We start from the raw sequence: 72,089 nt of genomic DNA, 5'->3' as shown, positions 1-72,089 counted from the left end.
AAAGCATGCAAACTGCAAAGTTGAACTTTTCAACTAGTTAACAGAACATACCCTGAAAAAACACATGAGAATGTGGAATTTCTTTCCTGCATTGCTCCCAGTCCTGTGTGATCCGCTCATGGCTTTGATATCTATTGGTCACCATCTACTAGCCAAATTTCATTTTGGACCTCCACAATGTTTTGCTGGTCTGGGATTGTAAAGTGTATCTCACCAGAGAGTCTCATAGAGACATCCTGCAGAGCCATAGCTCAGTGATCAGCTGCTCTTTAAGCTGTGGCATCAACTATCAAATGAATGGGTCAGCAGATGTGCGCTCTTGTACTGATAACATGGTAGCAAGCTGAATGTACACTCTAAACATGCATACATAATTGTAGGACACAATGAGCGGTAGTAGCTCAGCGGGTCAGGCAGCATCTCTGGCGAACATGCACGCTGAATTACCAGTTTGTGGCTCATCCATGTTATCCAGAGATGCTGCCTGACCCGCTGAGTTTCTCCAGCACTTTGTGTCCTTTTTGTAAACCAGCCTCTGCACTTCCTTGTTTCTACTACTTATTTGTACTAAGTTTTAATCGATTACCACACTCCAAATGCACAGGCATAATCATTCGCAGTTTCCCCACAAAACTCAGAATCAGTGTGATTGCTTGAATGTAGAGAAATTTTAAGGCAAAATACACATTTTAACTCCTTCAATTCTTTCATTCATTTTCAGAAATTGACCAGCAGATGGGGCTACATTCAAAGCCAAATGCTAAATGCAAAACCAAACGTTAAACCAAGAATCATACTGTTCTCTGCAGGCTATTTTTAATAAAATAACCTACACAACCACAAATCTGAAAATCATGCTCCTAAGCCCATCAGCACCTCTACTCCCTTCGAAGATTCACTATGTCAACAAATACTCTCATGAACTTGTGCAGGTGTACAGTAGAGAGCATATTGACTGGTTGCATCAAGGCATGGTTTGGTAATTCGAATCCCCTAGAACAAAGAAGTTTATAAAAAAGGGTTTTAAAAATGATAAAAAAAAGTGAAGTGAAACTCTGCCACGGGTACTGACCTTCCCACCATCGAATGAATCTATAGGAAGTGTTGTCTCGGAATGGCTACCAGCATCATCATGGACCCACACCACCCTGGCCATTTCACACACTCCCATTTCACTCCTGCCATCGGGATGAAGGTATAGATAGGAGTCTGAAAACTGTAATGTCAGTTTCAGGAACAGCTTAGTCCCAACTACCATTAGGCTATTAAACACTACGAACTCCAACTAAACTCCGAACTGCCTTGATTGCACTAAGGACCAAAGATCCTATAGCGGAGCTCCGCTATAAGATCTTTGCTAAGGACATGGGGCTTTGCTTTGGTTTTTGCACTACATTGTTTGTTTGGAGAAAAAGAATAGGTGAGTTTTCAGGTCAGAACCGTTATTTAGTCTGAAAGTAGAGGTGGGGGACTTTATGGGCTCCACCCTACCTGAGGTTGTTAGTTGCTAGCCCTGATTTGTTCTGGACTTTTCCCGCCTCCAGTTTATTAACTGAGAAACAAAAACCGGAACCACAGCTTAACCCTTCACAACCACAGTAGTTCAACAATGTGACACCAAACCATCCTGCTCATGGAAATAGCAAAGAACAGACCAGCCAACTGCTTAATGTGGTGAACCTGAGAGATTTTCACCAAGAAGACTTGGCTTTGAATACTGCCAAGATGTTGTAACATTGATTTTACGAATATCCTGATTTGTAGGACCCAACTTGACGCAGCTGTAAATCGGAGAATTGCTGACTTGCTTAAATTAAAAATGAGGCAAGTTATGCCTAATACCTTCCAATGTGTTTGTCCATCATCGATGTAGCAAAGTATAGTTACTGTACAAGTATCTGAGACTATTGGTCTGAAGGTGTGAGTTCAAGTCCCACCATGGCAGTGGAGGAGTTTAAATTTAAGTAATTATATTAATCTGGAATAGAAAAAAAGTCCTCAATACTACGACAGTCTGGGTAACAGAAATTCATGTTATGGAAACAAACCAAAACCAAAAATACTGATATACTGAATACAAATTTGCTGTCACAGATTTATGTTTAAAGATCGAGTTAAGGACAGTGTTCTAGGAATGCAGAAATCACCTGTTGTTTCTAATGCTGAGCATGAAACTGCAGCATTTAGTTATATTTCAGGATTCGAACATTGCCGGCAAGATCAGTATTTATTACTTATCCTTGATTGCCTTTGCAATGGTGGTGTTGAACCACTGTGGCTCAATCCTTTTGATGAAGGTCCTCCAGAATACATTTGGATAGCGAGATCCAGAATTTAGACCCAGTGATGAATAAGGATTAACAACATATTTCCAAATCAGGGTGATTTCCAACTTGACGGGAAAGATGTGGATTCTGGTCTCTCCTTGCACATGTGTCCCATGATCTTCTAAGTGGTAGAAGCATGTGTTTGATAGATACTATTGCAGTTATACAGCTGGACCTTTAGCCCAACTTGCCAATGCTGATCAAGATGCCCCATCTACACTCGTCCCACCTCAGATTCTTATTAAACCTATCCCTTCTCTCCTTAAAACGATGTCCCTGGTTCTTGATTCCTCAACCCCAATCTTTTACCCAAAGATTCTGCGTGTTTAACCTATCTTTTCTCCTTCTGATTGTGTACAACTATAAAATCAACCCTCAACCTCCTTGGTCCAAGGAATAAAGTCCTCACCTACACAACCTCTCGCTATAGCTCAGGTCCACAAGTCCTGACAACATCCGCATAAATCTTCTCTGCACACTTTTCAGCTTAAGTGCTGTTAGATAATTAGGTAATTAAGCCTGGGTAATTAACTGAAGTACACTTTGTAGATATTGCATACTGAAGCTACCGCATATGCAGTGTTGGAGGCAATGAAAGCTTTGAGCAAGGATGGGTGAATGGAGTCCTGGGTGGCTTCAAGTTTCTTGAGCTCTGGAGCTGTGCTCACTGGGCCTGTGTGATATATCCATAGTAACTGGTGGGAAGGATTTGAGATCTCAAGAAGTGTACTGTTCATTGCAGACACCCAATCTATTTCTACCCTGTTGTAGCCATAATATTTATTTGGTCGGTCTGGTTAGGTTTCTGGTCAAAGACCACTCCTTTGAGGTTGATATTGACCGTATGGCATCCAGTTTTGAACTTCTCAACAGGAGAAATCTTCTTCTCTAGCTGCCTTAGTAATACTGTATGTTGTAAGGGTGGCACACTGGTGCAGCTGGTAAAACTGCTGCCTCACAGCACTAGAGACCCGGGTTCAATCCTGACCTTGAGTTCAATCTTGACCTTGTCTGTGTGGAGTTTGCACATTTTCCTTATACCCGCGTGGATTTCCTCCGGGTGCTCCAGTTTTCTCCCACATCGCAAAAACTTGAACAAAAGGCACCACTTTTGTTGTCATCCTGTCATCTTGCACCTTTTCTGAAACCAGAAAAGATTCAGGGTTTTTTTTTGTCTGAGCCCCTTGCCTCCCACACTGGGATATATCTCATCAGCCCATGGGGTTTTAATCATCGTTAAGCCCAACAAGACATCTAATATCTCCTAACATCTAATATATCTCTTCCTTTTCAATGTATTCAATGCCTACTATCAATCCAACATATCTGACCTGCTCTATGGCATTCTGTGGCCTTCTCTACATTGGTGAGACTAGGTGTAGTCCATGTGATCATTTTGCAGAACATCTGAGCTCTGTTCACAGTGACTATCTTGAACTTTAGCTTTCATGTTATTTCAGCTTTGTTTCCTTCTCCCACACCAACCTTTCTGTCCTCGGCCTTCTCCACTGCCACAGCGAGGCCAACAAACTAGAACACCTTATATCCCGTTGTGTGACTGACAACCCAGTGGTATCAACATTGAATTTTCCAATTTCAGCTAACCCACTCCCCCTGTATTCTTTCCCCAATCCCACCAGTCCATCCAGGGTCTCTCTCCCTTTGTTCACCATCTCCATCCCTCCCCCCCCCCTCATCATCTGGACTCATCACCCACCCCACAACCTGGATCCATCAGCCCATCACCCACGTAGCTATCTACATGGGTTTCTTGGTTCACCTTATCTATCCTCTCCCTCACCAACCTCCATCTGCCTCCCTTAGGTAATTCCACCAGTCTGAGCACTCCCTCCACCGGCATGCCCCAGCTAGGACCATCTATCAATCCTCCCCCCTCACCTATTACCTCCCAGCCTCTGTCCCACCCCTCCCCTCTTATTTCTATACATTGGTTATCTTCTCTATACACTCTCAGTCGTGATATAGGGTCTCACCCCTAAACATCATCACACATAGGCATGTGCGCTGCCTGTGTGCCTCGACCGTGGTACAGAACTAAATGTTATGCAAGTAAGGAAGTGAAAACATTCAATAAACTATTTTTCACTATCTGCTATATTACACGATCCACACTGAGGCCACAGTGAAACCTGCTGTCATCAGTTATATGAAGAACCAAGCAGCGTGGCCTAAATAAACAACCTCTAACCTGACATGGCAGGAAATAATTAGCACTTAAATATATATATTTTTTAAACAGTCAGCGCTGCTGTGCCAGCAGCACAGTTGAATCTGAAGGGGTTTTCTGCCATGTTATTGCCTCCACCACCACTGCTGCTGATCCTATCGCTTCACTGTGGTTTTTCTTCTCAATTCTGGGTGGGAGTGACAACCAACACAGTGACTGAATTCACAGAATTGTCATGAGCTAAATCAGACAGGATGTTGGGATTGCATCACACAATTAACCTGCTTACATTGTCTCCAATGGAGGATAACCTACCGACTTTATACTGCCAATAATTCAGATAAATGCTGCGAGCAGCCTTTGTTAATTGTGGTGTTCATTGACTTTGTTGTTCATAAACCTGGTCTCCATACCATGAAGAGGTGTGTGTGCATTACGCTGTGATGGGTTTAGTTTAGTTTAGTTTAGTTTAGTTTAGTTTAGTTTAGTTTAGTTTAGTTTAGTTTAGTTTAGTTTAGTTTAGTTTAGTTTAGTTTAGTTTAGAGACACGGCGTGGAAACTGGCCCTTCGGCCAACTGAGTCCGTGCCGATTAGCGATCCCCGCACACTGACACTATCCTACACACATTAGGGACAATTTATGATTATATTAAGCCAATTAGCCTACAAACCTGTACGGCTTATTCAGTGTGGGAGGAAACAGAAGATATCTAAGAAAACTCATGCAGGTCACGGGGAGAATGTTCAAACTCTGTGGTAGTCAGGATCTAACCCGAGTCTCGGGCGCTGTAAAGCAGCAACTCTACCACTGCGCCACTGTGCTGCCCATCAGATACTGGCAGAGACAGTGAAACTCATGCTGAAACTGGAACTATTAATGCCAGATTTATTTTGCGTATACTTTCACATATGCTATGAGTCTTACCTGTATCTGTACTCTGCATCTGCCATATGCTTCCAGTCTTTTCTTTCTTTATCCACCTCTCAATATCTATCGACACTCTGGGTTCCATGGCTTGCCTTCCTTACTCTTCATCCTCAGAGGAACATGTTGGCCTTAAACTCCCGCTTTCACTTTTAAAAGATTTCCATATGTCGGGTGTAGTTTTGTGTAGAAAATAAGTAAATAGAGTACGATGTGCCTGCCCAGCCCATCCAACCTTGCACTCCCACACAAGATGCCCCCATCAACACCCAAACCTTGCTGCATGGTACCTCTGTGGACAAGTTCACCAACAAAAGTTACCTCAACTATCTTACATGGAAAAAGAGCTGGAGCTGCTGGGCAGGCACATGGGAAAATGAATGGAAGAAGTGGAAGATCAGGCGATGGTAATGGAGTCAAGAAAATCACTGCAGCTGGTTTCACTAGTGTCTGCCAATTATTCCCAGTCCCCCTACAAAGGCAGTTAAAACTGAAAACATTTTTAAATAATCCATGCAAAACTCTATCTTCATAGACTACCTCCAAGTTGGGAGGTCATGTTGCCGTTAAATAAGGCATTGGCGAGGCCACATTTGTTGTATTGTATCCAGTTTTGTGCACCGTGTTATAGGAATGATGTCAAGCTGGAAAGGGTGCAAAGAGCACAGAGAACATTTACGAGGATGTTGCCAAGACTCGAGGGCCTGAGCTATAATGAGAGGTTGAGCAGGCTGGGACTTTATTCCTTGGAGCACAGGAGGTTGAGGGATGATCGTATAGAGGGGTACAAAATCATAAGAGGAATTCACATTCGGTAGACACACAGAATCTCTTGCCCAGAGTAGATAGATAGAGGAGGTAGTTGTGGCGGATTCTATCGTAACGTTTAAGAAACATTTAGACAGGTGAATGGATAGGATAGGTTTGCAGCGATATGGGTCAAACGCAGGCAGGTGGGACAAGTGTAGATGGAACATGTTGGTCGGTGTGAGCAAGTTTGGCCAAAGGGCCTGTTTCCATGCTGTATGACTATGACTCATCCTGGTAACTGCTAATTCTCCACCAACCTGTAAATAATAATAATAATAATAATAATATATTTTATTGTCATTGCACGTCAGTGCAACGAGATTTAGTATGCAGCTTCCAACCGAGGTAAAAGAAGAGTAAAATAAATAAATAAGCTGCGTGCCGTGGCCATCCGAGGGAGACAGTCCAGGGGGGGTGGGGGCACTCAGCAGGGCCGGTTCAGAGCCGCTATAGCTCTGGGAATAAAGCTGTTTCTGAGTCTGGAAGTTCGGGCGTAGAAGGCCTTGTAACGTCTGCCGGAGGGAAGTAGTTCGAACAGTCCATTACAAGGGTGTGAGGAGTCTTTATGGATGCTGAGGGCCTTCCTGAGGCACCGTGTGTGGTAGATGCCCTCCAAGGCTGGTAGCTCTGTCCCAATGATCCTCTGCGCTCTGTGGACGACGCGCTGAAGAGCTCTCCTCTCCGCCTCCGTGCAGCTGAGATACCACACAGAGATGCCATACGTTAATATGCTCTCTGTGGTGCAGCGGTAGAACGTTGTCAGCAGCTGTTGGGGCAGACCAGTCTTTTTTAATGTCCTCAGGAAGAACAGTCATTGCTGTGCCTTCTTGACCAGCGCAGCGGTGTTGGTGGACCATGTGAGGTCCTCAGAAATGTGAGTGCCCAGAAACTTAAAGCTGGACACTCTCTCCACAATTTCCCCGTAAATGGAGATTGGGGCGTATTCTCCATTATGGGACCTCCTGAAGTCAATAATCAGCTCCTTGGTCTTGGAGGTGTTTATTGACAAGTTGTTACGTGTGCACCAGTCCGCCAGGTTCTGCACCTCCGCTCTGTATTTTGATCAGCCCAATCACTGTTGTGTCGTCTGCAAACTTCACGATGGTGTTTGTGTCGAATGCAGGAACACAGTCGTGAGTGAAGAGGGAGTAGAGCATGGGGCTTAGTACACAACCCTGTGGTGTGCCGGTGCTCAGGGTGATAGTGGAGGACAGGTGCGGGCCCAGTCTCACTGCCTGCGGTCGCTCCGTCAGAAAGTTCAGGATCCAATCGCATATCGGCAAGCTGAGGCCTAGCTGGTGGAGTTTGGTGGTGAGCTTGGTGGGGATGACCGTATTGAATGCAGAGCTGAGTAGAGCTGACTCAGAATCTCAAATGTGTTTAAAGGAATTGCAGATGCTGGTTTACACCGAAGATAGACACAAGAGTAACTCAGCGGGTCAAAAACTAGAAGTATGAAAAGGTTAGAAATTAGCGGTATGAAGAGGTACTAGTTTCCCTCTCCCCTGACTCTCAGTCTGATGTAGTGTCTCGACCTGAAACGTCACCGTCCTTTTCTCCAGAGTTGTTGGCTGACCCACTGAGTTACTCCAGCAGTTTGTGTCTAGGTTGGAGAGATTCCAAGTCATCCAGACCAACAATGACCAAACAGGCTGAGTGCTGGTAAGAGATGTCACAATCAGGTTCCAAGGAAACAAAAGAAAGATATTTTAAAAAAATACACAAAGTGTTGGAGTAACTCAGCAGGTCAGGCAGCATCCATGGAGAACATGGATAGGTGACATTTTGGGTCGGGACCCTTCTTCAGACTGATAACAGAAAGGTATAATTGAATCAACTGCACCTTTATGGGCCTATCTGCTGTAGAATTGTCAGCCTTTTACAACAGTGATGGATGTGCAGAGGGTGCGATCTAGACTCTAAAAGTGATCTAAAAGTCAGCCTGCAATAGATGCACATTTCTAACATTGTCTCTGCATGGAAGTGAAGGTGTCAAAACCACAGATGAAAAATTATCCTCAGTCAATGCTTCTAAATGCCCCAGACACTACTTCTGTAGTGTTTCAAAATGTGGCCCCATTAATCCCAATTGAACAGAATTTCAGGAAGTGGTGCAATATATAAAGCTATCACTATATTACATTTTAACACCATCAATCAAGAATCAATTCATTTAAATCCTCTCTGCTATTCTTAATCTGTTCACAAGATAAGGCTGCTCTTCCCACTGCTGGCTCTGCTAATGAATCTAATGGAGGATCAGAGGGAAGTTGGGGAAGGGGTTACTTTTGATTTAGATCCTTAATTGTTTTAATCTATTTTGTGAACATTGGGAATGAAAGGGAAACAGACTCCTGCAATATTCCTGTTGTTACCCATCACCCGATAGAGCAAGCACTTTCATAAAAAATATTTCTGCAGAATTCTGCAGCTCAAACCCACATAAAAGGTGTAATACCACACCCTAACTTTAGAAACACTAAACCTCTACACAGCCAAAACAGGAAATTATCAACTAATACCACGCCCCAACCCAAAACACATTACAAAGTCAAGCATGCTCACATTATCCTAAACGATTTGTCACTCATGGTATACTCATTCAACTTAAAGTGTTGGAGAATTTAGGACACAAAACATTCTTTGCCATCATCAACTTTTGAATTGGAACTAGGTACAGTAATCTTATTAGGCTAGAGATTCAAAGTCATAGAGTTGTGGAGAGATACAATACAGAAGCAGGCCCAAGATCAAACTGACCACCAACCACCCATTTCACTGATTCTGATCTGTATTCTCTGTAAATTCTTGGTGTGAATAGCATTGCAAAGGAGGTCTGGTGATGCATGGTCACATGATTAATTTTTGGTCATCAAGCGGATAAGCATGTTTTAATATGAGCAAAGATACAAAGTGCTGAAGAAACCAGGCAGTATCTCTGGATAGGTTACATTTCAGGTCGGGACAGCATTATGAACACATATCCCCGGACATTGGCAGACAGCCTGACAGTTGCAGAACTGGTGGTTAAAGTGACTATGGAACAGCACAGGCAGAAATTTGAAAAGGTTAATGCAATATCTAGGAACGATGCAAAGAAGTGCATAAAAAATGTAGCTAGCAGGATGACAGCAGTGTCTCTGGAGACCAACCACTGAAGACGACTCAGAGAACTCTTCAAGCCGAATCCCAGCCATGTTCCACCAGAACTATTAATATCTAAATATAATTACAGCAGAGAGTTTTAGAAGTTGTGAAAGCTCAGTCTTGCCACCGGAATGTCTGGTGCATGAAGAAGGGTTCGCTGGTGCACTTTGTGTGTCAGGAATGGGGTTGGAAGCCAGGGCTCTAAACGCCTGGGGAGACAGTGGGAGCGGGGATGGGTCGGCAGGTCATCCCATTCACAATCAGCTTACATTGTATATTTATTTATTTTGAGTTACTGGTACTCCACGGTGCTTTAGAGACGGTAGGAGAGTCATCAGCGGGCCAGGGGTGTATTGTCGTTTCATTATCACGTGACCTCCGTTGCTCCAGAAAAACAAATAATCCAGAAAGGCTCTGGAACTGACGGTGCCGAAAGATCGGTGTTCAACCTGCACTCAGAAATTAACACCCACGAGGAGCAGTACTTGATGCTGAGCTGGAGCGTGAGCTAAAACCATCACCAAAATTATACTCAGTGACAATGGATGAGTGTTGTAAAATAAAAGCCTCCCGCTGCTACACATCCGAAACAAAACAGAAAACACTGGAAATACTCAGCAGATCAAGCAGCATCTTCACCTGTAATTTTCAGCTATTTTCTGTCTAATGATAGATAATACACTGGAGGTGATCTACCATTAGATTCATAGAGTTATCCGGTACTGAAACAGGCATTTCAGCCCACTATGATCATACTGAATATTATACTTAGTTATATTCAGTGATGGAAATGGGGGGGTACGCAGGGGGATGGCGTTCCCCTACTTTTCAGTTTCCAGTTTATGTCTAATTTCTGTACAAGAAGGGAGTCAGAGTTGTTAAATATGTATTTTTGTTTAAATGACCATGGATAATCGTTACAACTGCATCGACATCGACAAGAGTCACGTTGCATCGGCCATGAGATGAAAACGATTTGTTAACTACCATTGTTAGCACTTGTTAACAGCCAGTAGTTAACACGTGGTTATACATCAATACATCGATCCACATTCCTCAGTAAATGTAATTGTGTTTATGTAAAACTCACTGTCATTGCTCCGGACCGTGAGCATGGGCCTTTTCTGGTGTGCAGGTAGTCACGTTATTTTATTATTCAACGTTATTTTATTATTCTCTCGCTCTCTCTCCCTCTCTCCTTCCCTCCCTCTCTCGCTGTGTCTCTCTGTCTTTCGCTCTCTCCTTCCCTCCCTCTCTCGCTGTGTCTCTCTGACTTTTGCTCTCTCCTTCCCTCCCTCTCTCCCTCTCTCACTGTGTCTCTCTGTCTTTCGCTCTCTCCTTCCCTCCTTCATTCCCTCTCTCGCTGTGTCTCTCTGTCTTTCACTGGAGTAACTCAGCGGGTCAGGCAGCATTTCTGGAGAGAAGGAATAGGTGACGTTTTGGGTCGAGACCCTTCTTCGGACCCTCCATAGATCCAGCCTGACCTGCTGAGTTCTCCAGCACTTTATGTTTTGCTCTTAAAATAAATCCATGGTCCGCTGAAGAAACAGCATGATAGACCACTCTGGAAGTGCTAGTTTTGCTGTACACTTTTTACTGTAGAACATATCATACCACACCCTGAGTAATTTAATGGGGTTAGATTTTTTTTAAATCTGTTGTCTAGAATTAATCGATACCCACCCTATGTACCATATCAGATTTAGAACTGTTTGTAGATACATTGGAGGGGCGTTGTGTTGAATGAAGCTTAAGACTGTTCCTGGATGTTTCAGATTAACATCTGTCAAACACTAAAGTAAGGATTGACCTTGAAATATTTCAGCCTTTAACTATAATTCCACAGAGCCTCTAGTATGATCCATAGGCAAGGAAAGGTGTTGAAGAAGGAAAGTTAGCACTATTCCCTTATGGTCATCGATCCTCTCCCCACACATTGCAAGAGTGCACTAGGAGAATCATTTTCAAATGCACTTGTAACAGATCTGCCACCTGTTGCCTGCAGCTCTCCACCCATTGGGTGATATCTGGATCACTCTATTTGAAGGAGTTGAAGTGGCATAAACCTCATAAACTCCTGGATCATTTCAGAGGTGGTGGTTCATATCTGTCATTACTCTCAGGTGGAAACTGGCAGACATTAACCTACAAGGAAATCAAGGGATATGGGAAGAGCACAGATAAGTGTAGTTGAGGCCAACTTTGGGTTTATTGAACGGCAGAGCTGACTTGAGGAGCTGATTCCACGCCTGCCTCCAGTTTCTTATGTTCTTATATTCCAGCAGTGACCTTAGTTAGAGAAAGCATTTCCACTTTAAGAGCTGAGGGCTTAAGTCAGTGAGCATCACTTAAATTCAGCTGATGTTCAGGGCTCAAGAAATTACTCAATGATTGCAATGTAGAAAGTAACACCACAAGCACTCACCGAACAATGTAATTATTAAAGGAGGTTTGCCTGGGTCCCTGATATATCACTATTCTATACATATTTCTTGTACAAACTAATATATGGACACTTCAACAGTTGTCTTACATTTTTTAATTCTGTCAGATCCATAATAAAAAAAACACTGCAATAATCTTTCAATAATCCGATGATTGATTTCATGGGTTTCATTATTACTCAATGACGTGCAGCTGTAACAGATTAAGAATTACTCTGATTTGTTGATCAGTCATAAAGGGATGTGGTTAGACAAAGCACGCAAAGCTGTTTTTGCAAGAAAACGGCTGAAGTATCAGGTAAATACCCCATGCAGTGCATTCATTTAAAAAAAATACATTTCCAACTTTTAATGAATTAGGATCAAAATGATCACTCCTCAGAGGTGCTGCTTCTACAGATAATTCTGATATGTTGCATCTCAGCATATGTCAACTGCTCTGCTCTTGATTCCTGTTCACCATTCTCTGCCTGAACCCGCAGAGAGGGTTGAACATAGCCTAGTCCACCACAGGATGATAATTTCCTTCATCCAGTCCAACTTCACAATGCGTTGCATCAGGAAGGCTGGTGTATTGCTAAGGGTGCCTATCAGCCTGGCCATTCCTTTTTCTCTCTTCTACCTTCTCGTAGAACATACAGAAACATGAAAGCCTGGATGTCCAGACTTAATTAGAAACAAAGAACTGCAGATGCTGGAGTAATTCTGTGGGTCAGCCAGCATCTCTGGAGAAAAGGGATGGGTGATGTTTCTGGTCTGAAGAAGGTTCCCCACCCAAAAGGTTGCAAATCCCTTTTCTCCATAGTTGCTGCCTGACCTGCTGAGTTAATCTAGCACGTTGTGTCTACCTTTATGGCCAGATTTAAGACCAGCCTCTTCCCCACTGCTATCAGAGTCCTGCACCAATCACCTCTTTCACTTCGAAGATAGACACAAACTGCTGGAGTAACTCAGTGGGAAAGGCAGCATCTCTGGTTAGAAGGAATGGGTGACGTTTCGGGTTGAGACACAAAATGTCACTTTCTAATCAATCCTACTTTTTGTACTCTTTCCTTTGTTTTCTTCTTGCTCTTTAAGGAGAATTTGTAGCCCTGAACTAAAAGGCCAAGAGTTCCTACTTTTGCTCAAGGAAATAGCAAAACATGAGGAGAGAACGTGGCACAGAATGAGAAGTTATTGTTGTGGTGATTCAGGAATAATAATGCCAAAGAGTATAGTTCCTTCGGGATACTGAATGAGTAGGAAACGGGTGGCACCGTACTATGGCAGCCTGGCCAACAGTCTGTCTCGTCCTTTTCTTCTTTTGATGTTTTTAGACTGTTGATAAATGCATGTTTTAGTGTATCTTTAGTTTTGTTGTATGTGGGGGGGGGGGGGGGGGGGGGGGGGGGGGTGGGGGGGGGGGGGAGGTGGGGGGAAACTTAAAAAAATAATCTTTACTTGACGGAGATGTGACTTTTTCCATATCGTATCTCCATCCACACTGCGGCCTAACATCGTGGAGCTGGTGGTCCCTTTGCTGAGGATCGACTTCGGGAGCTTCAACCGTGGGAGCTTCGACCGCCCTGATCGCGGGAGCTTCGAATGTCCCGACGTGGGAGCTTTGATCGCCGGCTGCGGTAGCTTTGATCGTCCCGACTGCAGGATGATTCGACTGCCCCAACCGCGGGAGAAAAGGAGGGAAGAAGATAATACTTTATTGCCTTCCATCACAGTGCACTGTGTTTGATCGTTATGTTAATTTTTATGTAGTTGTGTGTTTTGCTGCTTTTTTGGTATGACTGTATGGCAAATCAAATTCTTTGTATGTTTTTACATACTTGGCCAATAAATTAATTACAATTACAATTACAGTTTTCTTTTTGTTAGGTTCTTTTTGGGAGTGATAGAAATAGTAGAAGATAATCCATTGCATTTGGAAATTGTTAAGGTGGCAGGTGAGGAAAGGGAACCCTATTTTTTCTTTTCTGAGAGCAGAAATTAGGGTGTACTGCAAATAGCAATGGTTTATGGGCATGTTTTCTAGTGCTGATAAGCTCTGTCTATAATAATCCTGGAGACACCAGGAGTTTCAAAACATGGAAGTGTGTAATATCGCAGCCGAACAATAACTAACATTTATGCTTAGGTTACATTTTTTTATTCCATCATCTTTAACACAACCTATTTATATAGAAATATACACAAAGGGGATTGGTCCATGTATGGCTAAGTGCCAAGTCAACCTCAATGGAGAATAATTCACAATTCAGCAAAAGTAGGACACTATTGAAGCAAAGCTTTAGAAAAAAAGTGAGAAAATAGAAAGGTGAAATAAAGACTATACAGTATTAGAAGTAGGTAGGAGATGATTACATTTTCATTTGAAGTTGTGAGTAAGATATGACACCAATACAATCATTGATATATTTGGAAAAAGAGGTGAGAGAACAGCAGGTAGAATTGTAATTAACAATGTTCCGTGTGTCAGGATGGTACTCATAAATAAAATCCATATGGATTCATAACAACTTTCCTTATTTAATAGCAAAAAAACAAGGTCAAATAAGGAATAAATCCAGCTAGATAAGGGAGAAAGGGGAATGGTAGAACCTCTACTCAAGGAAGAAACAGATCTTAAAATCATCTTCATCAGGATTGGAAGTCATAGGACAGGAAGTGAGTTTGTAACAGACGTCAGTCCATAGTCTACCTCCTGTGATGGAATGGTGAGGTCAAGAAAGGGGAGAAAGGTGTCGGAGATGGTCCAACTGAATTTGAGAGAAGGATGGTAGTTGGTAGTTAATTAAGTCCAGGATGCAAGAGGTAGCCTCGATGTAGTTGTCAATGTAGCCGATCTAGAGTTTGGGGATAGGTTCAGTGTATGCCTGGAACAGGCTTTGTTCGATGTACCCTACAAAGAGACATGAATAGCTGGGGCCCATGCGATTGCCCATGGCTACACCTTTGATTTGGAGGAAGAGGGAGGAGTCGAAAAATAAATTGTTGAGGGTGAGGACCAGTTCCGTTAGGCAGAGGGGAATGTTTGTAGAGGTAAATTGGCTGGTTCTGCAGTCGAGGGCTTTAAGGCCTACTTGGTGGGGGTTGGAGATGTAGAGTGACTGGATGCCCATAGTAAAGATGAGGGAACGGGGACCAGGAAAGCGGAAGTCATTAAAGAGATGAAGGACATGTGACGTGTCTTGGACATAGGTTGGAAGGGATTGGACCAGGGGGGATAGGTTGGAGTTAAGGCAGGAACCGGCAGAAACAATGGGTCTGTCGTGGCAGTTCTGTTTATGGATTTTGGTGAGCTAAAACCAGGCCATGCGGGGCTGGGGGACGATAAGGTTAGAGGTTGTGGAGGAACTCTGAATATCTCAGGCATATCACAATTCATCTCATGATCTCACCCAAAAATAGAATTTTAGTTGTAGGTAGGAAAGAGGTATGGCAGTAAAAACACTGTATCACTCTATGACTACATTATACCTCCACCATGCATGAATGCTTCATAATCAAGTGGTTGAGTTTTATTGCCATATACTCAAGCATAGAAACATAGAAAATAGGTGCAGGAATAGGCCATTCGGCCCTTTGAGCCAGCACTGCCATTCAATATGATCATGGCTGTTCATCTAAAATCAGTACCTCTTTCCTGTTTTTTCCCCATATCCCTTGATTTTGTTAGCCCCAAGAGCTAAATGTAACTCTCTCTTGAAAACATCCAGTGAATTGGCCTCCACTGCCTTCTGTGGCAGAGAATTCCACAGATTCACAACTCTCTGCGTGAAAAAAGTTTGGCCTCATCTCAGTCCTAACTGGCCTACCGTTTATTCTTAAACTGTGACCCCTGGTTCTGAACTCCCCCAACATCGGGAACATTTTTCCTGCAGTTACAGTAAGTGAAAATCTAGCAGGCAAGCAGGATGCTTTCTCCAACCACCCCCATTTGAAGGCCACTATCTTCCACCGTTTCTACCCAGTGCTTGGTACTTACTTCCAGCAGCCACTGGTTGTCCTCCAGGATGCAGCCTGTTCCATGCCAGTCACCTAGGCGAATTCGGCACAGAAACTCTCACAGTAAGGGCGCAACGCTTCCGACACCTCCGACGCCCCGGGACTCTTGCACTGAGGCTTCTCCATGGCCAGAGTGTAAGCCTCCGACAGCCCTGAGGCTTGAACTGAGGCTGCTCCATGGCTGGAGTTGCACGAGCGACTCGCCAGCCCTGCAAACACTTGTCAGCCCTGCAAACACTTGTCAGCCCGGCAAACACTCGTCAGCCCCGGCTCCTCGTCCGCATCTGTCCCCGTCGCTGTTTCTGCTTCTATCCCTCCCTCAGCCCAGGCTCTCCAACACCCGCAGCCCATGCAATTGATATGAGTTTTGAAAATTTTGTTGATCACAGAATTTCTCATGACAGAGCGTGAGAAATTTGTGATGAGCGTGAGAATCTGGCCAAATGCTTGATTCTCATGCCCAATGCGTGAGAGTTGGCAGCCCTGATGAACTCATATTTTTCCATGCAAAAGTTATTGTTGTCCTAATTATTGTCCAACAATGCCACTGATGTTGGATCTTTCTTGTCTTTGCTATACACTAAAAATGTATCATTTGCACTTCCTCAGTCCTTTGGCTTCACTTCCACACCTATGTAAAATTGAAGCGTGCAGTACGGAACCTGCACTTTTCAGATCCACTTTTAAATAAACGTTATATTTGGACAGGATAATGTTTCTGCGTTGAACACTACCAATTGTTGAAGTGCCTCCCATTTTCAATTGTATCTCATTCAATTTCTGTCATCCTTCTGTAATCGTCTGTTCTTTACTGTGACATTTTTAAAGACAAAAGAGAAACACAATTTAAATGTTCAAACTGTGTCCTCTGCTTCCAGATGTTTGCTTTTATGGTTTTTATCAGACCCAAATTTATTTTGATAATTTTAAACTGCTCATTATTATTTAATATTCGTTTTCTTTATGCCCCTCTTACTTCCTTTAGCAGAGCAACTTAGCAGTTGCTGTACTCTGCTTGTTTCTCTGTTGTTTTATGAATCCGATGGGCTGCTTTATTTTATTTCACTCTAATCCAAATGTTATCTACTATCCAGGGAGCTTTCGCTTTGGATGATGATCTCATTTTATGAGTATATCCAGATCTCCCATTGATTATTTTTTAGTTAGTCTGCCATAATTTCCAATCTTCTTGTTTTATCTTAATTCACTGAACTATACACTCATTTAGAAGATTTGATCCCTATCACTATTATACATGACATTGTGCTTTTTTTTCTTCCTGCACTGTAGCATTTTCCACTTGGTTACCCCAACTTCTCTACCCATCCAACTTCAATTTCTCAGAGCAAGGCCAAGCACAGCTTCCTTCCTCAAGAAAGTTCCCCTTTACAGATTTCAAGACTCAGTTCAATTATTTGCCATTATGCTGGTGTTAAACCTAACTGTAATAATATCAGTGAACTTTTTGGGTTATATCTTCCTGAATGCACTTACATTGTGAAATAATTTACTTTGCAAGTTTTGTTGATTTTATTAGTTGGGAAAATTAAAACAGTTCTGTGTTTATGATTTGTTTCTTTAAATAACAATAAATTAAGGACTTTGCGAGCTTTAGTCATTACATTTTCTCTGAAGGGATGTGCCCTGGGTAAATGCCACCTGTTCTGTTGCTTAAGGAAGATGCTCTGGTATGATCCCTTCACTTCAATGCCTCCCAGCGCATTGGAGTATTGCTTTCCTTTCTACCCTCAATCTGAACAGCATGCAACTTAACGTGGGTTTGTTTGAAGTGGTGTGACACATTCCTCCGGTTGAGTGCCCAGCAGAGATTGCTGATACTTTGACACTGAAAAGTGTTCGTTCATTTTCATGACTTCTGCACGCACATAAAGATAATTTGGTAATGACTAAATACTTCTGTGTCATTCCAGGAACAGTATATTTACAGACCAACCAGTACTGAGCGAGGTGGAGGAAGTTTAAAAAGGGCGAGGTCTGACAGAGGGTTAAACATGAAATATACATTATTCGAAAAGGGCTATGCAAGACAGAATAACAAAAGTCACTGTGAAGAAAAGGTGTACATCAGGAATGACAAAATGCGAATGAGCCAGAAAAATGCAGCATGTGGAAGGTATTATTTTCAGAATTGTGTACAACTTTTACTGGCTAAAGGAACCTGTAGAGATAGGCAGTGGGCATAGGATGTGGTTAAAATATGTAGTGTTGTCAAACCATTTTGATGATGTACAGACATTTATACAAGGGTGGACTAGGTACATACATTCACTTTCCAGAAAACCTATCATAAACAACTATATTGTAAGTACACTAGATTTAAAAATAATTTTTGTAAAGTGGAATTACATATGTATGTATCTGTAACTTGGATGTTTGCTTGATAAGCTGGCAGTGATAAGCTTCGATCCGATCCGCATATGCTATGAAGTTTAAAGATTCCTCAGAATTATGTAACTAGCGGGAATTGATGGTTCCAGAGTTATAAAATATTGCTGATGAAATATAACACACACAAATCTATATGGAAATCAGACTCACTTTCCGAATTTACAGATTAATACATTTTCAAAAAGCAGCAAAAAGAAACAAATGTAACTTTCACACTGTTAAATTGCAATTGACCCAGCCAATTGGGCTAGACAATTTATAGGAAAAGCCAGTAGGATTAGTGAAAAAGATTAACTGTGGCAAATGAGAATGAATCTGAAAATTGTTTGATTGAATTAATTATTCAAGAATATTCCTGTAGTATCCTGTAGTAGGGACGACAGATGGCACAATGGGCTAAGTGTTCGGCTGGCAACCGGAAGGTAGCTGGTTCGAATCCAGCTTGGAGTGCATACTGTCGTTGTGTCCTTGGGCAAGACACTTCACCCACCTTTTGCCTGTGTGTGTCCTTGGGCAAGACACTTCACCCACCTTTGCCTGTGTGTGTGGATGTAATTATGTGAAGCACTTTGGGGTCAATGCAAGTTGACTAAAAATGTGCTATATAAATAAAGAAATTTAATTTAGTAAATTTTCAGCAAGGTAAGTACATAAAGTGTAATTGAAGTCCAATGAAATTGTTGCTTTCATATGCCTTAACACAAAAGCAACAACCTAATAGGATAAAATATATTATTTGCTAACAAGGGTCTTCTGAACTGTCCGTCTGGAGCCTGTGCTTAATTGAGTAATCGTCCACCCACAAGATTACTGGACACCAGATTAGTCTACCGATAGTTGGGTTGATGTTAAATGATTATCGTTTTTTTGGCAGCACTCTCGCTATCAGTTTTGTTCTGCCTCACCAGTTCCTTTGGTTAATCACCAAAAAGACCACCTGACACTTCTTGCTGTACAACATTCAATCACTCCACATTAGTTAAACGGTGAAAGAACATTTTCCACTGAAAATTGAGTAATTAAATAATGCATTGCTTGGAGTAACCAATTACCCAATATGGAATATAAAGTGGCAATGTGGTGGGCCAATTAAGATTATGATGGCTAATTAGTGGGGATAAAGAAATATAGAATAGAACAAAAATATCAGTAGCTGGCTTAAGCGGGAGAACTAAAGAGTTACGTAAATGATTTTTGTACAAATAATGTATTCTGGCTAGAACATGTCAAATTGGTTATTTCAGTGACTCTTTTAATATTTGAAAATATCCACATGCAGAGTATTGAACTGCGGCAAATTCAAAGCCTTTAAAAATTTAAGGCTTGAATATTTTGATTTTAAGAACTGAAGAAACATAACATCCTTTATTCAGCCAACAGGCTTTTATTTGTTTTGTGCTGACGATAAATGATGGAATTTTGTTTTCATTTATTTTGCTTTAGTAATATTACACAAGGATTTTAAATGCCTAATCCCATTTGCCAATGGAAATGTCTGTTAGAATCAAAGAGTAATGGAATCATACTTCATAATCATAACATGTCCTTTCATTCACCACGCTACTGCTGGCTGTTAAATAACTTCCTTTACTCATTTCATTTCCCAGCGCTCAACCCCTAGGCTTATATGCCACCTTTTTTAAGATGCTTAACTGCGTCAGTGATAAACCAGAAAGGTAAAATAAACATAAGTAGAAATCAGACAATACGAAATAAAGTCATTTTTGTGAAAATAAATTAAGGCTTTGTTGTATTGCCAGATTACAATTCTTATTGTGTAGGAAGGAACTGCAGATGCTGGTTGACACCGAAAATTAACACAAAACGCTGGAGTAACTCAACGGGTCAAGCAACATCTCTGGAGAAAAGGAATAAGTGACTTTTTGGATTGAGATCCTTCTTCAGCCCAATTATTCAGACCTACAATTATTATTGCTGGTTTGGACTTAGTCATGCTTTATAAAGACCAGGTCGATCAATTTGTTGAATTTTTGGTTTAACGCTAAAAATCCTAACTTTGCTGTAATCAGATAAAATACTCCATAATTGAACCTAAAGTATAAAAAAACAGTCAAAAAATAAATCCTAAAGTTTTTTTCAGGGAATTGAAGTCTTTTAAATCTCATATAGGAAGGGTCTCGTTCCAAAATGTCATCCATTCCTCTCCAGAGATGCTGCCTGTTCTGCTAAGTTATTCCATATTTTTTGTGTTTATCTTTGTTTAAATCTATGCCTGGGTTCTGCTGAATTCTAAATTGCTGGCATTTAACAGTATAACTTTCATGGTTAACAGTATAACTATGTTTCATAGTATTTATATGTTTTGAGATTTCAGAGACAATTAGAAGCATTGAAAATCCTCAACAGACACAACATTGAGAGTGTTACTTTGCTGGCTACCAAAAATGTAAAAAAAATTTCTGGCTATCCCTCATGAAACTATTTCTACTATCATTTTAGGTTATGGATTCCTGAAGATAGCATCATGTGAGCAAGATAAATAGAATAGTATTAAACAATTCTCATGCAGCACAGGAACTGGCAGTCGGTCCCCAATGTCTGTGCCGAACACGAACTGTGCCAAATTAAAGTAATTTATTTCTGCCTCCATATGCTCCATTTACCTCCATTCTTGTATATTCATGTGTTTATCTAAAAGCTTTTTTAATACCATTATTGCATCTGATTCTCCCACCACCCCTGGCAGCTGCTTCCAGGCACCTCCATTCTCCGTGTAAAAAAAATACTTGTCCCGCACATCTCCTTTAAACTTTCTCTCTCTGACTTTATATCTCCACCCTCTTTTATTAGACATTTCCATCCTGGGAAAAAGGTTCTGACTGTATCATATCTATGCGTCATATGATTTTATATACTTAGGTCTCTATTTGGCCCCAGAATCTCCTGAGAAAACATGCAACAAACTTTCACCAAGCATATTCCCCAATAACTAAGATTTAGTTCAAGTCAAGTCAAGTCAAGTCAAGTCAAGTCAAGTCAAGAGAGTTTATTGTCATGTGTCCCAGATAGGACAATGAAATTCTTGCTTGCTGCAGCACAACAGAATATTGTAAGCATAAATACAGAACAGTTCAGTCCAATATACACATAAATAAACAGATACAGTGCAATAAACTGTTGCAGTTCAGAGTCTGCTTGTTGGCGAGTTTAATAGCCTGATGGCTGTGGGGAAGAAGCTGTTCCTGAACCTGGATGTAACAGATTTCAGGCTCCTGTACCTTCAACCCAATGGTAGCGGAGAGATAAATGCGTGGCCAGGATGGTGTGGGTCCTTGATGATGTTGGCAGCCTTTTTGAGGCAGCGACTGCGATCCCTTCGATGGTGGGGAGGTCAGAGCCGATGATGGACTGGGCAGTGGTTACAACTTTCTGATTTTTTTTCCGCTCTTGGACGCTCAAGTTGCCGAACCAAGCCACAATGCAACCAGTAAGCATACTCTCTACTATGGAAGTTCGAGAGAGTCCTCTTTGACATACCGACTCTCCATAATCTTGTCAGGAAGTAGAGGGGCTGATGTGCTTTCTTTATAATTGCATCAGTGTGCTGGGACCGGGAAAGATCTTCGGAAATGTGCACGCCCAGGAATTTGAAGTTCTTGGCCCTTTCCTTGATATAAACGGGATTGTGGGTCCCTATCCTACCCCTTCCAAAGTCCACAATCAGTTCCTTGGTTTTGCTGGTGTTGAGAGCCAGGTTTGAAATGTGACAGAGGAATCTGATTTGACTATAGGAAAGAGATAAGCTTTGAAGACTGCATAATTTGAATTTTCAAATGTGCTGCATGAATTAAAATATGAATTAAAAATGTCTCATATTCAGTCCTCATAGAAGGATGTTTCCATCGTTATACACTAAAATTATTATTTCATTATTATTCAGTCATTATTTCAGCCATTATCAGCCATTATTCCAGCATCGCTAGTTCCTTCTGTCTATATTATTTCTAACCAATTGATTTAAAGCCGGGCTCTAAGGTATGCTTCTTCTTTGCAGGATTAAGAAGGCCATGGAACGGGATGGCCACAGTAACCCAAGTTCAAGCTGCAAGCTCAAAACAGCCGTGGAAGAGAATATCATCCACCTAGTGCTCTACATCCCCATCTTCATCTTGGGGTTGCCCTTCAACTTACTGGCCCTTTATATATTCTGTGGCAAGATTAAGAAATGGACTGAATCCACCATTTACATGAGCAACCTTGCTTTGGCAGATATTCTATTGTTGTTCTCCCTTCCTTTTAAGATGCTCAACCAAGATAATGGTTGGCCCTTTGAAAGGGCCTTCTGCTCCTTTGTAGAATCCATCTATTTTGTCAATATGTATGCCAGCATTTTCATCATCACCTCTATTAGTATTGACCGTTATGTCGCTATCATCCATCCTTTGAAAGCAAGAGCCTTCCGATCACCCCGGAATACCTTGATGATCTGCTTCCTTATTTGGGTCTTTGTCTGGCTGGGAAGCATCCCTGTTTATCAATTTCACAATCGTTCAGGCTCCAATTATACCACAAACAACAATTTTACCTGCTTCCATGTGTTTTCTGATCAGTCCTGGAATCCAGCATTAATTATTTCTGTGGAGCTGGTGGGCTTTATGATCCCGCTAACCATCATCACCTTTTGTTCAGTTCAAATCATGAGGAAACTTTTGCAGAGGAAAAATGACATCCCTGGAAGCTGCATTAGAATCATCAGTGTCAATCTGGCAACCTTTATCTGTTCATTTGTACCTGCCCACCTTGGCATCTTTCTCCAGTTTTTAGTGCGGCAGGACATCATTGGCCAAAATTATTGTTCAGAACGAAAAGCCATTAGCCTATTCGTACAGAGCAGCATGTGTATAGCCAATATCAATTGTTGTCTGGACGCTATATGCTATTATTTTGTAGCAAAGGAATTCCGTGAACAAGGCTCACGCACCAGACGGTCCTTGGCTAGCATTTTCTCAAGCAGTTCTTTGTAAGTGTTTAACCAAATACAGTTCCATGCCTTCTTGGTACATATGATGCTCTTGGCATTTTGGTAGTTCTGCATACTCCACACACCATGGTGGATTAATTGGCTACTTATTCAGTGCATTTCCTTTTGAAAGAACAAACATATTTACAGTGCCTTACGCGATATATGGATATCCCATCATGTTTCTCAGCAAATGTAACATATTTAAAACTGTAGGGACATGACAGCCACTGAAGGATTGAACAAGAAGCAGTAAGATTATAACCAGAAAGTGTCTCTTAGGTTTCAGAATAAAGGATAAATGTTTTACTAGATACCAATAATAATGCTGCCCAACCACACATCACCCCAGACTCTGTTTTGATGGACAATCAGGGCTTTGGTTTAACATTTCTTCTGATAGATGCCATACCTTGTAGCAAAAATTATAGAAGTACAGCACGAACATTGATTTAGGTTATTTGCTCATCTCTGAAGTATAATTTGAACCCTTCAACTCTTGACTCAGAGGGAAGAATCCTGCCGCTGAATTAAGCTCACAACTTCTGTTCCAAACCATGAAGACCCTGACTAGCTGTCGAAACCCCACAAGTTCCTAAAAGATTCAATGGCTATTCTGCACACTACTTGATCCCAGGATCAGTATATTTTGGGGTTGGATAATCATTGTACGTGGTTTCTTTAAGTGGTGGAAACTTCTCAAGGTTTCATCGAGGATATAATTTCCATTGACTATCTCTTGAGAGAACGGAACCATTAAATATTATACATTAATATTTGGATTGCATCTTTGCTTCTGCTAATTCTTACAACAGCAGACTCCAACCTGAGAATCAATTTCAGGCTGGCAAATTTGTGAATAGATTCAGGCTTTTTGCAGTGCATCAGTGTCTAAGTTTAAAGCCACCCAGGCCAAAGCACCATGTCTGAATGATGTTGTGTCCATTATCTTCAACATTTGATCATCTACAAAATTAACTCAAGTAATTCATCAAGGCTTCTATAACAGTACCACCAGAATGTACAAGTGTTGTGATTTAGCAGAAAAGTACAACCGGTGTATGAGAGCACCCCATCCGACCATGCCCTTCCAAGGCACACGGCATCCTGACTTGGAAATAGACTGTCATTCCTTCATCGTTGCTGGGACAGAGTTTTGAACGCATTGCCACAATTACCAGACTGCAATGGTTGAAGAACCATGCTCGCCATCACTTTTTCTAAGACAATTATAGACAAGCATTAAATACTGACATTTTCAGCAACACCGAGAACTTGTCAGTAAATTAGAAAGGAGAAACAAATGCAGAAAACTGATTTTTTTTAAATGTATAGCTTGTTGTGAGAGCCCTGGCATTGTTTTAAAAGTAATTTGTTCAGATGTATATGTAAATTTTGTAATGTTCCCTTCTGCGTCTTGATGAATCAATTTAGATTTTTTTTAAATTTACTTAAATGCCCTTTATTTTCTTTGCCTTTCAAATGAATTTCTCTCTTGTAAACAGACAGTTAGCTTTTAAATTTTAGCAAAGCAGGTAACACATTTAGCTAATTCCAAAAATGGTTTAAATCAATTAAGGCATGCGGAAAGTACAATTACAAAAAGAGTAAATAAGAAACAGTAGAAGCTGGTTTACAAAAAAAGTCACAAAGTGCAGGAGTAATGTAATGGGTCAGCAAGTCTTCTGACTGATCAGACTGAGCTGAGAACCTGTGAGTAAATAAAAAAAGGAGAAACAAATGCAGAAAACCAGAAAGATATTAATTTAAATGTATAGCTTGTTGTGAGAGCTTGAAAAATGGCCACAACCCGAAACATCGCCTAACCTTGTTCTCCAGAGATGCTGCCTGACCCGCTGATTTACTCCAGCACTACAGTATGTGTCTTTTTTTAATTTATAATAAGTGATGATAAATGACATATTTAAATGTTCACAGCCCAAGATTCAAAGAACTTATTTTCATCGTACTTATTTACATCAAGCACAATCGCTTCCTTTTGTTCTCCCGCGGTTGGGGGCCTCGAGCCCTCTGTTGATGGGATGATCTTGACTCCCGTAGCCGGCGGCGTTGAGGCGATCAGCTCCTGCATCGGGGGGATGTCAGCTCCCCCACGCCGGACGATCGAACCCCACGTCGGGGATGGTGAAAGCCCCGCGTCGATGGAGCTCCCGACATCCATGGCCTCTCCCGAGACTGTGAGCTCCCAATGTAAAGTCTGCAGACCACGGTTGGAGTGATCTCAGGCAAGGGATCCACTCCGACGTAAGTCCACACTCCGCGGTGGCGCAAGGACTTACATCAGCACATTTCCTGCATTGTATATTTGCTGATACAATGCAGGAAATGTACAACCCAAATAATACACCGCAGGATGCCACAGCCGCAGGACAACAATAGGATTGTTTGTTTAATTGATATTGGTTGCTGGACAAATAAATTGTCTGGATATTTTACATATACAATCAAGGAATTTAAAAAAAGATCGAAAGTGCCTAAGTACCTCTATGAGTCAGGCAGTATCACTGGAGAACTTGGATAGAGGACGTTTTCGGTTGGGGCTGGATTTATTTCTATTTATCTAGAGAATTTACATTACTCTAGATTGTTTTCTCAACATCTACTAAAAACTCTCTCTTGGTACTGGATTGGAAAGTGAATCTGAAGCTGGGATTGAAAGTTTTAACCGTGAAGGAAGCATCTTTATGTCACAGTTAACACTTTTAATTTGTCATTGCAATTTCTCCACAACAGCCGTTCATGCATGCCAATATATGTCAGGCCATACCATTTACTGATACTCAAGTGAGATTAGTTGCTGTATTCTTTTGATTTGTCACATAATTTTACTGGTACTGTTGATAAGACATTTGCAAAGATGTTCACGAAAATAATCTCCAAGATAAGCTTTAAATATTCAAATAATAGGAAGCATGATGCTTGTACTTTTTCTGCAATCTCTTTTTTTTATTTAAAAAAATATATATTTTAATTAGTAGACATATTATAAAGTATAGTTACATATTATAGTAAAAAAACTTTTCATATACATCAGTCATACATTATTAAAATTTTCAATTGTCGATTACTTCTGCTTCTAGTGTTTTTTTTTAATATAGAAAAAGAGAGAAAGAGAGAAAAAAGAGTTACAAATATAAAAAAAAAACAAAAAAGGTGGAATGGATTACTTATAATACGTCATTGGAGATAGGTTCGTAGATTATAAAGTATGACTTTTCATCTAACCCTGAGATCAAGTTTCAGTTGGGTTTTCGTGCTGGGCCAATCTATCTCGTCATATAATTAATGAATGGAGCCCATATTTTATCAAAAAGTTCTTGTTTGTCCATTAAGACAAGTCTAATTCTTTCTAGATATAGGGTCTCCGACGTTTCCACAATCCACATTTTAATTGTGGGGGTCGTAGGGCCTTTCCAAAATTTTAATATTAATTTTTTCCCGGTTATTATACTGTAGTCGAGGAAATTTCTTTGGCTTGTTGTGAGTGTTAAACTTTGCTCTGATATTCCAAGTATTATTAATTTTGAGTTTGGATCCAGTTTTGTATTAATAACTTCTGAAATTATTTCAAAAATATCAGTCCAGAAATGTTTAATTTTTATACAATTTGCAAACGTATGTGTTAAATTAGCATCTAGATGTAGACATTTATCACAAATAGGAGAGATTTGTGGGAAGATTCTATTTAGTTTTATTTTAGTAGTGTAATCTATGTAAGACTTTAAATTGTATTAAAGCATGTCTGGCATTTAACGAACATTGATGTATATGTTGTAAACTTTCGTCGCACAAATCTTTCATTATAGGATGACCTAATTCATTTTCCCGTGTGTGTCTATATGGTTCTGTCGGTGGTACCTCGTTGTTTAGGAGGGTGTTATAAATATAAGCTATTAATTTTTCAGTGTTAGGATGCTTGTTCAAACATTCATCAAGGATTTCTGGTTCCCTAGTCCTGTAGACTTGTGTGTTAGATTTAACATAATTTCTAATTTGTAGATATCTGAAGAAATTATTTGAGTGCAGTCCATGATTCTGTTGTAACTCCTGAAATGAAAGAAAAGTGCCTTTCCCATAAAGATGCCCAATCTTTTTAATTCCATAATTTTTCCATTGTGTGAAACCCTTATCCAAAAAGGATGGTTTGAATAAGGGATTATTTACAATGGGAAGGCATAGTGGTATATTATTCAATTTTAAAACTTTTTTTAATTGTTTCCAAATTCGTATTCCACTATGTATTATGGGGTATTCCCTATAGGTTTTTTTGTGCAGTTTTGTGGTAGCAAATATGATCGGTCCAATTTCAAAAGGTAAACAGTCTTCCTTTTCCATCCTTAACCAATCTGGTTGTTGATCCATTTCTTCCAGCCAGAAATTCATGTTTTTAATATGGACTGCCCAAAAATAAAACAAGAAATTTGGCAAAGCCAAACCTCCATTTATCTTTGACTTACATAAATGTTTTTTACTTATTCTATGATTCTTATAATCCCAGATAAAACTTGTAACAATGGAGTCGACTTTTTTGAAAAAAGGTTTTTGGGATATATATCGGGATTAATTGAAATAGGTACAGTAGTTGCGGTAAGAAGATCATTTTTATAGCATTAATTCTACCAAGCATTGAAATGGGAAGTGTTTTCCAGTATTGAATATTCTTGTGTAGTTTATTCAGTAAGGGTGGAAAATTTAGTTTAAATAAAGAGGTATATGTCTTAGTTACATAGATTGGGTCTTCAAGATCCTTATCCGTTTTTGGTATGAGTATGATTGTAGATTCATTTAGAGTTTCTGGGAGTTTCTGTTGAGTGTAAGCGTATTTGTACAGTGTCTGTAGGCGTGGAGAAACCAGATCATAAATTTTTTTATAAAATTCAGAACTTAGACCATCAGGACCTGCAGCCTTTCCGTTTTTTAAAGATTTAATTGACTCTTCGATGTCTTTTATCGCAATTTCAGCACCTAGTGATTCTCTCTCTTTCTGATCTAAACCCACAAGCTTACATTTCTGTAGAAATGTTTCCATTCCTGCTGATTGTTCTGTCATTTTAGATGAGTACAATTTTTGATAGTAATGTAAAAATCTATTATCTTTAGGCAGTGTTAGTGTTTCTCCCTTGTCTGTTCTAATTTTGTAAATTGTTTTTTCCCCGTTCAGTTTACGAAGTTGTCGCGCTAATAGTTTTTGTGGTTTATCACCAAATTCAAAATTTAATTGTTTTGTATGTTGATAAAGTTTTATAACTTGGTCTGAGTATATCTTGTTCAATTTATATTTCAGTACTGCAATTTTATTGTGTTTTATCATGGATGGTGCTGCTGCATTTTCTATGTCTAATTGCCTTATTTCCATTTCCAATTTCTGTTGTTTGGCCCTATTCTCTTTGTTAAGAAATGATTGAGAAGAGATTAATGCTCCTCGCACAAATGCTTTAAATGTTTCCCAAAGAAGGGAAGCAGAGATTTCAGGGCTATCATTAGCCTCAAAAAACATATTAATCTGTTTTACGAGGTATTCATTACATAACTTTTCTTTTAAGATTTGGGGATTAAGTCTCCATTGTGACTGTGTCTCTACCATTCCGTTTAGTTTAATCATAAATGTTAGTGGAGCATGGTCTGAGATTATGATATTATGATATTGCGAGTTATAGGTAAATGGGATAAGTTTTGAGTCTACTAAAAAATAATCTATCCTTGAGTAGGTTTTATGTACTGGTGAGTAAAATGAATATTCTCGACCCGATGGCCTCCACTGCCCTCTGTGGCAGGGAATTCCACAAATTCATAACTCTCTGGGTGAAAACGTTTTTTCTCACCTCAGTCTTAAATGGCTTCCCCTTTATTTTAAGACTGTGGCCCCTGGTTCTGGATTTGCCCAACATTGGGAACATTTTTCCTGCATGTAGGTTGTCCAGTCCTTTTATAATTTTATATGTTTCTATAAGATCCTCCCTCATCCTTCTAAACTTCAGTGAATACAAGCCTAGTCTTTTCAATCTTTCCTCATATGACAGTCCCGCCATCCCAGGGATCAATCTCGTGAACCTACGCTGCACTGCCTCAATCACAAGGATGTCCTTCCTCAAATTAGGAGACCAAAACTGGACACAATACTCCAGATGTGGCCTCACCAGAGCCCTATACAACTGCAGAAGAACCTCTTTACTCCTATACTGAAATCCTCTTGTTATGAAGGCCAACATTCCATTAGCTTTCTTCGCTGCCTGCTGTACCTGCACACCAACATTCAGTGACAGGTGTACAAGGATGCACAGGTCTCGCTGCACCTCCCCCTAGCCTAACCTAACCCATTGAGATAATAATCTGCCCCCTTGTTTTTGCCGCCAAAGTGGATAACCTCACATTTATCTATATTATACTGCATCTGCCACGCATCTGCCCCCTCACTCAACCTGACCAGGTCACCCTGCAACCTCCTAACATCCTCTTCACAGTTCACACTGCCACCCAACTTTGTGTCATCTGTGAACTTGCTAATGTTGCTCCTAATTCCCTCTTCCAAATCATTAATATATATGGTAAACAGTTGCGGCCCCAACACCGAGCCTTGCGGCACTCCACTCGCCACTGCCTGCCATTCAGAAAAAGACCCGTTCACTCCTACTCTTTTATAAAGAAACGCTCGTACCAAACTCACAAACAAATGAAAAGACTTTGCTGATTGGAAGATTCAAAGAAACCACTCATACTGATTCTGGGTTTCTATCTGAGGTAGATAGAATTTAAATGCAGAAATCATCAGAATGTTTTATCAAACAGAAATTACAATGGGGAATAGCATGTGATGTGATCAATGGTAGGTTGTAAGAGATGATTCTGTAATTAATTACAATAAATAAAGTACAAGTATAAGTACAACGATAAGTTGCAAGAAGGCAGTCGGTGGCAGGTCATAAAATATTTCCAAAACACTGAAACATTCTTGATGTTGTATGTTGTAAATAATGTTTCTTCATATTAGAAATAATATTCTTAAAGGTGGTTATCACATAAAACAACATGTCACAAAAACCTAGCACATTTAATGGAACATAGAACAGTACAGCACAAGAACATGCCTTTCGGCCCACAATGTCTGTGCTGATCATGGTGCCAAGACCAACTCTTATCTGTCTGCGCATAATTCATATCCCTCCATATCCATCCACATATACACAATTCTCTTAAATGCCACTATTGTATCTGCCTCAATCACCACCCCTGGCAGTGCATGCCAGGCACTAATCACCTTCTGTGGCGCAGGAGTTCGAACGCCACGACGCAGGAGCTTAGACCGACCCGACATAGGAGCTCGATCGCCGTCTGTGGATGGTTTGACTCCCCCGACCGTGGGAGGAAAGTAGCTAAGACCATCACATTAGGGAATGTGGAGGAGCTGCTGTGGTGGATGTTTATGTTAAATTTCTATGTAGCTGTGTGTCTTGTTGCTTTTTTGGTATGACTGTATTGCAAAACAAATTCCTCGTATGTTTCAAAGCATACTTGGCTAATAAATTACGAATATGATTATGATTATTTTGATTAACTATTGAATACGTTTGTATACTTGAACAACAGTGAGGTCCCCATCAGCTTAGATTGAGACTGAATGTTCAGCAGCTCCTTCCAGTCAAGTATTATTCAACAAATGATTAGAAACAAGAAATTGCAGATGTTGGTTTACAAAATAAAGACACAAAGTGCTGGAGTAACGCAGCAGATCAAGCAGCATCCTTGGAGAACGTGAATAGGAGATATTCACCTGTATTCAGAAGAAGGGTTCCAATCCGAAATGTCACCTATCCATGTTCTCCAGAGATGTTGTCTGACCCACTGAGTTACTTCAGCACTTTGAGTCTATTTTTCTAATATAGAAATCGTTAGCCTACATGTGCATTTGGGCATATCAAATAATGGTAGGACATACACATTGAAAGGTAGGACTCGAGGGAGTGTTGATGCACAGAGGGACTTTTGGGAATGTTCATAAATTCCTGAAAGTGGCAGCACTTAAGAAGACATATTCTATGCTTGACTTCAACAGCCAGAGCATAGAATAAAAGAGTTGGGACATCATGTTACATATTTGTAAAGTATTACTTAGGTCACACATGGTGTATTGTGTGCAGTTATGGTTGTCACCCAATAGGAAGTAAGTGATTATGCTGGAGAGGTTGCAGAGGAGATTCACCAGGATGTTGCTTGGATTGGAGTGCTATGGTTATAAGTAGAGATTGAATAGGTTATGTTTGCCATGCAGCCATGATCATATTGAATGGCGATGCAGGCTCGAAGGGCCGAATGGCCTACTTCTGCACCTATTTTCTATGTTTCTATGTTTTCCCTTGAGTAGGGGAGACTGAGGGATGACCAACCAGAGGTATGCAATGATAAAATGCAATGACAAGATAATAAAAATGTTGGATTGATGATACAGTCTTGGTTCACAGCAGTATTCACTGAGATTGGTTCTTTTGTAAAACTGTTGGTTAGAAACATCTTTCATGCTATAATAAAACAAATACAATGTGGAGATGAATTTCTGCAGGCAGCAGACATTGAGAAGTGTCCCTCCAATTGATTGAGTCCAAGGATTTATTGAGGTTGACAACGGCTGTGCATAGTTATTGGTGCTGCTCATTGCATTTTTCTTGAATTACTGTGCAGTAAAGATCATTTGCATTATGCTTCTCAGTAAATGGAAAGCACCATTATGATTCTGGGAGCAGTTTCTCGGTCACTGGGTGAAGATGGTTGAAAGTGACTTGGCAATGACTTTCCTTGTTGCAGACAGCAGGGGAACACCTCTAGGAACTGCAGACAGATTTAACTAATTTCCTGAAGATAGTCACAATTATGGATACACTACATCAAGAGTACACTGAACATTGTAAAAATGCCACACCCTCTATCTATGGGTGGCATTGTGACGCAGCTGGTAGAGCTGCTGCTTCACGACACCAGAGACCCAGGTTCAATCCTGGCCTCGGGTGCTGTCTGTGTAGAGCTTGCACGCTCTCCCCGTGAGTGCTTGGGTTTCCTCCGGGTGCTCCAGTTTCCTTCCCCACATCCTAAAGACGTGCGGGTTGGTAGGTTAATTGGCCTTTGAAAATTGCCTCTAGTATGCAGGGTATGGATACAAAATGGAGATAACACAGAACTAGTGTGAATGGGCGATGGATGGAAATGGACTAGATGAGCCAAAGGGCCTGTTTCCATGCTGTATCCCTAAACTAAATTAAACACTGTGAAAGTACTTTCACAAAAGTGATTGCAGTGGTTCAAGATGATAACTCACTGTTATCAACAGCCAAGTGTTTTATTATCATATGCAGAATGAACTGATCCTGCATCTTCTCAATTATTCACAGAAATATCTGCCATTGTTGTTCCACTGTGTGCCCTGCTAGGGTATCTTTCCAGTTAACTTTGGCCAGCTCCTCCCTCATGGCTCCATAGTCCCCTTTGCTCAACTGTAATACTGACACTTCCATAAAATTCCCCGATTCAACTTGCACCCCATATCCAGGCTACTGTTTGGGGGCCTGTAGATAACTCCCATTAGGGTATTTTTACCCTTACATTTCCTCAGTTCTCTACATCTCCTGATTCTATGTCACCCCTCGCAAGGGACTGAATTTTATTTCTTACCAACAGAGCTACCCCATCTCCTCTGCCCACCTGTCTGTCTTTTCGATAGGACAAATATTCAGTTCCCAGCCCTGGTCCTCTTGCAGCCAAAAATTACAATACGATCCTGATCTGCTGGGAAAGTGGGCTGAGGAATCTGGGGGGCAGTGTTAGCTGTGAGGGGCATGCTAGGAGGCTGCAAGGTGACCTGGATAGGCTGGGTGAGTGGGAAAATGCATGCCAGATGCAGTATAATGTGGATAAATGTGAGGTTATCCACTTTGGTGGCAAAAACAGGAAAGTAGACTATTATCTAAATGGTGGCCGATTAGGAAAAGGGGAGATGCAACGAAAACCGAGTGTCATGGTACACCAGTCATTGAAAGTAGGCATGCAGGTGCAGCAGGCAGTGAAGAAAGCGAATGGTATGTTAGCATTCATAGCAAAAGGATTTGAGTATAGGAGCAGGGAGGTTCTACTGCAGAATCAGATTTTTAAATATCAATTTATGGTTTTCCCAAACAATGCTGTTCCTAACAATCAGTCTGAAGAAGGACTATTTCAATGAGCACGTTGCCTGTGCATTCACTTTGCTGATCCTGCTTGACCCGCTGAGTTCCTCCAGCACTTTGTGTTTTGCTCAAAATTCCAGCAACTTCATGCTCTTCTGTTAACCTTTTACCTATTGAGAGGTAATAGCTATGAATTTGAACTAGCCACCGTGAATGTTAGCATGAAACCATTAAGCAGAGATCCATTTAAGGTCTACTTCAATGAGCGCCTCTAATAATTCATTCCGGTGTGGCGCCACCTGGTGGTTAGGCCACTTACTGAGCGAACCCTCGGCACTGGGACTGGCAGGGTCACGCGACTGTGTTTGGCGGGAAGCAGTAGTCACGTGATCGATGGGTGTGCCCTGGTATATGGTCAGAACTCTGGGAGAACTCTCCCCAGTCGTGTGTGCTATTCTCTGTATTGCCATAATAAAGATCACTTTGATTCACAACATATGGCTCGCTATAGTGGTGATCCCGATGATCCAAACGGTTGTTCCAAATGATCCAAATGGCGCCACGACTGCGGACTGATACCCTATTCGGAGGGGGGTAGAGGGTGGTGTGGGGGAGGGGGGGTGGGGTGTGGGGGAGGTGTGTTTGTGGGTGGAGCGAAGGAAATAGGCAACGTTTCGGGCCGAAACCCTTCTTCAGACGTTTCAGCCCGAAACGTTGCCTATTTCCTTCGCTCCATAGATGCTGCTGCACCCGCTGAGTTTCTCCAGCTTTTTTGTGTACCTTCGATTTTCCAGCATTTGCAGTTCCTTCTTAAACACAGGGCTGAGGAATCTGTCTGTCTGTCTGTCTATCTCCCCGTCTTTTCTCACTCTCTCCCCCTGTCCACACACCCCTCTCCCCCACAAGCCCCCCTGCCCACACACACACCATCCCGCCCACACACGCCCACCCCCGCCCACACACCGACCCCCACACACCAAGTCGCCCACACACCCCCGCCCCCAGAACGTCCCTACAATCCAACACCCCCACAACCCCCCCGCCCACACAATCCCAGCCCCCACAAACCCCCCACCCCCACAACCCCCCCTGCCCCACAAACCCCCCGCCCCCACCAACCCCCGCCCACACATACCCTTCCCCCGTTCACACCCCCCTCCCCCCTCAAAACCCCTCCGCCCGCACACTACCCCCCCCCCACACAAACCCTGCCCCACACCCCCCCTCCCAAATCCCTCCTCCCCTCCCACCCACAAACACACCTCCCCCACACCCCACCCCCCCCCCCTCTACCCCCCTCCTATACCTCCCCGTCCACACACACACCTCCTCCCCTCCCACCCCACACCCCTCCCCGCCACACACTCCACTTCCTTCCCCCCCTCCCCTCCCACACACGAAGAGGAAGGGGAGGGAGTGCTCGGGAATGAGGGTAAATGAGCCGCGCCTGCACAGTTAGGGGCTATGGGTGAGTGGTGGAATATTGCGTTGGGGAATGGGTTGCTGAGCTGCTGACAGAGCAACTGGAGGTGTGCACAATGCTTCTGGCGAGAGCGACTGGCAATGAGGATGTCATCCAAATAAATGAACAGGAAGTCCAGACCGCGACCCTCCGTGCCCATCAAGCCCAGGAAAGCCTGCGTGACCTTCTTAAGGCCAAAAGGCATACGGAGGAACTCGAAAAGGCCAAAAGGAGTGATGATAGGGACGAGTAGAGCGTCCCTTGTAGCCAGGGTCCAGGAGGGCACGGAGCACCGCCACTCCACCTAAGGTCTACAAGGGGAGGAGTGGCTCTGCTGTCAGTGACTGAAGGACTGGTGATGGGACCTAGGGAGTAGGCAGGGCTGAAGATGTTCTGGTTGGGATGCTCCTAGGCCTGGCCAAGCTGGCCATCTGTGAGTCACAGAGCCAGGCGGAAGAGGGCTTTGCCTGAGCCAGATGCTTGCCCCTTTACCGGGGTTGTATAGTAGTTATTAGAATATTTGTAAAATGTTGATTGATGATTTTGTGACATGGTGATGGGTATGTCACCAGTTTTCTTTTTTTTGGTTTTTGCATCGTGTTGAAATTAAATAAATTATTTTTTGTTATAAAAAAAGGAATGATAATGGCCGTCTTGGCACGTCCTCCTGGCATACAGGAATTTGGTGATAGCCCCGAACCAGGTCGACCTTGGAAAAAAACTTGCCACCGGCCAGATGGGTGGAAAAGTCCTGAATATGTGGAATAGGGTATCAGTCCGCAGTCGTGGCGCCATTTGGATCATTTGGAACAACCGTTTGGATCGTCGGGATCACCACTATAGCGAGCCATATGTTGTGAATCAAAGTGATCTTTATTATGGCAATACAGAGAATAGCACACACGACTGGGGAGAGTTCTCCCAGAGTTCTGACCATATACCAGGGCACACCCATCGACCACGTGACTACTGCTTCCCCCCAAACACAGTCGCGTGACCCTGCCAGTCCCAGTGCCGAGGGTTCACTCAGTAAGTGGCCTAACCACCAGGTGGCGCCACACCGGAATGAATTATTAGAGACGCTCATTGAAGTAGACCTTAAATGGATCTCTGCTTAATGGTTTCATGCTAACATTCACAGTGGCTAGTTCAAATTCATAGCTATTACCTCTCAATAGGTAAAAGGTTAACAGAAGAGCATGAAGTTGCTGGAATTTTGAGCAAAACACAAAGTGCTGGAGGAACTCAGCGGGTCAAGCAGGATCAGCAAAGTGAATGCACAGGCAACGTGCTCATTGAAATAGTCCTTCTTCAGACTGATTGTTAGGAACAGTATTGTTTGGGAAAACCATAAATTGATATTTAAAAATCTGATTCATTTCTGAAAGAGACTGGGGAGCAAGGATGCTGTAATTTGTAGGAATAGCTTTAAATAAGTGGCAACATCAGGTTACTCAGATTTTAAATGTTAGACATCAGGCAGCTCTCAATGCACAATTAATCATCGCCCATTGCTTCCAATGCAAGTAGTTCACCAATTTTGTGCTGCTTAGTTATGAATGTTATGAACAGTTAATCATAATGCTCATTGGCATAATAATCATTGGCTTAGCAGGGCCCATTTTTATTAGCCCACTCACCTACAAAGGTGGTTAGAGCTGAAGAAATGTGATGGTTGTAGATTGTGGCTCTTGCAGTCACTGGCAGGCAACTCAGACAGATAAGAGTTTGAACAATGCAAAGCACAGAGAGAGTGCATACACCATTTTCTGATGCTGCATGCAAGGCTTTATACAGGAAGTTCAAATCTACATGTTGACTGCTCTCTGCAGAACTCTGCAGGATTTTCACTGTAGTGATAGTATCTTCAATATGGTAGCATTATGAGATGTTCACATATGTGTGGGCATATATCAATTACCATCTCACTCTCAGGGTGCACCCAAAAGCAAATTATCAACCAAGATGTTTTGATTGAGTTTTCTGCAGTAAATTAAATGAATGGACCATGAACAGCAGGGAACATGGACTATGCAAATCTCTCTTTCCCATGTGACATACCATAGCAGTAATAGTTTTCCTGCTTTCCAGTCTCATTGCAATTTTTAGCAGTACTCAACAACTGACCACATTCTATACAAGAAATCCAAATGCATATTATATAATGCTCCCGACTTTTCCAAGTGTACAGCAAACCCTTGCAATAACAGACCTCTTTATATAGCGGATTTTGTTTATAATGGACCAAGGCACCCATTGCAATGCCCTTACACTTCCGCCAGTTATCCAATGCGCTGGTACCACGTGGCATGCTTCCGGTTGCAGGAATGGAGAGAACAAGTCGAGCAGCATGGTGGCATGAGTACCGGGTCCATCCCTGGAGTACTGTGTGTCAGGCCGGGAGCTCTGTGGCTCCCTGGCCTGTGAATTCCCACTTGTTTACCCCTACCCCACCCTCACTGCTGAGTTTCTTTCTTCCCAGCCTAAGGTTAAACTTTATCCCTCTCACTCGGTCGTAGCGGACAATATATAATAATGGTTGGAGTGTTGGAGGAGCATCTTTGTGAAGATATTCCTGGTGGCAGTTAGCAGGGAGAAACTAATACTCTTAGGACAGCTGGACATTTTTTTTAATGCTAATATGGTTACAGCATCTGTGAATCCTACTCTTCTCAGATATGGACATTGAGATAGTGAATTTGTGACAGGAGCACTTTACCTCCGAGTGTTTGGATTTTAGTGGGAATTTCATCTTATTTCAAGACCATGTTAATTTTTGGTCTGATTAGGAACAGTCAACATGGATTTGTGCCTGGAAGGTCATGTTTGACTAATCTTCTTGAATTTTTTGAAGAGGTTACTAGGGAAATTGACGAGGGTAAAGCAGTGGATGTTGTCTATATGGACTTTAGTAAGGCCTTTGACAAGGTTCCTCATGGAAGGTTGGTTAAGAAGGTTAAACTGTTGGGTATAAATGCAGGAATAGCAAGATGGATTCAGCAGTGGCTGAATGGGAGAAGCCAGAGGGTAATGGTGGATGGCTGTTTGTCGGGTTGGAGGCAGGTGACTAGTGGGGTGCCTCAGGGATCTGTGTTGGGTCCTTTGTTGTTTGTCATGTACATCAATGATCTGGATGAAGGGGTGGTAAATTGGATTAGTAAGTATGCAGATGATACCAAGATAGGGGGTGTTGTGGATAATGAAGAGGACTTCCAAAGTCTACAGAGTGATTTAGGCCATTTGGAAAAATGGGCTGAAAGATGGCAGATGGAGTTTAATGCTGATAAATGTGAGGTGTTACACCTTGGCAGGACAAATCAAAATAGGACGTACATGATAAATGGTAGGGAATTGAAGAATACAGTTGAACAGAGGGATCTGGGAATAACCGTGCATAGTTCCTTGAAGGTGGAATCTCATATAGATAGGGTGGTAAAGAAAGCTTTTGGTATGCTAGCCTTTATAAATCAGAGCATTGAGTATAGAAGCTGGGATGTAATGTTAAAATTGTACAAGGCATTGGTGAAACCAAATCTGGAGTATGGTGTACAATTTTGGTCGCCCAATTATAGGAAGGATGTCAACAAAATAGAGAGAGTACAGAGGAGATTTACTAGAATGTTGCCTGGGTTTCAACAACTAAATTACAGAGATAGGTTGAATAAGTTAGGTCTTTATTCTCTGGAGCGCAGAAGGTTAAGGGGGGACTTGATAGAGGTCTTTAAAATGATGAGAGGGATAGACAGAGTTGACGTGATCAAGCTTTTCCCTTTGAGAATAGGGAAGATTCAAACAAGAGGACATGACTTCAGAATTAAGGGACAGAAGTTTAGGGGTAACATGAGGGGGAACTTCTTTACTCAGAGAGTGGTAGCGGTGTGGAATGAGCTTCCAGTGGAAGTGGTGGCGGCAGGTTCGTTGGTATCATTTAAAAATAAATTGGATAGGCATATGGATGAGAAGGGAATGGAGGGTTATGGTATGAGTGCAGGCAGGTGGGACTAAGGGAAAAAAGTTGTTCGGCACGGACTTGTAGGGCCGAGATGGCCTGTTTCCGTGCTGTAATTGTTATATGGTTATATGGTTATATGGTATTTTTTACAATTTCTTGCCAATTTGGCATCATGGCTGATTGAAAAGGGCTGCTGCGGGATGGAGTCCAGTCCGCCCACATCAATACAAGGTAACATTAGATAAAGCCTTTGATATGTTCCTTCCAATCGGCATTAACAATATCTTTGTCCTTGATGAGTTCACCCAGTCTTGGCCCTTCGTGTGAGGGACTTTGGGTATTTGGACTATGGATAATTTTTATTGTGCTGTAGAATCTACACGTTACAATTGGCAAAGAATTGCAACGCATCCTGCGTGCTCTCCATCCAGCTCTTTAGCTCACAAGTTTTCTTCTGGTCCCGTCTTAAGGTATCTGGGGAGCTGTTTATTTCCCTTGAATAGATGTAGAATATTCCAATCTAGGAAGGCTTTACATTAATGGTTGATTAGCCCCGCAAAACCCATGTCATAGCAACATAGACATAGAAATTAGGTGCAGAAGTGGGCCATTTGGCTCTCCGAGCCCGCACCGCCGTTCAATATGATCATGACTGATAATCCAAAATTAGTACCCGGTCCTGTTTGGCCTCCACTGCCTTCTGTGGCAGAGAATTCCACAGATTCACAATCTGGGTGAAAAGGATTTTCCTCATCTCTGTCCTAAATGACCTACCCCTTATTCTTAAACTGTGACCCCTGGTTTTGAACCCCTCCAACATTGGGAAATGTTTTCCCTCAACTAGCCTGTCCAATCCCTTAAAATTTTTATATGTCTCCCTTTTCATCCTTCTAAATTCCAGTGAATATAGAAATATAGAAAATGGGTGCAGGAGTAGGCCATTCGACCCTTCGAGCCAGCGCCGCCATTCAATATGATCTGAACTCTTCAGATTCTGGAGTAGTTCCTGAGGATTGGAGGGTAGCTAATGTAACCCCACTTTTTAAAAAGGGAGGGAGAGAGAAAACGGGGAATTACAGACCAGTTAGCCTAACATCGGTAGTGGGGAAACTGCTAGAGTCAGTTATTAAAGATGGGATAGCAGCACATTTGGAAAGTGGTGAAATCATTGGACAAAGTCAGCATGGATTTATGAAAGGTAAATCATGTCTGATGAATCTTATAGAATTTTTCGGGGATGTAACTAGTAGAGTGGATAAGGGAGAACCAGTGGATGTGTTATATCTGGACTTTCAGAAGGGTTTCGACAAGGTCCCACATAAGAGATTAGTATACAAGCTTAAAGCACATGGTATTGGGGTTCAGTATTGATGTGGATAGAGAACTGGCTTGCAGACAGGAAGCAAAGAGTAGGAGTAAACGGGTCCTTTTCAGAATGGCAGGCAGTGACTAGTGGGGTACCGCAAGGCTCAGTGCTGGGACCCCAGCTATTTACAATATATATTAATGATTTAGACGAGGGAATTGAATGCAACATCTCCAAGTTTGCGGATGACACGAAGCTGGGGGGCAGTGTTAGCTGTGAGGAGCATGTAAGGAGGCTGCAAGGTGACTTGGATAGGCTGGGTGAGTGGGAAAATGCATGGCAGATGCAGTATAATGTGGATAAATGTGAGGCTATCCACTTTGGTGGCAAAAACAGGAAAGTAGACTATTATCTGAATGGTGGCCGATTAGGAAAAGGGGAGATGCAATGAGACCTGGGTGTCATGGTACACCAGTCATTGAAAGTAGGCATGCAGGTGCAGCAGGCAGTGAAGAAAGCGAATGGTATGTTAGCATTCATAGCAAAAGGATTTGACTATAGGAGCAGGGAGGTTCTACTGCAGTTGTACAGGGTCCACACCTGGAGTATTGCGTACAGTTTTGGTCTCCTAATCTGAGGAAAGACATTCTTGCCATAGAGGGAGTGCAGAGAAGGTTAACCAGACTGATTGCTGGGATGTCAGGACTTTCATATGAAGACTGGATAGACTCGGCTTGTACTCGCTAGAATTTAGAATATTGAGGGGGGATCTTATAGAAACTTACAAAATTCTTAAGGGGTTGGACAGGCTAGATGCAGGAAGATTGTTCCCGATGTTGGGGAAGTTCAGAACAAGGGGTCACAGTTTAGCGATAAGGGGGAAATCTTTTAGGACCGAGATGAGAAAAACATTTTTCACACAGAGAGGGGTGAATCTCTGGAATTCTCTGCCACAGAAGGTAGTTGAGGCCAGTTCATTGGCTATATTTAAGAGGGAGTTAGATGTGGCCCTTGTGGCTAAAGGGATCAGGGGGTATGGAGAGAAGGAAGGTACAGGATACTGAGTTGGATGATCAGCCATGATCATATTGAAAGGCGGTGCAGGCTCGAAGGGCCGAATGGCCTACTCCTGCACCTATTTTCCATGTTTCTATAAAAGCCTATAGAAAAGTAAGACGACAAAAAACAATATTATTCACATTATAACTTTACACACAATGGACAATTAATAAACAGATATAACACCAGTGTATTGTATAAATGTACTAATACAATAAATATGTAAGCATGGAATACATTTGTAGATTAATGTCACAATATATTCTATGGACAACGAAAATTCAATTTACAGAATAAATTTCATAGTCACTGGAAGTTTCCATTCAAAATATAAAATACACATTACCCCAATATAATTCACATTATAACTTTACACACAGAACAATTAATATAGAGATATAACACCAGTGCACTATGTAAATGTACTAATACAATTTATTTGTATGCATGGAATACATTTAGAAACATAGAAAATAGAAACAGGAGCAGGCCATTCGGCCCTTCAAGCCAGCACGGCCATTCAATATGATCATGGCTGATCATCCAAAATCAGTACCCCGCTCCAGCTTTTCCCCCCATATCCCATGAATCCCTTCACCCTACGAGCTAAATCTAACTCTCTCTTCAAAACATCTGGTGAATTGGCCTCCGCTACCCCTTATTCTTAACCTGGTTCAGGACTCCCCCAACATCGGAAACATTTTTCCTGCCCTGTCCAATCCTCTCAGAATTTTATATGTTTCTATAATATCCGCTCTCATCCGTCTAAATTCCAGCAAATACAAGCCCAGTTGACCCATTCTTTCATCATACGTCAGTCCTGCCACGTGGAAATTAACCTGGTGATCCTATGATGCACTCCCTCAATAGCAAGAATGTCCTTCCTCAAATTAGGAGACCAAAACTGCACAATACTCCAGATGTGGTCTCACCTGGGCCCTGTACAACTGCAGGACCTCCCTGTTCCTATAGTCAAATCTTCTTGTTATGAAGGTCAACATGCCATTAGCTTGCTGTACCTACATGCTTACTTTCAGTGACTGATGTACAAGGACATCCAGGTCTTGTAGCACCTCCCCTTCTTCCTAATCTGACACCATTCAGATAATAATCTGCCTTCCTGTTCTTGCCACCAATGGGCATAACCTCACATTTATTCATATTTATGTTAATGTCACAATATATTCTTCTATGGACAACCAAAATTCAAATTATAGTGTCAATTTCATAGTCAGTATGTTTCCATTTATAATATAAACTACACACACCATCCATTCAAATATAGAGTACTTCCTGTAATGTTGCTCTGTATTTATATGTTATACATTATTATTTACAACATTGAATCCCTTGCACAATAATCAAAGCTACAGTATATAGATTTTCTATTTTCTTGCAAAGCATTTATTCTTATCTGCATTTTGTATTCAGCATTATAAAGATTGCACATGTTCTCATACTGTAGAGGATATATGTAGAATATTCATTATCTTCCAGTGGATACAGTTGCTGCACACAACAAATCAATCAGAATGAAGCTAGAAAATAAAAGGATGAATTTATATTTATACAATGCATTTTGCAATCTTGAGTTACTGTTATTGTAGTAGATTGTGCCACTATCAAAACCACCCCTTATCACTTGCCACTGTTGACCTAGCTGAACTTGGATCTCGCTGCCGGATCTGAGAAATTGCTCATGGTGCAATGCAGCATTTCTCAATCTTATTCCATGGAGTGCATAGAAGAGAATATATTTAGAGGTATAGTTAGTTAGTCACCATCAGAAATCAAATGAAAGGAGAATGCAGCAGCTCTGGGAATCTACAATCTCACAATGAGAGGAGCCATAGATACATCCACTACAAAAGAGTCCACAACAATCTTCCCTGAGCAAGTTAGTCTTTGTGAATTTAGCAGTTGAAATTACCCTTAAGCTAGGATTGTGCATCCTGTTTTTAATTCCTGGGTTTGAACACGTTTATAATGATTTCAGTCAACATTATTTTGTGCTGGAAGGAAAACTCTGCTCGTAGACAGTATAATACCCACTCTATTGATAATGAATGATGCAGCTATATTATCAGATTGTGAATAAAACAATTATTTGCCTGGTTTGAGAAATAAACAAAAATGCAAAATGAAACAACGAATCTGGCATACATGATAGTTATAAGACCACTAGATCTATCTTATACCTTTTCTGTTTTTAAACATATTATTACCATTGCTGTGCAGCGTAATCACTGCTGTGCACCACAATTCCTTCAGAGGGTGTATTTTTGTCTAATTTAGTTTACATTATTATTGCCATGTGTACCAAGGTACAGTGAAAAACTTTTGTTTACGTGCTATCCAATTAAAGAAAAGGCTATACATGATTACAGTGTGCAGATAAATGATAACGGGTACAATATTTAGTGCAAGATAAAATCCGATTAAATCTAGTTCTGATCTCCATATAGATGTTATTGAGTATGTGATATAATTTGAGGGTGTTATTAAGACAGCATAGTGAGTATCTCAAACCATGGCATCCAATCAGGACATGGTGCAGTGAATGTCCAAGATTCTACATCACAACATGAGTAGGTAATATGGAACCTGATACCCAGAAAAGGACATGGGGCAATGAGCATTTCAGATATTGGTGGCTGGAGCAGTGCTTGGGATTGTGAATCTCTTCGATCTTGATAGTTACAGCAAGTGTTAGGCCATGAGTTTAAAATCTTGGTTCCCAGAACAGGACAAAGGCTGTGTCTCATATCCTGGTTCACAGAGCACAGTGTCTAACATTCTGATATGTAGAGTAGAATAAGAGCTAAAGCAACAGGTTCCATTACAACAGATCAGGCAGAAGAAAATGATAAAACTGTAAAATTTACCTGTTTTCCACTCTATCTTACAATTGGATTGTTGTGCAAAGTGCTGCAAGTTACTGGCAGAATTTCCCAGGTTGTTGCATTGGAGGTTCAGCTGTCTTAGTGTTTGTGTCACTCTCAAGGCAGAAAGAATATCCTCACAACAAGCAGCAGTCAGACCATTGCCCTTTAAACTGAACGAAACAAACAGACACAACACAGTGGTACCATGTTCAGAGAAAACACTCAACCCCACCTCAACTCAGACAAACTCAGTAATGCAGAAGCTCCAAATATTTAAGTACTATTAAGTGGAATGATTCCTTACCCATTTCTTCCAATCTGCAAGGCCATCAAATACATAATTATTCATGACCTTTTGTGCATCCACTCAAACAGATATCTGAACCAAGTGAGGTGGAATCCACTGCACATTCACAATGATACTGTGCCACCTTCCCTTTGCCCCCAAATGTCGATTCTGTTCTTGTAATTTTTGCTTGACTGCAAACAATATATCACGGCCCCTTCTGCTTTGTGTCTGAATAATCCCCAGGTTCATGAGAGGTAAATATCCGTCTCAGGTTCCTTAACATAATAGCATGTCAGTTTGCATCATTATAGATTATCAATTTAAACAAGTTCAATAGAAGGATAATTAAAACTGAAATCAATCTTACCTTACTACCTGTATAGCACAATGATTATCCTTCAGGGCTGCAACAAGTGACTTCACTCCTGAATCTCGTAGGTTGTTGCTAGCCAAGTTGAGCTCAGTCAGTGTAGAGCTAGCTATGAGGGCACTTGCAAGATCTGGGCAGCAAGCATTTGTCAGGTTGTTTCGATACAGACTGCAAGAAACAAAGAAATAATCTCACCAATTGTGTTAAGTCTGCACATATTAAAAAATCCTTCCTTTAATAGTAGTGTGGGTGCACCTGGAAAACAGCTAAACAGAATTAAAGAATTAATATTAAAATATGAAATATATTTACATTTCAACTTCACACATATCCAATGTAGTTTTTGTAAGTGTTGTTATTGTAGTTTTATACGTCCTGGAAATTTCTAACTATAAGAATACAAACAGCAAAACTGAATTACGTTAAATCAAGTTAATATGCGGTGCTGATTGATGCTCAAGGCTAGGTGACCGGAAGATTTATCATTCTTTAAATAATGACATGAGATCTTTTACATCCACCAGAATAGACAAAGAGGCTTGAACGCACTCTAGTGCTTCTTTAAAAGGCAGCACACCCAGCAGAACAGTGCCAGTTTAAAAAATCCACCTACATTATCAGTTTACTTCCAAACTTCTGAGGCAAAAGCAAGAATGCTCTAAACCAACATCAAAAAGCCAACACTTTGGATTTGCTGGGCAAAAAATGCTGACCATCAAAGAGGTGATTCAGGTGGGCACATTTTTAATTATTCCACATTACTTGAATATTTTAAATGCGTCTATTATTTCCATGATTTCTCTGGGAATCTGTATGTTTAAAACATTCTAACATAATCGGCAGATTTATTTAATACTAGACCAAGTGCGGACCCGTTGGGTCCCGTTCCCCCAACGCAATATTTCACCAAACCGCGCATGTGCAGTCTGACGGGTTCCCGTTGTGACCCGTGTCACGGCAATCCTCCCCCAACTGTGCAGGTGCGGCCGGCAAGTGGGAGCACGACTGCGACCTTTTTACCATCCTCTGATTCATCCCCTCAACCCCTCTCTTCTCTCCGCCCTCTTCCTACCCCTATCCTCCTCCATTCCCCCTCATTCCCAGCACTCCCTCCCCCCAATTCACCCTTCCTCTTCTTTCACCTCTCCTCCTCCCCTCTTCCATTCCCTCCCTCTCCCTTCCCCTACCCTCATTAACTTCCTCCCTCTCTCCCTCCATAACCCCTCTCCCCTCCCTACCACCCTCCTCTCCCTCTATCCCCCTCCTCCCCCACTCCTCACCTCCCCTCTATCCCTCCCCACTCTCCCTCCTCACTTCCCACACTGCCCTCCTCTCCCTCTATCCCCCCACTCCCTACCTCCCCCACCCCCCTCCTCTCCCTCAATCCTCCCACTCTCTCTCCTCACCTCCCCAGGATCTCGATGTAAACCACCGCCGGCCCTGTTTTCTCCACAAAGTCGGCGATGAATTCGTACTTGAGGCAGGGGCTGTAGGGAGGGACAGACCAAGCGGCCTGGAGCCGAGGGAGCGGGAGGCCGAGGCTGCGGCCTAGTCCTTACCCCGGGTCCGGTGGCTCGCCCTCCCAGTGGGCCCAGAGCAGCAACGCCGCCGCTCCCAGATCTAGCCTAGCCTCAGCGCCGCAGTCATTTCAAATCCTGTACTTGAGGCGGGGGCTTGTGGGAGGGGGGGGGACGGGCCGAGTGGCCTGGAGCTGGGGAGGGAGAGTGAGAGGCCAAGGCTGCAGCCCAGTCCTTTCCCCAGGTCCCACTCCTCTCCCTCCCCGCGGGCCCGGAGCAGCAGCGTTACAGCCCCCAGACCTTGCCCCAGCCTCAGCGTCGCGCTCATTTCAAATCCCGCACGAGCGGGGAAACTTTCAGTTATTTTTAAATCCGGACAAGTAGATACCCTCAGTCACTCCCTCCCTCCCTCCATAACCACCCCCCTCTCCCTACCCCCTTCCTCTACATCTATCCCCTGCTACTCCTCATCCCCCCCCCCCCCTACCCCATCCCTCAACAATGAAAATCGGATTTAAAAAAAAGATGGAATTCTCAATGAAAATCACGTTTTTTTCTTTAAATAACTAAAACACAATGTTAGCTGTTATTGAAAATCGTGATTTTTTTTATGTTAATGAGATTCGGGATCCCATTGTGATGTCATTATGAATCAAACGGGAAGAATTGATTAAAACTGATTTTTGGGGGGTAAATTGCGATTTCTTATGTAAATGAAATTCGGGATCCCATTGTGACATCATAGTGACGCAGCTGATGGGCAGGGCAAGTGGAAAAGTGTTGAAAAGTGTTTTTTGTAAAGTTTAAAACGTCAATAACTTGTAAAATATAACATCAATCCAAACAAAACTTGTCTCTTTTACATCCCAGGACAATGGCGAGTAAGGCGAGCCAAAAATTGTAGCGCTGTTGTGTACTGTTTTGGCGGAGCTTTGAAACGTCATGCACTCACACATATACAAACAAACAAGGAGTTTTAGTCATCTACTAGACCAAGTGGGACCCGTTGGGCCCCGTTCACCCAAAGCAATAATCCACCACTCACCCAATCCCCCAACGCAACTTGTTTCCACCACTCACCCGTTCTCCCAACGTAACCCGTTCCCCCAACGCAATATTCCTCCACTCACCCATAGCCCCGACAAGAGGACTGGTCCCCCAACGAAACCCGTTCCCCAATGTAAGATTTCACCACTCCCCTGCCTCTCCCAGCACTGGACTTTAAAAAAAAATCCAATTGCACTTTCTCTGCCTCCCCCAGCACTTCCAATTCCAATTCCATTTCCCCTGGCCCCTCCCCCTCCTGTTCAATCACTTGCTGCCGTGACTCTGACTAGGTGTTCTATAATGGCAACATTGTTGCAAATGTCGGGTGGAGGACTGTGAGATCCCATTGTGACGTCATAGCTGCAACTGCCAGCACTGAAGTGTCGAAGTGATTACCAAAGTGGATTTAGTAAACTTAAAAATGTGATAACTTGTGAAATATAACATCAATCTGAATGAAACTTGATACAAACAACCACAGGTCAATGGTGAGTAAGGTGGTGTTTTCGCACTATTGTGTACCATTTTGGCTTAGTTCCTTGACACGCACGCAGACAGAAGTCCAAACAAAATGAGGCTTTTAGTAATATATATATAGATTGATTAAACTGACAAAAGAACAAAATTCAATATAGATCACATTTATCTAGACAAATAAAATTTGTTTTATCCTTTAAAACACCAATAAAATTGCAAATCCCCAAAATAAAATAATTCCTTAAAGAAGCAGACTCACACAGACACAACAGGGAGTAATTGAAACCCAGCTATCTGGTAACGGTCATATATCTTTAAGGGCCTGTCCCACTTGGCCATCATTTATGCGAGAGGCCGGTAGTGACTGACCCGCGACGGGCCCGCGGGTCATCATGCGTCCGCACAGCCGTCTGGAGCGCGTGACGTCATTTGAAGATAGACACAAAATGCTGGAGTAACTCAGCGGGACTGGCAGCATCTCTGGAGAGAAGGAATGGATGATGTTTCGGGTCGAGACTCTTCATCAGTCTGAAGAAGGGTCTTGACCCGAAACGTCACGCATTGCTTCTCTCCAGAGATGCTGCTGGTCCCGCTGAGTTACTCCAGCATTTTGTGTCTATCTCCAATCGTCTTGGCCCCGCTCTGTGAGTAGGAGTGGGTGCGGATCCAGATCTGCAACGGCCGTGAGCCCCAGCCCGAGCTCGGCGATCGTTTGTTCGCTTCTGCTGCTGTTGGAGGTGAGAAGTTGCGCCGCGCCAGAGTCTTGGGCCTGTCCCACTTTGACGTCAATTACGCAACAGGCTGGTGGCGTGCGAAGATTTTGTGGACGAAATCCACACTCCTCCACGTCACTCCACACTCTTCCACACCACTCCATGCACCCGCCCCGCGCTACCCAGGCGCTACCCACACGCTAGCAGGTCGCGTAAATCGCGCGCGAATGACGGCCAAGTGGGACAGGCCCTTAAGAGTTTACCCTCTTGTGTGAAACTTTTAAGTAAATCAATGTGTATAAATTAATGTCAAAATTTACTTACCCCAGAGTTTGTAATTTACAGTTGGGATCTTTCAATGCTTCAGATAGTCGCTGTATGCCTACATCTCCAAGATTGTTGTAACCCAATTCCAAGTGTATTAGTCTCTGGCTTGTTCTGAGAGTGGAGGAGAAATATTCACAGCATTCCTCTGTTAAACCAGTTTGGCGTAATCTACAGTAGTCAAAAACAGAGTTCAGCAATTAGTTGCAAGGAAAGAGGGCTGCAACTGATTTAAAGGATAGGGATCATTGATGGAGAATTTAAATTGCATTTATGATCAAAGATTACCACCAGAGTTGTTTTGTTTTAATAAATTTAAAGGAGCAGAAGGATAAGTATAAGATTGTTTGTAAAGTAATAAAAAAAAATGTTTTGATGGAATTCATGATTTCTATAGGATGAATCCAAGAGGCCATCTCATAACTGCTACCCTGAACTCATTTTCTTATAATTTGTTGAACATTTCTTAATACATTTGAGGGCTTTTTAGGAATTTCACTTTATGTGTCTCTGCCCACAAGGTAAAATTAACGATAAGACCTACATAAATTGTACAGTTTTTACTATATTATCTCACCAACTACTTAGTCAGATACAATGCAGCGAGGATATAGAATGAACCATCCCTTATTCTCTGCCATCAACATTGTCAAGGAGAGCTTTAGGTTAAAAACAGAATAAAGCTCCCCCTATATTTCCAATGATGTGCCCCAGTTCAATTTAAGAAATACCAGTTTTCAGATATTTCCATGATCAACTAGTCAGTTGCTTCTTTGATTATCATCATTCATTTAGCACCAAATATACCAGAAACTATATCAAATATGTTAAAAAACTTTTATTTATCTTTCTATTTTTCTTCTTCTATAAACTCCTTCTGTACCAAATACAAAAATTGGAATGTGTTGGTAGCTGATATCACACTCCATTTGCCTTCCTCGGATGTGGACATCTGCTTGCAATGGAGAAACTTGTTTTTTAGTGGATACCACAAACAGAGATGAGATTACCTACTCTAATTTCTCTAATTTACAGCCATCATTCTTAATTGCAGTGCACAGTAGTTTAATTCCAAGGTCACCAATTTCATTGCATCCAAGGTCCAGGTTTCTCAATGACTGGTTAGTTTTCAGAGCAAGGGCCAGTTCCTCACAGCAGCAGTATGTAAAATCATTGTCCCACAACCTGCACAAATCACAAAGACACCTATTAAATACTGGCAAAAATACCCATAAAGAGTACAATTAGATTGGTATTATTAAAACCACCTACCCCAAGGTTTCAGTCTCACAGTCAGTGTCCTTCAATGCAACAGAAAGCTTCTTCACTCCTGCATCTTTCAGTCGGTTGTATTTCAGATCTAACTTTTTCAGAATCCGATTTGTCCTTACAATTGAAATCAAGTCTTCACCACACTGTTCTGTGAGATCATTTCTACCTAGACTGTGGGTGATACAGACTTTATTGAGGTATCATTCTTGATCCAAAGTCAGAATCCAATTTTTCACAACAGCCACACATATAACAATAACAAAACCATTAAAAATGTCCCAGATCTTATCGACAGTTTATCTAATTATTTGTATCGGTTTATTATTGTCGCATACACCAAGATATTGTGCAGAATTTTGTAAAAATTTCGCATAGAATCATTGAATAATATAGCATGGAAGAAGGCCACAATCCATCAAATCTGCATTAACATTGAAAGTTTGTTTTGATGAGAGGGTTTTCATTTTGTAGCCATTATGATAAGATGTGATTGTGATAGGGCGTGCAATCAAGTTCCTCTACTCACAATTGAGAAATAATATAGGTCTGATCCAGAGCAAAGACTTATCTAAACTGCCTCATCAAGAAATTCCAAGTCCGACGCAGAATGGAACACAGAGCAAAGGTCCATAAGGATATTTTAACAAACATGAAAAAACAACCAAGAATTACTGCAGTTTCTTTATATTGTGACTTTTCCCAAAATGCTTTACAGAAGCACGATCAAAACAAAATTTGCCATTAAACTACATAAGGAGATGATAGGTCCATAGGTTTCACCAGATAGATAGTATTTTAAAAGAAGCAGCGAGAGGGCTGGAGATTTATAGGGGGAATCCAGAAGGATTGGGCCCCGGTTGATGGACACAAATGCAGGTAGTAGAATGATTGGAAATGATTGAGACCAAGAAATAGAAAAATTCAGAAACTGCTTCTGGGATAGAGAACAATACAGAAAAAAGGCAGGACAAGATACATTTGAGAACAAGCATTAAAATGAGCACAAAGTTGTTACGTATGAAATATAAAAGATAATGACCATCCCATAAAAAAACATAAGTTTGACAGTTGGGTGGGAGGTGAATAAGGAGGAAAGTTTTCTTGAATGATCTGCGGTAATCAAAAGGATTTGAGAAGCAACTTGGTGTTCTTACATTAATGTTTCTAGCCTGCAGCTTGGGCTCATCAGTGCAGCAGCCAACTTTTTCAGGCCCAAATCTCCCAGTGTGTTATTCATCAAGCTGGAATGTAATTAAAAACACATTTACAATTTAGCCATAAAACAAGAGCATGCAAACCTGGATTCATTCCTTGGTCTTTGGCAATCGGTCATATATTGCAAAAAAAACATTTGGCCCACTGTTTCCAGAATGAACAAGCATCCATCTACCCAAATCCTACACAAATCTCTGGAAAACTGGAGATTGAGTGGAGACCTGATAGAAGTATATACAATTATGAGGCATAGTTAGTGCAGAAAGTCAGAACTTTTTTTCTCCAGGGGGAAAAAGTTAAAGACCAGAGGGCATAGCTTTTAAGGTGAGAGGGGTAAAGTTTCACGCAGTTGTGATGGGCAAGTTTTGTTACACAGAAGGTGGCGTGTGCCATGAATGCGCTGCTGGAGGGTGTTGGTGGAGGCAGATACAATAGTTCAGTTGACAAAGCTTTTAAAGAGGCTCATGGATGTTCAGGCTATGGAGGGATCTGGATCATATGCAAGCAAATGAGATTAGATTATTTTGGCATAATGTTCACCTGAGACATTGTTGGCTGAAGGGCCTGTTCCTGTGCTGTACTTTTCTATGTTCTACATTCTATGTTCTAACCAACTGCGATTGAGGTAAAAGACATATGATTATGCTACATCTGACACCTGGTTCTTATATGATGTTAAAAAATAGTTAAGCAAGGGTTTTAATGTCAAATTACAGCTTACCATAACACCTTGGTTTGATTTTTAGTAGAGAGCAGGAGTGCACTGATGGAGCTAATCATTTCTTCATCCACAATAGTGCCTGTTAACCTAGAGTTCAAGGGACAGGTTACATGGATGAAATAACCTTTAGAAAAAAGCAGAAAAGAAAAGTGCACTGGTACTTATTCTTTCTCTCTTTCATCTGATATTGCTCATGAATAGTTTGAGGTCTGGACCAATGGTCTGATGTTAAAGCATTGGTCCATTTAACTTGCACCCCCTTATTTCTCAAGTACGTGTTGTGGGAAAATGGTGCAAGTAATCATTCCTTAGTTCAGTGTGTGATTCAATGTGCCACCCCACTTTGAAGTATGAAGCACAATGTCCGTTCCAGTGTTCTACTCAGCACCAGATTATGAGAGATATCATCTGATCCAGTTTACCAACTTGACGCAAAATTGAAAGGATAATATCTGATCTATTGTGCAAATTAGTGCCACAATTTGAAAGGGCAGGGTGTAATGTCTAGCTTCTGAATATAGAGTAACAAGTGTATTCATCTACTGTCCTAACAAATGCAGTAAAATAAAAAGACAATTAGTTGGCAAAGGAGTTTAGTGTTTAGAGATAAATCATGGAAACAAGGCCTTTGGCCTATTGAACCCACGCTGACCACCAATCACCTGCACACTAGTTCCATCTACACACTAGGAATAATTTACAGAAACCAATTAACCTACAAACCTGCATGTTTTTGGAATGTGGGACGAAACTGGATCGCCTGGAGTAAATCCACATGGTCACAGAGAGATCATGCAAACTCAGCACAGCCAGCACCCATAGTCAGGATCAAATCCAGGTCTCTGGTGCTTTGAGGCAGCATCTCTACCACTTTGAGGGCACATCTTTACCAATTGTGCCCTCAAAGTTGTGCCAGTGCTGAGTCGCCACAACACCCTGATACTTTGAGAAACTGAACAGGTTTGGTGCACATCATTATTATGTAGCAGGTAACAAAGGAAAGCATAAATCCAGAAAATATTTCAAAATCCTCCTGCAGTTGAAGTACCTGTCAAACTGCTCACTTGATCAGATTACATAGAAACATAGAAAATAGGTGCAGGAGTAGGCCATTCGGCCCTTCGAGCCTGCACCGCCATTCAATATGATCATGGCTGATCATCCAACTCAGTATCCTGTACCTGCCTTCTCTCCATACCCACTGATCCCTTTAGCCACAAGGGCCACATCTAGCTCCCTCTTAAATATAGCCAATGAACTGGCCTCAACTACCTTCTGTGGCAGAGAGTTCCAGAGATTCACCACTCTCTGTGTGAAAAATGTTTTTCTCATCTCGGTCCTAAAGGATTTCCCCTTTATCCTTAAACTGCGACCCCTTGTTCTGGACTTCCCCAACATCGGGAACAATCTTCCTGCATCTAGCCTGTCCATCCCCTTAATTCTTACATAAACATTTCAATAGTGTTTCATTGGACAATAAGTTTACATACTCAGTATCCTTATTCTAAGTATCTAAATTTTAAATCATTGTGAATGTTCACTTTTCTAAGTTTGCATCTAAAATAACATTTATAATCCATATGTTACAAAAAAATGTTATTAATTTTGAATAAAAATACTTACATAATTTTTTCATAATATTTAATAACTGGTGAAAGTCTTTTCAAGCCATTCGGCGTTGTTCTACATATAGATAAATCAAATTCTTCCTTGTTCATATCAGATGTTTTCAGAACGAAAGCCAACGCTGAATAATCAGCAAGTGACATTTTTCGGGAGGACAGCACTCCATGCTGGACAGACCTAATGATCTCGCTCATGAGTGATTTGTCATTCAGCTCATTCAGGCAGTGAAATAAGTTGATACACCTTTCTGGATGGATGTCCTGATGCAGCAGGTCCTTTATGTAGTTACTGGTATTCCGTAAGTCATCCTCCCAGTCCTGTATGTTGATGAGGAGACCTTGTAGACACTTCTGAATCCTATTTTTCCCCAACCCACAGAGAAATTGTAGAAAGAGATCCAAGTGGCCAGTGTGACTTTGAATTGCCTCATTGCAGGCAATTTTACAAACCTGAAAAAAGGTGGGTTTTTGAAAGATTTGCCAAACACGGCTCAGCATGTTGCATGACATCAAGTTGCGCTTCTCGTTGTGATAAGATACAAAAATATAGAGGGCGGCAAAATATTCTTGGACTGTAGTGTGAACGAACGAATAGACACGCTTGTGGGAAAGAGGAGTGTATTCAATATAATATTCTCTGCAGAATCCACTAAAGATGGATGAAATATCAACATTGAAGAATTTTAAATCTTCCTCACAAAAGACAAAGGTTTGAGACTTTAGACATTGAAATGCAAGCCTGCCCAGATTTAATAGTGCCATCTGATCAGACTGAAACAACTGAAAGGTTTTCCCAACCTTTTCCTTTCCATGACCACGATGTTGATGGTGGTATGTTAGTATGACAATTAACAAATTGGTATAAACCTCAGTTACTGTATCGCCACTAAATTCTTCAGCACAGCGTGACTTGAAAACATGTTCCAGAACAGTGGCCAAGATCCAGCAGAAAGCAGGCACGTGGCACATCATCCAAAGACTGGGTTTCTTCCTCACCAGTTTTATAATTTTGTCTGTCAGTTGCCTGTCCTGACATTTCCTCGAGAAATATATTTTCTTTCCTTCATCTTGGAATCCCTGTATTTCTGTCACTTTATCGACGTAGGAGGATGGGATTTGGTTCATTGTCAATGGGCGTGTTGTTATCCAAACGGATGCTGAAAGGAGGAGGTTGCCTTTAATGAGATTTGTCAAAAGTGACTGGAGAGGTAGAAGCTTTGCTATATCAGAACACACTGGGGTGTTTTCAAACTCCAAGGAAAAGCGACTTTCATCAAGCCCATCAAAAATAAACAGACAGCGGGCAGAATCTTCCAGAGAAGTCGTGCTCAGTTGCTTCATGTGTGGGTAATGTTGTTGCACAAGCTGCACCAAGCTTAACCTTTCCTCAGACATTAGATTGAGTTCACAAAATTGAAAGGCAAACACAAAATCAAACTCCTGGTGTGCTTTCATCAATGCCCAATCAAGGAGGAACTTTTTTATATAAATAGTCTTCCCAATGCCTGCAATCCCTTTGGTTATAACAACTCTCAGTTGCCGTTGCCTTTCGAGGGGTCTGAAAATATCATGGCATTTCATAGAGTTAAAATATGCCTCACCACATCCAGGTACGGATAATTCAATTTTTGTTATTTCATGCTCCTTATAAAGCTTGCTATATTCATTATCAGTGATCCAAAGCTCAGTAAATCTCTCAAGAAGGTAAATGCGCTCCCCTGCAACAGATGTGTAATCAGTGATGTACTCATATTTTTTTGTTAAGAACTTTTTATGATGGATTTTAATTTGTTCATATGGTTCTTCTACAAGTAAAACAGAGAGAAGATGTTACATTTGGATTATGTTACTAGCAGACAATACTTATGTTTATCTTAAAAATAAAATTCTACAGAATAAAATTGGCTTGATACATGGCAGGTTATGTACAATTTAAAGTAGTAATACTATCCATAACACATCAAATTCCTTCCAAAGCATACCATTCTTCAGGCTCCCAAACATAAATTAGAAATTATGTGACATTTCCATTTGCTTTACACATAAACTGTCATATGAGATTCGCAATTTCTAAGTTCACATTCCCACAAACTATGCCTTTCATAATATGATATGCTTCTATCAGGTCTCCCCTCAACCTCAGGCATTCCAGAGAAAACAATCCAAGTCCAACGTCTCCCTGCAGCTAATACAAAATATCCAGGCACCATTCCTTTAAACCTCTTCTGCACCCTTTTTAAAGCCTCCACAACTTTCCTGTACTGGTTTAGAAATAATTACACTCATTCAAATAGTTCCTACAGACTGAAGCTTCTGCAATGTTGCAACTCAGCGAGCAGTAAACCACTTAACATTATACATAAAGCAACAGCAGCCTTGAAAGTACTAATTGCCCTTTTGTGGCCTTCAAACTATCTTCAGAAAAAACCCCTGTAGATGTTGGAAATAAAAAAAGACAAATGCTAGAAATACTCAGCAGGTCTGTCAATATATGTGAAAGGAGAAACACGAATAAACATTTCACACTGAAGAGCTTTCATCATACTCTATCTGGTTCCCTGATAATACTCATGAAATACCTGATAACTGCTAACAAATGCTAAAATGGTAGAATGTCTAATTTCATCCCGTGTGCGAGACATACAGTCATCAGATTGACAGTCAAAGAATGCACGACGAGATGGAGGATTGTCAAAGAGGCTTTTATTTTTAAGTAAGTCTCTTGAGAAATAGAGGGTGCAAGAAAGAAATTAATAAAGACATTTGGGGGGCAAAAATCATAGGTGATAGAGCCCTTACCTGCATTTCAACAATTTCCCACCATTTCAGCTCTCATGCCCTCTCCTACTGGATGAAGCAATAAATGAGTTCCCTTAATCCTCACCTTCCACTTCACAGCATTCACATGGAACGGATCATCCTTCACAATTTTTGGTATCTTCAATAAGATGCCATCACTAAACGCACCTTCCCTGCCCCTTTCTTTTCAACACTTCCAAGCACCTTTGTCTGTTATTCCATCCTTACCATTCTCCTTCTTACTGTACTTTCCCAAGTAATTACAAGAAAGGCAACACTGTCCTTTTACCTGTATGCTCCCACCATCTGGAGATCCAAACTGTGCCTCCAGGTGAACGTTCACTGACATTTTTTTGTAAATGAGGCCCAATGTAAGCTTGAAGAATAACACTTTATCTTCCAGATTCAACATCAAATTCTAAAACCAAGTAACACACTTTACCTGTCTGTATCGGAACTGACCAATTTGTATCTATGAAGCAGACTCTGATTTTTTCTCTCCATATTTTCTCAGCTTGACCTACCAGGCATGCCCTAGAACTCTGCATTTTGCAATTTTAGACCTTTGTTTGTGCTCTCACTCACTTAAGGCCCTCATTTCACAACTTTTACGTCTTTAGTTCAGTTTATCTAACTATTTCTGTTAACCAATCGAAAGAATGACCTCAATTACATCTTATCCCACACACCCTATCAGGAATTTTCCCTTTGACCTATAAATTCCTTCCCCATCGTCTCTGCTGCTTACAAACCACTCGCTCTTTAAAGTTCTGACAAAGGGCCTTTTGTTTCTTTTTCCACAGGTGCTGCTTGATCTGCTGAGATTTTTCTACATTTTCTCTTTTTATTTCAGATCCAGATTAAAAAAATGGAACAAGAAAGTAATAATGTGTGGATCACTATCCGAGTACTGTTTCAAGTAAATAAGGATCGAATACATGATTTAAAGGTCGGTGTGGAATAAATAGGGCACTCATGGGACACCTCATAAGAATTGGGAAAAGAAAATACTGTTTTGTTAAAATGGGCTTTACTTGAATCAGGCTAGAAACAATGAACAAGCAAATCAAATAACTAGGCCTGTAAATAAGAATTTAAACTAAATATGGGAGATGGAGAAGGAAAATATAGTAAAATAGAAAGGGGAAAACGATTGTGCAGAATAGAATGATGAGTAATGATAACCAGAGTAATGATGCCAGGATGGAACAGAATATTGAAATGTAAGATCTCCTCCAATCAGAGTTACATCTGGGAAAAAATACAACGTTGAAGACTTTTTATTGGAAAACATAGATATTTTTAACAAGATAAGCAAAAAATAGAGATAAATAGATATAATCCAATTGCTGTTACTAGAGTATGGTTGCAAGTGGTCATATTTGGAAAGAAAATATTTGAGAAAGACATTGGTTAAATGAAAAAAAAAGAGCTCTGATATTAAAGAATGGGATGAAGGTAAATTCTTAGTTCAGAAAATGGAGTCAATGTGATTGGAGCCAAGAAATATGAATTGGCAGAAATAGTTAGGAGTTGAAAATAGGGCCATAGACAGTTGTGGTAATGAAGAGTATGGTATAAACCTGGAAATAAGAAGTGCATGTAGCAAGGGTAACACAATAATCATGTAGCCACTTAATCTATATATAGACTGGGAAAAAATAAATTAGCAGTAAAAATGTTGAGGTATGCACAATGAAAAAACTTATAGAAACCTTGATCTGGAGCAGGATTAATTGTCACCTGGAGGAAAGTAGATTAATTAAGGCAAAGTAGATTAATTGAGTTGCAAAGAGCCGCACAGTGGTGCGGCAGTAGAGTTGCTGCCTTATAGTGCCAGAGACACGGGTTTGATGCTGACTATGGGTGTTGACTGCACAGAGTTGGTATGTTCTCCCTGTGACTATATGGGTTTTCTCTGGGTGCTCTGGTTTCCTCCCACATTCCAAAGACGTACAAGTTTGTTGATTAATTGGCTTCTACACTCAATAATTGAAGGAATCAAGATATTTGGAGATGGGTTCTGTGGGGCAGAAGCATCCAAACATAATGAGTCTGCCAGGGCAGTCCTGTTTGTGGATTTTGGGAAGGAAGTGGAAGTGGGCACTGCAGTGCTGTGGAACTATAAGGTTGGAGGCTGAGTGGGAGATGCCTGCCATGGTGTTCTGTGGGTAACATTCAAGAGGTACGTTTGACGAGATGTCTGAGAGCTAGAGTTTGCTCTCAGCACAGTAGTGGTCAGCCTGCCAGAATAACAATGTTGGGATTGTTGCTGAGTGAGCAGAGGGCTGTGTGTTCAGAAGAGGTGAGATTGAAGTGGGTAAGAGGAGTGGAGAAATCAAGGCAGTTAATGTCATGCCAACAGTTAGAAATAATAGTTCAGAGAGGGTTGAACATGACAGGGGGAGTCCACGAGGGGGAGGGATGTTGGAGACGGGAGAAGGGGTTGTGACTGGGAGGCAAGGAAAAAAACGCCCAGAGGCAGAGGGAACTGAAGGAGAGCTCAACATCATGGTAGGCAAGGCAACTTTATTTATATAGCACATTTCATACACGAGGCAGACTCAAAGTGCTTCACATAAAAACATGTCATACAATAAAATGAAATAATAAAATGAAATAATATAGAAGAATTAAAATAAAATAAAAACAAAGTTAAAAATGCATTATAAATAGTGCAAAAGTTAAAAGTGCAATGTAGTTAAGATTTAGCTGAAAGCTAAAGTAAACATAAAAGTTTTCAGTCTTGTTTTAAAAGTGGTCAAAGTTGAGGCAAGTCTTAAATCTTCAGGAAGTTTATTCCAGCTATTTGTTGCATAGTAACTAAATCCTGCTTTCCCATGTTTTGTATTTACTCTTGAAATCACTAACAGATTGGTCTCAGAAGATCTTAGTGATCTAGAAGGCTTATATAGTGGAAGCATGTCAGTGATATACTTTGGCCGTGTAGTGATTTATAGGTGAGCAGCAGGATTTTGAAATCAATTCTCTGACATACAGGGAGCCAATGTAAAGATTTAAGAATTGGTGTAATGTGTTCAAATTGTTTGGTCTTTGTTAGAACTCTAGCAACAGCGTTCTGAACAAGCTGTAGCTGCCTGACAGTTTTTTTCGGAAGACCTGCAAGGAGACCGTTACAATAATCTAGCCTACTAGTAATAAAGGCATGTACAAGTTTTTCTAAGTCTTGAGCTGACATGAGTCCTCTTAATCTTGCTACGTTTTTGAGGTGATAGTAGGCCGATTTTGTTACTGATTTGATGTGACTGTCGAAATGTAAATCTGAATCCATAATAACCCCAAGATTTCTGTCTTTGTTTGAAGTTTTCAGGGACAGAGAGTGAAGGTGTTGGGTTACTTTAAGCCTTTCTTTTTTAGCACCAAAAACAATTATCTCCGTTTTGGCCTTATTTAGTTGGAGGAAATTTTGGCACATCCAGTCTTTGACTTGCTCAATGCACTGGCACAGCAGATCAATGGGGCGATAGTCATTTGGTGATAGCGCTACATAGATTTGAGTGTCATCGGCATAGTAGTGGTGGTCAATATTATTATTTTGCATGATTTGCCCTAGTGGGAGCATGTAGATGTTGAATAAAGAGGGCCCTAAGATCGAACCTTGCGGGACTCCACACGTCACGTTGGTTGGTTCTGATACAAAGTCGCCAATGGAAACAAAATAGTTCCTATCTTGTAGATATGACCTGAACCAACTTAAGACTGTGCCTGAAAGCCCCACCCATTTTTCCAACCTGTCCAAAAGTATTGAGTGATCAACAGTGTCGAATGCAGCACTGAGGTCTAATAGCATTAATATTGAAACTTTGCCAGAGTCTGTGTTAAGACAGATGTCGTTTACAACTTTAATAAGGGCGGTCTCGGTGCTATGAAGAGGTCGAAATCTATGTATCCTGACTGGAAGTTGTCGTAGCAGCCAGTTGAAGCCAGGAAGTGATTAAGTTGCTGGAGGACAACTTTCTCAATGATTTTACTTATGAAAGATAGGTTTGATATTGGTCTATAGTTGTTAATAATAGAGGCATCTAGGCTCTGCTTTTTTAAAAGGGGTTTAATAACTGCAGTTTTCAAGGCTTTTGGGAAATTGCCTGATTGAAGAGAGCTGTTAACTATTTGCAGTATGTCTATTGCTAGGCAGTCAAAAACATTATTAAAGAAGTTGGTAGGTAAAGCATCAAGGCAGCAGGTGGATGGCCTTAGTTGTGTCACCGTTTCCACAAGAGTTTTAGAGTCTATAACATTAAAGCATGTCATCATTGCCACGTTACTTTTGCCTAAACAGGGTGGTAATCCAACATTTTTGTTTGAAGCGGAGATATTGATGGCACGTCTGATGCCTTCAATTTTATCAGTATAAAAGAATGCAAACTCATTGCATTTCTGCGTGGAATGGAGTTCAGGTGGTATTTGTGTTGGGGGGTTGGTCAGTCTGTCAACAGTTGCAAATAGGGTTTTTGCCTTATTAGTGTTGTTGTTAATGATATTGGAGAAAAATGTTTCTCTAGCACTTTTTAAGTCTAAATTGTAGGCACGGAGGCTCTCTTTATAGATGTCATGGTGAATATGAAGTATATGTATGGTAGTCTCAGAATTCATTGAGGTGTGGGCACAGGGATACAAAGGTATGACCTCTGCCACAGACCGACTGTAATCATAATTTGGAATTTTCTTTTTAATGTTTTAACATTATCTTTCTTATCAAGAAAACAAGTATTTTCTCATCTTCCCCTGTTGTTGACAGCTTTGGACTCTGCTGAATGCGTGTTTGTATTGATAGTATGACATTACCTTTCTGACCACTCCTGTCAAAACATTCCACATTAATTGTGATTGGCATGGAGTTGATACTGGACTTCAAAATAACTGGTGAGATGATGCTGCTCCCAGACTGCGCATTCAGCTTCATATTGATCATGCCGTTTGTTTCTAGAACAATGGAAGAAGTTAGATTCCATGGATAAATATTTAAATTCACAATGTAATATCTAAATTTACTCCCCCCTTACCTTATAACCTTGCACGCATGGTGTTTGCGTCACCATGGACATATTTGTATGCTCTAAAAGTCTACAGAGTTAGATATTGGAGATTTTTGCTTCTGTGATTCAAAATCACGTCAGATTTGTTTGAGGCAGAGATACAAGGCAAAACAAATGCCCATGGATTGGGTTAAAGGTTAGTTATTTGGCAAATAATCCTGTCCTGTACAAAACACAGTAGTGAAGTCGATCACTGCTTTGTGTGATGTCATTCAAGAATTAATATGCCTCATCAAGGACTCGTATGCCTGCTGGAGGTGAAAGTCAAAATGAAACCAATGGCATGATGACTGAAATTGCCAACAAGAAGTCAAAAAACAATTATTTTTTTTGGCTCAGAAGAGCAATGAATGAAATATTATTACAGGTCGCAGCAAAGAAGATGCTAGATTGTCCACAAACATCATGACCAATAGCTGGACAATAAATGCCAGGGAAAAGTTGGAATATTCTTAAAATACTTGCTAGAAACAAAGATGGGTGGACAGTTTCTGACCTAAACTCCAGAGGCTTAATGGATAGGAAATCAATAAGCATCTTATAACTATTGAATCTAATAGGTTTGCTCCTTATGTACCAGCCACAGGCTGATATCTCATCTCCTTGAATACTTTTAAGCGAGAGCAAATCAACTATTGAGGAGTAGAACATCACCATATATTCAACCGATAAACACACATTCTGACCCAATGTACAGCATAGTCCTGCTGCATGAAAATACAGTGGGGTAGATTTTTTTTCATTTGTTACATGGTTAAGCACACCTTATAGAAGTAGAGCATGTGTACTGAACAGTGCTTTTGAATTTGATTCACATGTAATCAATGGAACTCAAAGGTAGACAAAGGTGCTGGAGAAACTCAGCGGGTGCGGCAGCAACTATGGAGCGAAGGAAATAGGCAACGTTTCGGGCCGAAACCCTTCTTTAGACTCAATGGAACTCAATGTCAGAAGCAGTCTATGAAACATGTTTGGTCCTACATTGGTGTATGTAGCATGATGTGCACCTGGGATGAATTTATATCCCAATACCTGATCTATCTAGCATAAAGTAAGGAAGGAAAGCACATCTGTTCCAGACTTTAAGTTAACTATATCTTCCAATGAACTGCCCAGTTACAGAATGTGAAAAAGTGTCACACTCAGTTTTCTATCTGATCCCCCTGTTGTGTTCTTATATAATACACTTACCTGCTGCCATTGTTATAGGTTTTGCTGTTTATCTTCAGAAACCTACTTGAGAGTTAATTTGATTTTGAGATCTTGAACTCTGGAAGACATGCAATAATATAAATGAATAACTCTCTTTTGAAGATTTAACTCACCATTAAGTTGAAACTTGGTCAAGAACATTATTGATTGATAGATAAAGAGAAGTTTCTCAAATTAAGGATATCAAAAGCAAAAATGAGTTGGGGTAGCAGAACAATTACTTCAGACAGGGTGAATATATTTTTACTAGCTCCACAGGCATTATGATTTATTTATCTTTCAGTTCCCTCTTAGGACTGTATTAGTGTGCTCGTGCATGCCATGAGCTGATAATTTAGGATTTTTATAACCCTAGGTTGGAGCACATACACTTAACTGTGAAACATGAAGATGGGGATATCTCATTTCATCTAGAGCATGACCTTGGGCCAAAAAGAACAGAATGTTTGTCCACTTCTCAGAATCAGAATGTTTACAGTGCAAAAGGAAACCATTCCGTTTATCAAGTCTGAACTGGCTCCATGCATGAGAAATCTTGCTAGTCTAGCATATTTCTGGATTTCCATTTGCACTTGCAGCTCGTCTTTTCTCATACCCTCTCATTGCTCTTTTATTTCCTTTATTACTTCCTGCCACAAACTTCATGTAATTAGCTTTTTTCACATTGTTCTCTTCTCAATTGTACTTTTTCTTAGTCATCCGGGGAACTCTGGTATTAATTTCCCTAACCTTCTCCATTATGGGAATGTACCTAGAACACAGCTAAATCACCTCTACCTCAAAGACATCCCACTGTTCAATTACAATTTGACAGTTTCTGTTCCATTCTGTTTGTAGTTTGTTTGGTTGTTTGTTTGTTTGTCTTTTTGCACAAAGTCCGCGAGCATTGCCACTTTTCATTTCACTGCACATCTCGTATGTGTATGACGAATAAACTTGACTTGACTGCTGAGTTTTTATTCCATTTTACCAGGGCCAGAAATCACTATTTTTTACATTGGTGATCTCCACATTGACTTTCTTTCTTTATGACTAGACAAGTGGTATGATATTTCTCAGAGCAAAGTAAAGCAAAGCTGTCTACATCAGTGAACTTGGAAGATGCCGATCATGATGGTTCTCCAGAATACACTTAAGAAACTCCTCTCCTTCTTTCCCTTCATTCCTCAGACCATATTTGAACAGCTGATGTCCCTCTTTTTCACCAGTTCGATTAGGTCATAAGCGCATTAGGCCGATCAAGTCTACTCCGCCATTCAATCATGGCCGATGTATCTCTCCCTCCTAACCCCATTCTCTTGCCTTCTCTCCATAACCCCTGACACCCGTTTTTTACCAGTTTTATACAAAACATTGCTAATTGTGACCTAACTGTCGCCTATGGCTGGTCCCACTCTCAATAATCCTTGATTTCACTACCTCTCTCTCACCCTTCCGACAGGTGTGCCCTCAGTCCCTCCACCAAGTAAATACAAATACGGGAAATCCTGTTTTTGGTTTTTCTACTGAATAGCAACGGAATGAAAGACAAACAAATGTTGAAAATACTCAGGGCAATCCACACCTGTGGGAAAAGAAGCAGACTATAAAACCCCGGATGTTTGGACGCGAGTCAGTCACTCTGGAAGATCGCGAGGGAGAGGCCACGACTGTGATTCTAAGCTGTGAATCAACTGAACTGTGAGTCGGCAATGTACTTACAATGTGATTTGTTAGCCCTTAATCAAAGGGCTTGGCCTGCCCTGTGCTTGAAACAGCAATGGAAATGGAAAATACATGAAAATGCAATGAGCTGTTTGGCCTGCCCTGTGCTTAAAACGGCAATGGAAATGGAAAATACATGAAAATGCAATGAGCTGTTTGGCCTGCCCTGTGCTTGAAACTGCAATGGAAATGGAAATGAAATGAACATGCAATGAGCTGTTTGGACTGCCCTGTGCTTGAAATTGAAATTAAATTAAATGAGTTTGCCTGCCTGAAACCACTCATTTCAGCACACAAGCCCCCTATTAGCTGAAAAACCGTCCCTTTTGCCCAAAATGCCCGTATTAGCCCAGGAGGAGCATTTTGGCCCAAAAGGCCCATGCCAGGCTAGGAAAGGTCCAGAAAAAGCACCTTTCACTGAGATTACACTCTGATTTTTTTTTTAAAGAGCCCCTTTGGCCCTTCAGGCCTGTCCTAGCCCAGGAGGAGTCCCTTCGGCCCATCAGTAAGTATTCCCTCTGCAAGTATTAAACCTCACCCCAGTATTTTTCTCCCTCCCTTCATCTCCCTGTGAGATCCAAGCCAAGATAGACTTTCCTCCATCATGGTTGTGATCTGCAGAAAAAGATGAAAAATGTCTAAAATTGATTCTCCACCTTCTCCCCCTGCATCTCACAGAGTCTATCATCTGTTTTAGGCAGAATTTCTGGCAGTTTCTGAGCTGCCAGGCAACCAGGCCTGAGTGACTGAGCTGCCAGCCCACCAGGCCTGAGTGACTGAGCTGCCAGCCCACCAGACCTGAGTGACTGAACTGCCAGCCCAAGAATCCATTCGGCCCACAATGTCCATACTAGCCCTCTGGAAACCAATCCCTTCAGCCCACAACACCCATACTAGCGCTCCAGGAAGCCCCCCCCCCCCTCCACTGGCCACCAATATTGGAGTTGGTGGAGAGGTGGAATATTGTGTTGGGGGACCAGCCTTCCCGTGTGAACATGGGACCCAACGGGAAGTTTTCTGTTATATTTTAAATTTCCAGCAACTACAATTTTTATTTTGACATGCACCACCAGAATGAACATCATTCTATGTGAATTATAGTACAAATCATTTTCCTGACAGTTTCTTAATGTTCAATTTCTGCTTGATTTCTTACCCTTATATTTTTCGAAATACATTTTATTAAACTATGGATCTGAAAAAAACATTAAATGGAAATTAAAAACAGGTTGCAGAACAACTACAAATCAAAGGAAAGGTGAATGGCCTCTTGATCAGTTGGCTATTGGCTTAACAGACACCACAGCCAAGCACTGTCCTATGTGCTCATTTACTAAAAATATAAAAACATTTAGAGCATACCTTATGGATTTATTAGAATGTCTAGACTAGACCATTCTTCTTATGAGAAGTGACAAATTACTGGGATTATATTCATGAGGACCGATAAGAAAACAAGAAGTTGAAAGATTTTTAGTATTATGATAAGCTTTGACATAGGGAATGGGGATACTATTACTTTGGGAAAAATATAAAGAAGCTGGGAGGAATTTCTTTAAACTTATTGTTGTCAGAGAATGGAATGTCTTGCCAGTAGCATGGTTGATAAGTATATGCACGTGAAAATGAATTATTTTGGAGAAAACCACCATAATACAGAAAACTATAAATAAAAAAAATTAAATACAAACATAACAAATAGTACAACTGATCGATATGAAGTATTGTACTTACAGAGATTACAGATAGCGAACACCAGATATACCCATGATGGAGAGAAAATATTTGATCTAGCAGGCATCAGAATCTGAAATGGAAAGACTGAGTATATGAGCAAGCAATGGTTCCGTTCTCATAGTTCCTGGAACCACAGTGAATTATTGACAAACCTGACCTACTTCCTATTGTTTTTTACATTCAGAAGTGACCACAGTTTTACACCAACACACCTACCCTGTGTAATATATTCCTAACATGATAGTCAAATGAATATGATCAAACACGCAGTATCACATGTTTTATCCTGTAGTTTAAATGACATTTTTTAATTCAACAAAGGAGACCAACGTATGTATAAAGAAAGGGTTTAGTTTTAGGCTTATTATTGTCACGTGTACTGAGGTATGGTGAAAGTTTGTTTTGCATGCTATCCAGAGATCAGATATACTGTACATAGATACAATCAGTTCACACTCAAATACAATAGAGCAAAGGGGAAGGTATAGAGTGCATAACATAGTTCTCAGCAGTGTTGTGCATTGTAGCACATCAGTTCCATAGATGCGGTCAATGAAAGAGTGCTCACAGCATGGCCTGTTTCCACCAATCTTTCCACCACTACGCAAAAGAAGCACAAGACGCCATTGTATGCAGATGCCGAGATGTGTGTTCAGCTCTGGCTGAACAATTTCTAATCTTGTGATATGGACTCGATAAGAAGTTCCATAGACAAACTCCAATGTCCTCAATTGGGTAAAGGTGAATCGAACTGTATCCTAGCTTCAGAAATCTTGGAAAGTAGCATCCAGAAGTAGATTGACAGTGAAAAAAGCTGTAAAATCTTGTTAAAAGAAAAAGATTAATTAAAGTCAATGTAGATCTCAATGAGAAAATTATTTTTCCCATATCTTTACTGAAAAATATACAGAAAACCTCAGAAACAGAGAAGAACCACAGGTCTTATGTGGGTGAGAAGCATGAGGAAATTATGTTGGCTATGGAGATGAATGAACTGATTGTAATCTTTCAGTGTTATCTTACAAAACTTCCATGGATTCTAGAACACTTCCCAAACATTGCAAGATAGCACATTGAAACCCAGGTCTTGAGAAAGGAAATAGAAATTGTAGACCAGGCCAGACCTTACATCAATAATTGTGAAAATACTGAAATAACATAAATAAAGTACATATATTTTGCTGATATTTTTCCTGTGTTTCACAGGGAAAAAATTGGCCCATTTCCTGGACAGGTTTTCTCCTCTTTATCACCCTCTCTTAAAGATACAAGAGTTGATCGCTTCTCAGCTTTCATTTAAGCAGGACTCTTTACCACACTATTTAAAACCTCTCTTGATGTCAAAGACAATGACTCTCACCTCACCTTTGATGTCAGTTATTTGCACCACAGCTCTGATGAGATTTGGAGCAGAAAGATTAATCTCAAAGTGGACATCACTGAGCAGATAGGTGAGTGTAGATAGTTTCTCCTAATGCTATTTTATGACTAAGTGGTCTTGACCAGCTTAGGTGAGGAAATCAGATAAGGCAGAAGTGTGCGATTCAAAAATATTTTAAACAGTCTATTTAAACCCTACCAAGCACCACAATACTGATCACCATCTTTGCTAACATGATCAACAGTCTACTGTGCCAGTTTGCTCCAAGGAAGCCTCCATCATTCCATTTCCAAATAAATTTATAAACAGAAAAGGCAGGTTGACGGAGGATGTCATCACTCTTGCACTACCATCAGTTCTGGATTATCCTGAGAAAAAGAACACCTATGTCAGGATGCTATTCATTGACCACAACTCAGTAATCAACATGATAATACCAAATAAACTCATCCCTAAATTTCAGAATGTTGGTCTTGGACCCTCCGTCTGCAACTGGTTTCTGAACATCTTGACTGACGGACCTAATTTAGTTTGAATTTTTCATAAGATTTCCTACAGCATGAGCCCCTCAGAGTTGTGTGATCAGTCCCTTGCTCTACTCCAAGGCCAATTTGATCTTTAAGTTTGCCAATGATACCACTGTTATCTACCAGGTAGACAAAAATGCTGGAGAAATTCAGCGGGTGAGGCAGCATCTATAGAGTGAAGGAAATAGGTGACATTTCGGGTCGAGACTCTTCGTCAGACTGATGTGAGGGAGGGGGGCGGGAAGAAGAAAGGAAGAGGCGGAGACAGTGGGCTGAGGGGGAGCTGGGAAGGGGAGGAGAAAGCAGGGACAATGGGAAATTGGGGAAGTCAATGTTCATACCTCTGGGGTGTACACTGCCCAAGCGAAATATGAGTTGCTGCTCCTCCAATTTACGGTGGGCCTCACTCTGGCCATGGAAGAGGCCCAGAACAGAAAGATCGGATTCGGAATGGGAGGGGGAGTTGAAGTGCTGAGCCACTGGGAGATCAGGTTGGTTATTGCGAACCAACCTGAGCGGAGGTATTGGGCGAAGGTATTGGGCGAAGTGATCGCCAAGCCTACGCTTGGTCTCACCGATGTAGGGCAGCTGACACCTAGAGCAGCGGATGCAATAGATGAGGTTGGAGGAGGTGCAGGTGGACCTCTGCCGCACCTGGAAAGACTGCTTGGGTCCTTGAATGGAGTCAAGAGGGGAGATAAAGCGACAAGTGTAGCATTTCCTGCGGTTGCAAGGGAAAGTGCCAGGAGGGGGTGGTTTGGGTGGAAAGGATCGAATTGACCAGGGAGTTACGGAGGGAGCAGTCTCTGCGGAAAGCAGACAGGGGAGGAGATGGGAAGATGTGGCCAGTGTTAAGATCCTGGTGGAGGTGGTGAAAATGTCGGAGGATTATTTGTTGTATGTGACAGCTGGTAGGGTGGAAGGGAGACTCTGCCCTCGTTGCGAGGGGGTGGGGGGTGGGTAGTGAGAGCTGAGTTATGGGGTATAGAAGAACCCCTGGTGAGAGCCTCAACTATAGTCGAAGAAGGGACCCCCCGTTCCCTGAAGAATGAGGACATCTCCGATGCCCTGGTTTGAAACACCTCATCCTGGGTGCAGATGCGGCGTAGACGGAGGAATTGGGAGTAGTCCAGATAACCATGGGAGTCAGTGGGTTTATAGTAGATGTCAGTCAGTAGTCTATCACCTGCGATGGAGATAGTGAGGTCTAGAAATGGTAGGGAAATGTCTGAAATGGTCCAGGTGTATTTGAGTGCCAGATGGAAGTTAGTGGTGAAATGGATGCAGTCAGTGAGTTGTGTAATGGTGCAGGAGGTAGCACCAATGCAGTCATCGGTGTAGCGGAGGTAGAGATTGGGGATAGGGCCATCGTACGCCTCGAACAAAGATTGTTCGACGTACCCTACAAAGAGGCAGGCATAGCTTGGGCCCATGCGCGTGCCCATCGTTACGCCTTGTATTTGGAGGAAATGGGAGGAGTCAAACGAAAAGTTGTTAAGGGTAAGGTCCAGCTCTGCTAGGCGGAGAAGAGTCTCAGTAGACGGGGATTGGTTGGTTCTGTGGTCGAGGAAGAAACAGTGGGCTTTAAGACCCTCCTGGTGGGGGATGGAGGTGTAGAGTGATTGGACATCCATGGTGAAGATGAGGGAATGGGGGCCTGGAAAACGGAAGTCATGGAGTAAACGAAGAGCGTGTGAGGTGTCTTGAACATAGGTATCTATCAGATCAATGAAAAGACAAAGTACAGGAAAGCGATCAAGAGGGGTGGCCCAGTGGCGCAGCAGGTAGAACTGCAGTAGCACCAGAGACCCTGGTTCAATCCTGGTCTCAGATGCAGTCTGTGTGGACGTTCTCCCTTTGATCAAGTAGATTTCCTGCAGGTGCTCTGGTTTCCTCCATCATACCAATGACATGTGGGTTTGTTGGTTAATTGACCTCTGTAAAATTACTATGTAGGGAATGGATGTAAAAATGGGATAACATAGAACTAGTGTGAAGAGATGATCGGTGGTTAGCATGGACTCAGTAGGCTGAAGGGCCTTATTCCTCGCTGTGTTTCTTAAAAAAGTCTCAGGGTGCCTTTAATATCAGCCAGGCAAAAGAGTTGGTTGTTCACCAAAGCAAGTGAGGAGGTGAACACACGAATGAACAGAGCTGCTGTAGAAATAATAATAATAATAATAATAATAAATTTTATTTTCGGGCGCCTTTCAAATCTCAAGGTCACCTTACAAAGATTAAACAGAAGAGAAAAAAAACATATAGTCGGAGAAAAATAAATAATAAGGACATCGTCAATACACAAATTAAAGATAGAAATCGCTCCAAAGACACAAAATCAAAAAATTAAAAAAAACACAATGTGAAGAGAGAGCAGCGGCAGCTAAAGCGCGCCAGCGTCCACTCTCTCTTCCGACAGCCATCTTGGACACAGACTAACAAAGCACCTTACACACAGAAAAATCATCCCCCCACAGTGGTTACCACTGTGTGGGGGAAGGCACAAAAGTCCAGTCCCCAACCCCAGTTCTCCCAAATGTCAGGCCTATTAAGGCCAGGTAGGGACCTAGAAGTAAGGTTACCTCCTTCCCCCCACAATAAGAAGTCCATTTCTCCGAAAAAACGACGAACAAAACTAACTAAAAACTGGAAAAAAAATGAATTAAACGGACGGCTGCTGGTTAGCAGCCGTTCCCCAAGATGGCTCCTCCTATGACGGCCATGGTTAAGAACTAGTGTGAAGAGATGATCGGTGGCGGAAGAAATGGTTAACAGCTTCATGTTCTTATGCATCCATATCACCAGCAACCTAATCTGGCCCCTACATTTTGATTTGGTGATCAAGAAAACACATCTGCATGTTTACTTTTTTAAGTATCTGAGAAGATTTGCCATGTCCATAAGGGTTCTCTCAGATTTCTCAGTGCACTATGTGGGAAATAGTGGCAACCTTCACGTGGTCCGCCCTGTTTCGACGAATGCAATCAACCTGGCATGCACAATCAAATAAGATCAAATAGAACAAGTTGTACCACATTGGCCATTCCCTTTTCTCTCTTCTGGGAAAAGATACAGAAGCTTGATGTCATATGTCCAGACTTAAGCACTGCTGCTTCCCCATTGCTATCAGATTCCTGAACCACTCTTTCACATCACATTCTCAGAAGTGCTTCACTCATAGGGTGATTTCACGAAAGGTCACTGGAGCGTAGATCCGCACCCACGTGACCGAAAATTTTAACTGGGGGACAAGCGTCACTTCCGGTACATGTTAGTGAATGGGAAAATACGCACTTTCACACACATTAGACAATGTGCACAAGAACGCCATGCACGTGCAACAAGAAGAGAGTATTAAAGCAGATTTGGTTGCAGCTCAAGCATCTATAGCTCTGCAAGTTGATGGCGTTCTTGTGCACATTGTCTATCCTGCTCACAGTGGGTGCCCAATCAGGATTGTTGACATCATTCCATGCTGCAGGCTTGTCTGTTATTAGATGTTAAATAGTTAAAACCCACCTGAGAGCCATGGGCGATTTTGCAATTTTACTGACGGATTTTTAACTTTTAATACTTTTCATATAACAAATGAATAAAGATAAAAAGTCAATAATGCCTTACTTTTGATGAAATGCAGCGAGCAAACGCGATAATTCCCGATATTTTGGATCTTTAAATCTCCACGGCAAATGTCCGCTAGCACTTCCGCTGTATTTACACCTTCAGCTCCCTCTTGAATTTACCTTAGTTTCTATCTTTTTTTGGGACTGTAAATTTAGGTAGCTGTGCCTCACGGTCACCCCGACTAGTACAGTAAATTACAGCTCCAAAACGGGCCGTTTTCGATGTTTTTAACGGGTGTGAAAGTGCGTGTTTTCCCATTCACTAACATGTACCGGAAGTGACGCTTGTCCCCCAGTTAAAATTTTCGGTCACGTGGGTGCGGATCTACGCTCCAGTGACCTTTCGTGAAATCACCCTATACCGTTACCCCATTTGGTTATTCTATTATTGTACTTTATTTTGTTTTCACAACTTT

The 72,089-nt window shown here is 41.4% G+C and overlaps 2 protein-coding genes across 2 annotated transcripts; one reads left to right on the top strand and one right to left on the bottom strand.

Moving 5' to 3' along the window:
* The first annotated feature begins 22,275 nt into the window (after positions 1–22,275).
* Positions 22,276–24,686, top strand: LOC116980173 (G-protein coupled receptor 55-like). Its single transcript, XM_033032278.1, has one exon. The coding sequence runs from the start codon at positions 22,278–22,280 to the stop codon at positions 23,232–23,234; it is 957 nt and encodes a 318-aa protein (XP_032888169.1). The 5' UTR covers positions 22,276–22,277; the 3' UTR covers positions 23,235–24,686.
* Positions 24,687–42,211: 17,525 nt separating this feature from the next.
* Positions 42,212–66,212, bottom strand: LOC116980145 (NACHT, LRR and PYD domains-containing protein 3-like). Its single transcript, XM_033032256.1, has 12 exons — positions 66,140–66,212; positions 62,681–62,759; positions 61,239–61,376; positions 53,632–55,438; positions 52,009–52,095; positions 51,227–51,313; positions 50,073–50,243; positions 49,815–49,985; positions 48,801–48,971; positions 44,720–44,890; positions 44,064–44,233; positions 42,212–42,716 (listed from the first exon to the last, which is right to left on the bottom strand). Exons 2-12 carry the CDS (start codon positions 62,688–62,690, stop codon positions 42,706–42,708), a joined length of 2,994 nt encoding a protein of 997 aa, XP_032888147.1. The 5' UTR covers positions 62,691–62,759; positions 66,140–66,212; the 3' UTR covers positions 42,212–42,705.
* Positions 66,213–72,089: the final 5,877 nt, after the last annotated feature.

The sequence above is a fragment of the Amblyraja radiata genome, chromosome 13 (genome assembly GCF_010909765.2).
Source record: "Amblyraja radiata isolate CabotCenter1 chromosome 13, sAmbRad1.1.pri, whole genome shotgun sequence".
NCBI classification, from domain to species: domain Eukaryota; kingdom Metazoa; phylum Chordata; class Chondrichthyes; order Rajiformes; family Rajidae; genus Amblyraja; species Amblyraja radiata.
This window is presented reverse-complemented; position numbering and strand designations above follow the sequence as displayed.

What these genes read in the sequence shown, in the direction of transcription:
- LOC116980173 (XM_033032278.1), top strand. Translation starts at nt 22,278, where the DNA reads ATGGAACGGGATGGCCACAGTAACCCAAGTTCAAGCTGCAAGCTCAAA.
- LOC116980145 (XM_033032256.1), bottom strand. An exon ending in TGACAGGAGTGGTCAGAAAG is followed by an intron (nt 55,439 to 61,238) that starts GTAATGTCATAC and finishes TTTTACTTGTAG; the next exon opens with AAGAACCATATGAACAAATT. An exon ending in TGTAAATTACAAACTCTGGG is followed by an intron (nt 44,891 to 48,800) that starts GTAAGTAAATTT and finishes TGTTTCTTGCAG; the next exon opens with TCTGTATCGAAACAACCTGA.